Source organism: Crinia signifera, chromosome 5 (genome assembly GCF_055691185.1).
Source record: "Crinia signifera chromosome 5, ASM5569118v1, whole genome shotgun sequence".
Taxonomy (NCBI): Eukaryota; Metazoa; Chordata; class Amphibia; order Anura; family Myobatrachidae; genus Crinia; species Crinia signifera.
In genome coordinates this window covers 31,550,047-31,622,135 of record NC_139221.1, presented here as the reverse complement: position 1 = coordinate 31,622,135, position 72,089 = coordinate 31,550,047, and the positions used below count along the sequence as shown (strand labels likewise).

Here is a 72,089-nt window from a genome sequence, read left to right as displayed (position 1 = left end):
GGGCAAGGGCACGCATTGAAGCCCGGGAGCAGGCAGCCCGGGACCAGGCAGCCCGGGACCAGGCAGCCGAGGAGGAGGAGGAGGAAGAGGAGGAAGAGGAGGAGGAAGAAGAGGAGGAGGAGGAGGAGGAGGAGAAGAAAGAGGAGGAGGAAGAGGAGGAAGAGGAGGAGGAAGAAGAGGAGGAGGAGGAGGAGGAGGAGGAGGAGAAGAAAGAGGAGGAGGAAGAGGAGGAGGAGGAAGAAGAGGAGGAGGAAGAAGAGGAGACCCAGGGTGCAGTTTTCACCCACACAATTTCCCCATCCCCCACCCCCTCCACAACCCCCACCCCCTCCACAACCCCCCCCCCCTCCACAACCCCCCCCCCTCCACAACCCACACCCCCTCCACAACCCCCACCCCCCCCCCCTCCCCACCCCATTTCCAACCCCCCTACACCTCTCCACCACCCACCCCCAAACCTCTCCACTCCCCAGTAACACCCAGTACCTCGGGCCAAAGACCAGGACCATCCTCCTTGCTCCTGCCTTCCCCAACCACTCCACAGCCAACCAGCGGCGCCCAGGATGGCTCAAGTAGCCGTAAGTAAATAATGTGTCTAATGTTGACCTACACATTTCTACACATAAGCAATCACAACAACCACATATGTGTATCCAACATCAACATTAGTTGCAACATATCACTGCAGGGCGACCATGAGGTGTGTCCTGTCCTTCTCCAGGAACAAGGGTCCCCTTGGTGGTTTTTTTGAGTGTGGCCATGCCTCACCCCTTGAATAATTGACATAACAGTACATCCAATGAGATATCCGACATTAGTGGTGTGGTAGTTATGTGGTGTTGGGTAACTCCAGTTCCCAGCATGATGTGCAACACAGGGCCAGATTATAATGGAGGCGCAAGGGGTCAGTGCCCCTGGGACCCCCTCTAGCTATGGGCCCCCTGTGGTTGTCATTTTTTTTTTAAAAAAAGACAATGTTTAAGTTATGTTTTTTTTTTTTTGCTAAATGTTTTGTGCATGGGTGGGGTAGTGCTGCAGCTTCACCTATCTGCCAATGTGACAATGATTTATGGTGCTGAGCATCGGGAGGCAAGGCACACTGATTGCACAAGTGTGCAGTGCTTTTCTGGGAGTTGACTAAGTCCCATGACACTTTGCACCAGAGGACAGAGGCTGAGAAGTTTGTGCTGAGCTCTGATTGGTGGAGCTCATTACATACTTCTCAGGTCCATGGAGAACAGCAGCAGCAGCTTAGTCATAGGAGGGTTTTTAATCAGAGGCAGCACTAGGACTGTGAGGTCTCCTCCAGAGTAAGGGGCAGAGGGACAAACACAGGCTTTTCATGTGGTGTGTGTATATATATATATATATATATATATATATATATATATATGGTGTCTATTATTATTCCGAGTGCCGCCAACCCCCTGTCTATATATATATATATATATATATATATATATATATATATATATATATATATATATATATCCCCTGCAGGTAACCATTGACCAAGTTTATTCTGCCTTTACTCTATGTTTTGACAGTATAATATTCGGCCATGCAGTGTGCGGCCAGTAATGACAAGTGCAAGGGGGCCCCCCGCTCTAAAGTACCCCGGGCCCCCCAAAGGCTTAATCTGCCACTGGTGCAACTTAAATGTCGAGATTGTTTTGGTAATAGTGTGTGAGGCCATGCGGATGCATGCTTTACAAACATAGCTGTAGGCCTATAATTTGTACAGCAATGTCCTAAATTTAAAATAGTAAGGAGTGCTTAAGCCACAACAATGTCATAACCCTTAAATAGCACAGGCTAATTGTGAGGTTAGAGGACAGTCCCCCAAAAACAAAGTACCAATTGGGATACAGCATACATTCATTGATGAAGGAGTAATTGAATTAATGTTATTGACTATGTACAGTATGTGTGTGTTAACATATTTTTTTTTAGTACTGTGTTTACAGCAGACCCATCTTCAATGTAGTTTAAAAATGTATGTGCCCTTCACACATAACTCACAACTTTTTATTATGTACAAATACAACAAACATTTGTTTATGTTATATATTAATTTTTTTTTTTATCCCTTCACTACAGACACTGAACAGCAGCAGGAGGAGGTGGCAGCCCTTATTCGGGAGATCTTCCTGACCCTTTTTTATTTTCAACTTCTTTTTGGCCTACTGGAGGCCCGCATTTAATTTTTTTTTATCCCCCCCCCCCTTATTATGTTTGTAATAAATAAAAGTTGATATTGTATTATAAATTGCCTGTGTTTTTAATAATAAATATGTTAGAGGGCTTGTAAGGGTAGGTACATACAGATGTGTAATGTAAGTTATATTAGTAATTTGAGGTGAGGGGTAATGATTGATGTGTAAATGTGTGTGTTTTGGAGTAAAATAACACATAGTGAAAATGCATGAATGTTTAATGTTTTTCGATTAAAACATCACACATAACATCAGGGTAGGTATACATGTTACACATTTTGGACAAACTAATTATGGACATAATTTAGTACATATACAGAAACACCAACATAACTTGATTTAAAAGTAACAGCAATATGGGGACACATAGATAGTGATTAAAATGCCACATTAGAACATAACAAATATACATGTAATGTGGTTTAAAATGTAGTTTTATTAGGTCTTTATTAAGGTAGACAATTGAGTTAATAGAAAACAATAAGTGAATAACAAATAGATTAATTAATCAATTGTCAGATTAGTAGTTGAGAGGCAAGATTTGCAGGTCCATATATGTGAAGGGCATGCCAGCGTGCACGGACGTACGCTCACTCTCACGAGCGGTGACATAAGCTGAGTTTTCCATTGAAAACAATAGGGACCCGTCCGTGCAAGCTGGCGTACGCTCAGATCGCCGCAAGAAGGCGGTGGGGAGACGGAGGAAAGACGGCCGTAGACGGCGCCGTACGCTCAGTCGTACGCTAGTCGACGGAGTGTAAGGGCTGGGCCGACCGCGTACGTTGCCGTACGCTCATTTGCACACCACTCCCCTTCTACGTTATTTCTGCCCGTACGCAAGCGGCCGATTTGTGGGTGGACTTAACCCTAACGGCCGCGTACGGCTAGCGTGCGGTAATTGTGAACGTACGCACGTTTGGCCGCTCCGATCAGAATAAGGCCCATTATGTGACACACCGCAAAGCCCATTACACATTATGGGACACACCGCAAAGCCCATTACACAATATGGGACACACCGCAAATTCCATTACACATTATCTGGGTCCACCCCCTGTCATTAGTGGGGGAGCGTTAGGTGAGTGGGATGGCAGCGGCGACCGCAGTGGGTGTAGGCGGCGGGGAGAGTATAGTCGGCAGCTCCTCCCTAGCATTCACTCTCCCGGATCTACGGGCCCACCCGGAATGGCGCGATACCCTACCGGCTCCTTACTCTCCACTTCATACAGGCAACAGAGGCTACTTTGTGAGGGTGCAGGGGATTGCTTGCTGTCCGCCAGGCCCCATAGCAGTTGCACCCTCCATAGTTCCACCACTGGAGCAGGGGAAGGAGAAGAGGGGTGGGTAAAAAATGAGAAAGGGGGGAAGTATGGGGAAGAAGAGGAAGCGAGGGGGTGGGAAAAGAGGACGAAAGGGGGAGAGAGTAAAGGATGCCATGATGGGGATAGATGAAGAGAGGTGGGGGAGTGGATTGAAAGGTTGCAAAAGCCATCACTTTGTCCCCATCTAATCCACCCCATCTCTCCCAAGTACAGGGGGGACTGTGTAGCTGCGTGCACCTCTCAGTTCAAGCGGGCAGCGCAGGCCAGGGCTCCCATTCACAGGCACTCACCATGCCTCCTTCTCACCAGTGCTGTGTTACCTTCTCATCCCCGGCGCGGTGTCTATTGTTCTTCCCGCAGCTTCTCCCTCCCGCAGCAGTCCTGGTGTCACTTGTCCGCGGCGCGCCTGGTCTTCCTCTGCCCAGCACAACCTTCCTGCTTCATCTCCCTCACAGTTTCTCCCCATGCCGCAGTCTCCTGCTGTCAATCACCGCGCCGGGTCTTCCACTCCCCGGCGCGACCTTCCCTGCTCCATCCCTCTCACGGCGATGTTCCTGTCTTTCGGCGCAGTGTCTCGTCCGCTGCTCACTGGGGCTGCGCTGCAGGCATGTTCAATACGCAGTTGGGGGAGAAATAATAAAAAGGGTGCAGGGGATTGCCTTGGGGCCCCCCAAGCTGCCGGGCCCCATAGCAATTGCACCCCCTGCACCCTCCATCGTTACGCCACTGGTGAAAAGTCTGGCTGAGTACCTTCACCTCTGCCTTTGGTAGGAGGTGTTGTTTCCGTAAATCCACTGGTAAGAGGGGAGGAGAAACACTGGGCCTAGTAGTTTGACTCTCTTGACGGGGTTCGTAGCCCCCGAAGGATAAGACAGCGAAAGGCTCAGTCTAGTATCCATTCCCAAGGAGCGGAGAAAGGCTGGGACTGAGTAGATGGCTCCTGTTCCAGAGGTTCGTAGCCTCTGATGGGGAGACGCGAAAGGCCCAGCTTAGTACCTTAACCTTAACCAATCTACTCAGTCTCAGTGGGAGAAACACTGAGACTGAGTAGATTGCTCTTCCGAGGGGGTCGCAGCCCCTAAGGGAGTCAGTCGAAAAGCCCAGTGGAGTACCCATTCCCATGCCAGGGGCTGGAAAATGCCCTACGATGGGAACAGAGAAACCTTGGTCGGACGCTGATCGGTCAGTTGCTTGAAATCCGAGGCTGCACTGTGCCCCCGGGGAAACTCGGGGGTGCCGAACATGCACGGGTGATCCCAAAATCACCATGCACTAGTATGGCACTTGCACTGCGCACTTCCCTTCAGGTAGCGCTTCACGTCCTTACCCCGTCCTTTTGGATGGGGTAGGACAATTTTTCACACCCCCACCCCGGCCTTCTGGCTAGGGTCTTCTTTATTATTTATTTCTCTTCTTCTCCACGTTCGTGCACTTTTTTCACGTTTTCTGTTTTCTGTAGTGTGTCACGTTTTTTTTGGGTTGTGTGGTTGACCCTTACGGGCCTTCCATTTCCCCAACGTGCCAAAGCTCTCGCCTTTTGGGGAGAGCTTCGTGCCCCCCGAGGATGACCCCGAGCCGCAAGGCGGAGGGAAGTCCACTGAGGGTCTCTCCAAACCTTCGGGTGTGGAGGACCCACCGTCCTAACCCTTCCGGGGGTTGAGGAAAGAGGGTCTCTCTAAGCTTCGGCAAAGAGGACCCACCGTTCCCTATTTTCCCCTCTTCGGCCTTATGGTTGAGAGGGGTTAGGGGAATAACGGGGCCCGTCTCCTTCGGGAGATAAGCCCATTCGATCGCACGGCCCCCTTTGCACGTGTTTAGGCACAGCACTGGTGGTAGGGACCACACCTTGGGCTCCTGAGAAAAACAAAAACAAAAAAACTTGTCTGAACAGTAATATCTCAGCTTAGCCAGGAGGTGAAAGTTTCTTATCTCTAATAGTCACACATGAGGCTCCGTACAAGAGACATCAGATCCCAGCTGAGATGTGAGATCTAGAGCCAAGCCCCGGAGGTGAATATTTACTAAGATCGAATGGGTACTACGAATACACCAATTCAAACCTAGGGCCTAATTCAGACCTGATTGCAGGGCACATTTTGTTTGCAAATGGACAAAACCACGCTGCACTGCAGGGGGGCAGATGTAACATTTGCAGAGAGAGTTATGCGGCCTACACACAGGCCTGATTCAGGTTGGTTTGCAAAAGCAAACTCCTTTAATGGACAAAACCATGCGCACTGCAGGTGGGGCAGATGTAACATGTGCAGAGAGATTTACATTTGGGATAGTTATTTTGTTTCTGTGCAGGGTAAATACTGGCTGCTTTATTTTTACACTGCAATTAAGATTTCAGTTTGAACACAACACACCCAAATGTAAATGCCCCCATACATACACTTAGCCGATTTGGTCCGATTTTGGCCTGATTCCAACGGATCAGGCCGTAAAATCAGACCAAATCGGCTGTGTGTGTGACATGCCGGCAGGTGCGATGCGCGGTCCCGTGTGCATCGGACCCTGTGGTCGCACCGGCGGTACATCAGATGTATCACAATCTGACTCATCATTGGCACATTGCGGGTGCTTTTTAGCACCCGCAATGTGTTGGGTCTGATCCTAGGTGTCTGCCAGCAGTGCTTCACCACTGGCAGAAACCTATGTGCAGCCAGCAGCGGGGACAGTGTGGCGGGGGGCGGGGGGGGGGGGGGGGGCGGGCAGCTGGTAGTGGCAGGCAGTGGGGTCCGTCCGAGCAGCGGCAGTGGCTGGGAGCTTGTAGCGGCATTTTAAATATTTTAAAAAGACTGGCCGGACATCGATTGGCTGAGAGAATTGTCTCAGCCAATAAGATAGAAGGCAGTTGTTTTGCTGAGAGATTACATGCAATAAATCGCAGTGCCAGGCTTTGGTGCGGAGGGTAACGTAACCTCTGGCGGCATTACCCTACAGAAGCCTATGAGCTTTTTCCACATTGTGCTCTGACAGTAATCCAATTGGATCCAAAACAACACACCCACCCCCTGTATGTCCCTCTGCACAAGCACAGATGGTCTCTTGGGGCCGAAATATCCAGCACTCATCCTCCGATAACAGCTGTCCGCTGCAATACCAATCCCATATATTAGTACATATGTGATTAGTTATCAATGTAGTTAGAGGTGGGATTTACCTCTGAGACGGTCCGGACTCTAGAACACCAGATCGAACTGGTCCCTTGCAACCATTCTGGAGCTTGTAGTGTCCGTTCTCATCCTTCCCCGTCCAATGAGTGTCCTGTCAGGGTGTGGGGGGGGAGTTCTGTGACAGAGGAGGGAGGGAGGTACAGATTACAGCCTCTTAGATATGTGACCATCGAATGATGAGGCTGCGAATGGATATTTATGTGAAACATCCATTCACAGGCCCTGCGTGCGAACACACGCTGCGAGGGGGCGGCCCGGCATTCGCAGGGCGGGTTCTGGTTGACTCGCAAGGGTGCGAATTCGCATCAGAGCGAATCAACCAGACTATCCCCCCTTTGTCAGCTGTTAATGATGTGTGTCTGTTTTCTGCTTCCCTAGTTGTTGAGAGCTTTGTCATTGCCCTTATACGTTGTATTACTGAAAGTGTCCGGCTTAGTCACAGCCAGGACGCTCCCACTAACCGATGAGACTGATATGCACGGGTTATAGTGATCTCATGCACTGGCTCAGGCTATAGAGAACGCGTCTGGTGAGCAGGAGGACAATGACCAAGCAGATGCCGTACAGTACTGTATGATTACACGCATATACTGTACAAACACTTCACTGGGAAACTGAGGGAGTTTCTATTAGAAATCAGCCTATAATTATAATGCTGGATGTCTCTTCTAGAAAACAGTGGGCGTATTGCTGGGGTCAAGCAACAGGGTTCAGACCCCAAGGGGTAAAGTTACTATGATGGGAATTCTATTGAAGATGGGATGTTGGCCAGGATCTGGCTGGCAACTTTCAGTCTCGGGGGCAAACACAAGCAAGTGGCCCGGCTCGCTACTGGCACACATATCCTGCCCATATGTGAAAGAAGATAAGCAGCAGTGGGGGTGATTCTTATTGACTACCGAGTCCTTGTGATGCCATCCCCGGCAATGAATCCCCCCCCCCCCGCGCGCTGCCGTTTCCTCTTGCAACCATGCGAGGAAATGTGTTACAAAGACACACCCAATCGCATGTGCTCGCAACAAGAGAAATTATTTGATGGTTGCCGCCACCGTCCCTGTCCCTCCTCGCTACGAACGGCCCGGCAACATTGTAATCACCAAGGCCGTTAGAAGTAGGGGTTTGCAAATGCCCAGAAATGCGCATGTGCAAAATCCGACCATCGGGGCAGAGGCCGATTCTGGTGAACCGGAATCGGCCCCAAATTGTGCTTATAATTTTTTAATACAGGCCCAAACAGCCTAAGACAATATGCGTGGGTCGTAATGCCACTATTGTGCCGGGGGGAGGGGGCGGGGACAATTCTAGGCCCACAAAATGATGTGATTAGCAGGTCCGCAGAGAGGGGGCGGGGCTTAAATGCTGCTCCTCCTGTCCCCCTCTCTGCGGACCCGCACATTTCTGGTAAATAAATCAGCGGGAGAAGGGGGCTCTGAGCAGCAAGTGGGAGACTTGCCCACCTTCCCGGGGGGCTGGGAGGCGTACCCAATTTTCGGGAACCTCCCGGCCATTCCGGGAGGGTAGGCAAGCCTGGCCCTAGGGTTACCACCTCATCCCCTTAATTACAGACACATATTAATTGCACAGGTTCTGTGGCTGTTTAAATAAAAACACCCCGTGGTGTCATGACAACGTTTGTGTGCCGCACGAACTTGCATTCGTATATATCCAACATAAAATTATGAAACCGTGAACCTGCCTTATGTGCTGTTGGTTCTTCAGTTGCCATGGGGACCAGGAGGTGCATTTACAATGTTCTGCACAGCGGATCACAATGCAGGCTGCTTTCTCTATGACGTCCGTGTGTCAGGAAATGTTAGGAAACATAGCAGAATAGTATTCTGTAATGATGACTCTGGCCAGTCATTTAAATAGTTGATTATACATTCGTGTGAGCTCAAAATCATTCCCACAGTTCCACTTGCCCATCAGCCACTGACACCATCCTATATTCTGCTGTGCTTGCTGGGGCTGCAAGAGAATGTGACGCATTTGCACTTGGAATGTAGATACTCACATGAAAATCGTATTTACCTCCATGCTCTCAGTTGGGCACATCTCAAGATCTCCATCATACAGACCTACATCATATGTACTATGTGTACATCAGGAGTACAGCCACAGCACATAGAAGTGGCTTCACCTTTACTAGTAGAATGGTTGAATCAAACTGACTTGGGTACCAATTAAGCCCGTTCTTGCTTACTCCCCCAATTTTTCAGGCCGTTCCCCGCACCCATGTAAGAGTGGCCAAATCTCCTACCCAATTACTAGCGGAGCAGGCAGGATAAGGAAATTAACACGGGGGACTCCTGCAGTTTATTGGTGGGGGCATGGCTAAATATGCAAATGTGTGTCATTTAGCCCCACCCTCTACCTGCGGACCTGCAATTCACGTAATTTCGGATGCAGGGGCGAGTGATGTGCAGCCTGGCCCTGTACCTTTTAGTTGCAGTCGACATCTCCTCAGAGAGAAGAGTTTTAAAGTAGGTAAGTATGTCAGCTGTGCTTAAGCAAGGACATCCCGAAAACCTGGAATGTAATGGTGGACTTAGGAAACGCATACCACCCAACATGACCCTCTCCAGGAGGGACACAATGCTCTGTTCCTGGAGTTACTTCTTAATCGGGTCACCCTCCCGGCCCCCCAGAAAGGTGGGCAACCCTCCTGGATTCCGGGGGACCCCCGCTCCCCCCCCCCCCCCCGACCGCAGCGTTTAAATGACCTTTCCTGCCGATCTCTGGAGAGGGGGCGGGGGGAGCTGCAATCAGGGGGGGAGATCGGCAAATTGAGACACTTTCCTTTGTGGGGGTGGGGCTTAATGATGTCACGTTTAAGCCCCGCCTCCGAACTCCTGCTGAAAGTCTCCTCTCCTGGCTTCTCCCGGAGAGGAGCTTTCTAAAGTCGGCAACCCTGGTCTTAATGTATGATTGCCATCACCCGTGTTGAACAGGTTAATCGATAAGAAAGGTGCAGGAGCAGAGCAATGTGTCCCTCATCCTTTGATCTTGTACATCCCCGTCCTGCCAACTGATGTCCTGTACAGTTTCCTCTGAGTAATTTGGAGAAATAGTTCCAAATAAATGATCTTATAGATCCTGCTCATCTCGTGCTATCTTCCTATGAAACCTATAGTTCCTCTGATGATCAATACTCTGGAGACCCTTATATCAGCTCCTATGGGTTTTCCAGTGTCATGCAGTGGTTAGTACCTACTAAAAGTGCTCTCTCTCTCTCTCTGGGGCAGATTTATTAAGCTTGGAGAAGAGATAAACTGGAGATAAAGCGGAGAAAAGGTAAAAGGAGATAAAGCACCAGCCAATCAACTCCCAACTGTCTTTTTCAAACACAGCTGATTGGCTGGTGCTTTATCTCCTTTTACCTTTTCTGCACTTTATCTCCAGTTTATCTCTTCTCCAAGCTTAATAAATCTGCCCCTCTGTCTCCCCCCCCCCCCCACCATTACACCGATCCATCATGCTGCATTCACCTGTATATCTGATTTCTGACAATTGTTATTACTGCACATTTATTTATTTACAGCTTCTTATATAGCGCAATACTAACCGACTGAGATAGAGGTAAGCTTACAATCCACGTCACAGAATTATTGACAGAATTACATTTCCAGCATGTTTCCAATGTACTGAAATACAGTAAGTATTTTCCCAGAATTGTATTTTGTTTCTGAAACCAGCATGTAATTTATTAGGTATAATTGAACTCAGGAGCAGATCATCCCAATTTACTGCCAATTTACAGAGCATTTCTGCGCAACTCGCAGCTTATTGGAGATAATAGGTTTGTGTAACTCACAAATTAGGCAGGACACACGGCGCACACACCAGTGATACTGATAACTGACAGGCATGTAAAGTACCAAACATACAAAACAGTCTTTTTTTTGTGGATCAGGGAGCAGGCGTTATGTAGCGTGAACCGCCCTGCCCCGAAGTACAATTAATTTGACGAATATATTGAATGGTTCAAGTTCTGATGATGGAGCAGTTGAGGCGGGCATGGGGATTAGGTGACTCAGACCCAGGTAGATAGTGGGTGAAATTAAACCATGCATTATGGAGCAAACGGTGATGTCCAGGCCACTGTACCTGATGATGCCCACGCTGCAGATGATCATGCCACCGCAGGTGCAGGTGGCAACTGGGGGCTGGTATGAGGTGCAGACAGCTAGGGACTGGCAGTAGGTGCAGGTGAAAGCTGTGGCCGTGGGTTGGTGGGAGGTGCAGAGGAAGTTGTGGCTGGTGCAGTGGCGTAAATTCGTACCAGTTGACCGGAGGCAAGATAAAAATTGGTGCCCCCCAAATAGCTCGATCAGTAAGGTGTGTGTCTCCAGTAAGATAGGTCATGGGTTCTAATACAGGGTGTAAGGTGTCTGTCTCCAGTAAGATAGGTCATGGGTTCTAATACAGGGTGTGACATGTGCAAAAGTGATGTTAGGAGACGGAGTCAGCCACAGAAGCGATATCGATGGCTTTCAATGAACTGATTCAAACTCACAGGAGAGGTGCCCCTTTGGGAGCAGGAGCCCAGTGGCAGATGACTCCATTGCTTCCCAGAGTTACCCCTCTGGGCTGTGACAGACAGTGACCTCCTATAGAAGACATTACCCCAGACTACCCCACACAACACTCATATACCACTTACCTGCATTCCACTTCCTGGTAAACATCCACCCACTTGGCAAAATAATCTATTAAATGACAAACCTTAAATAATGATAAACTGGGCTGGTCAGGCTATGACAGGGGGCGCAGTGTGGGGTACCCCTGTGGGCTTTACCTAACACACGTGTCAATATCTCTTTATGTGCCATTTTAGTCACATGATGGTGAAAGTTAAACGTTATCTTCACACAGATGACTGATGTAACACCTGTGAAACCATTGTCCTCCCAGTGGCTTGCACTGATACACATAATGCAATATGGAGTAACGCAGGTGTACACATGATGACTCCTGATTGGCTCCCTCGGGGTATGCTGCAGCCTCACTCACAGTTATGAGCTGTGAAAGCAAAGCCAATATATCCAGGCTGCAGGCCGCCTAGTGGCCAGTACAGTTATTGCGCTAGAATACACTAATGCCTTTAAATAGCAACAATTCCACATGCCATTATTGTTCTTTCTAAAACAAATCATTTTGTTTAAGTCTTGCACTACCCAGACAGCATACAATGTACCTTTACTGTATGTTGTAAATTCAGAACCATTACATCCCCCGGGATCAGACACATCTAGAGCAGGACTCACTGTGAGGGTAGCGCAATAGCAGAATTCAAGGCTGTTATATATTGGCCATTCGATTGAACAGCCGATATATCGATGCACCATCGGCCAGTGTGTACGAGCAATGTATCTGTGAATGTTGTTGTTCACAGATATATTGTGTCAGCATAGCTGATGCCCAATATATCTACAAATAGAGTGCAGGTGAACCGCCGACCGCCCATGCAGCCAATCAGGAGCTAACTGTGATTGACAGCTCAGTGGACCGGCAACTGTGCCCACCCACTTGTGATGTCAGTTCTGACGGATCAGGCAGTGTGTATGGAGAAAACGCTGGCCGATCTGTCTATAGATATAGTTTCAGATCAATTGATCTGCAGATATTTCTATAAGTATGTATGCCGTGTGATCACAGTTTAAGTAGCGACATTGGGCAGCACTGACGTGTGGGGGGGCAGCGACGCAGCATTTGTGGGAGCAGTCAGGACAACGCAGATGTATCCGGACCCAGGGCTGCCACTAGAAATGTTGGGGCCCGGGACTGACCTTCAGTCTGGGTCCCCAGCGGCACACCCCCCGCTAGCATGCATGCACACACACACCCCCCCCCCCCATTACCATTACTTACCAGCAGCGGTGGCGCGGCATCTCCCTCTTTCACAGACGGTCGGGAGCGCACAGTGCAGCCTGCAGAGCGCCGAGCCCCTCTGTATCCTAGACTCGGTGCTCTGCAGGCTGCACTGTGTATTGTGCATGTCTGGCTGGGGGGCCGCCGGGTGGGGGAGGCTTTGGGTGGGTGCAGGGGGTGGCGCTGTGCCACTATGGACAGCTGCCCGGGCCCCTCCAGAGGCCGGGGTTTGGGACAGCTGTACACACGGCACCCCCTGTCGGCAGCCCTGTCCGGACCACTCAAGGCTCGAAACATTGCTGGTATGCGCTTGCGGGGAGAGACACGGTGAGCGGGGCGGCCTACTGACGGCAACCCCCCAGTGCGGCCGCACAACTAATCTTTTCTAAGGAGGGGGGCTGGTCACACCTCCCTTCATTGGCCCTGCCCTCTCCCATTACCTGGGCCCAGCACAGATGTCGGTGCCCCTGGGTCAGGGGTTGGTAAAAAGAATTAGATCTGTCCATGCCTGTTCAGCTCCTTGTTGAATTGCTTTGGTGATTTTGTACCCATCCAGCCCCCAATAATTAACATGATGTTTTTCACTTTTTAAAAAGTTTTCTTAAATATATAATAACTACAAGTAAAGGGACCTGGCCCACACTGGGCCAGCTTAGTCCACAACCTGCAACTGATGTGTCCACATTTTGACTGCTGTCCGAATTACTGTCAACCAATTGATCGCATTCTGGTAAAAAGGTGTAAGAGAAACTTTTACCTGAGTCATGTTTAGAATACAGGTATATTGGCTATGCCAGGACTGGGGTGGCACACCTGTCAAACCGTAATGAAGGTGTCCTAAGGCGAGCTCAGGGAATACAGAACCTCCTGTGGAGCAGAAGGGAAATGCCAGGACATGCAGTATTTCTAGGAGAGAAATAGAGGGAGGCAATAGATTTCCTATCCATTATATTGTGACTGCTGCTATGGCAAAGTTCCAGCCATATAACGTGACTCTAGTACCCGTTGCTAGGGGTTCCAGGAAGAGCCCAGCCCTTGTTTCTAGGTGGGTCTCCCTTCGCCCTAGATTCTCTCACCCATGGCAGACAAGACAGGTGGTGACTCTCATTATGACGGGGAATTCCCACACTGTGGGGTTCCATTGACAATGCCCATTTTTGCTCCTCTATGGTTCAGACTGAATCATAACACATGAACTTGCAGTCAGGATTATGGGCGCATAGATGATGCACATTTACTGTATATATTACTTTACATCAGTCCCTATGTCTCTATGTTAAGTGGCAACATAATAAAAATATATTTCTCTGCAAGAGATTTTATACTACAAGGCTGCACATTAGTGGTCTCTACTGCCACCTACTGAACAACTAGTGTTACTGCAGAAGCCCCATATAAAACCTCTCCTACTGTATGCTGGACATTGATATTATAATTTATTAATTTATAAGGCATGTTTTTTTCGGTACTTGTGTAGTTTCACGGCGCCACCGCGCGCACAGTCTGTGTCTGAAACTTGGCAGCCTGCCAGACGCTCTGTTTAACTGTGCGCGTGCCGCTCTAGCTGTTCTCAGCTTTCCTTATATAAGCTACGTTATCAGCATAGCGCTGGGCAGCAGCAGCAGCGCACGCTGCCCAGCGCTGACAGGTCACTGTGGTACTTGTAGTTCCACAGTGAAATAGGCAGTCCGGCAATTTAGACTCCTGCGCACCGCTGACAACCCGGCAATTTAGACGCTAAAGCGTCTAAATCCAGAGACACCCTGAACCGGACACCCCGGCAATTTAGAAGTCAAGATTTAGACGTCTAAATCCAGACTCCCTGCAAACCGCTAAGATGGGGGCATCTAAATTTAGACGCTAAAGCCTCTAAATTTAGTAGGGTTTAGGGGTACACTATTAAACCTGTTCACAATGACACTAGTCGACGTAACAGCTGTGGACCTTGTTAATTCCTCTATTCACGCCAACCCGAAGTGTGGCGGCGGCGGTACGCGTCCTACGACCTTTTCATACCCCCACTATCCACGTCGGCGTGGAGTTGATATTATAAAGTGTGGCGAGCACAGCGAGCCACCGAGCCCGAAGCGGTGCGCAGGACTGCCTATTTCACTGTGGAACTACAAGTACCACAGTGACCTGTCAGCGCTGGGTGCACTGCTGCTGCCCAGCGCTATGCTGATAACGTAGCTTACATAAGGAAAGCAGCCACGCGCTGCGCTGAGAACAGCTAGAGCGGCCCGCGCACAGTAAACAGAGTCTGGCAGACTGCCAAGTTTCAAAGTTTCACTGTGTGCGCTGTGGCGCTGTAAAACTACACAAGTACCTTTTTTCTTAGCCAACAAGTGAATTCAGTTTTTTATTAAAATTGTTCTTGTTGGTTTGAAAAAATATTTCAGTAGCTCTTATTTTTAATGTTTTATAAAACATCTGTTGCGAACAGGAGCGTTTTAAGGGAGGAAGAGGCCCATGTGCACTCTCCTCCGGCCAGAACCCTTTTTCCTTGCCAGGAGTAGCAGGTCTGAGCACTAGCGCGCTCAGACCCTACTACTCATTCGCAGGTCTCTGTAAAGATAGTGCGGCAGCCATGTTTCTGGTGATTTCTTCACCAGCAGCAGTGTGGCACCTGAGCACTAGAGCGCTCAGACCCTACTGCGCATGTGCGGGTCTCTGTAAAGATGGCGGCGGACATATTTCCGGTGATTTCAGCACCAGCAGCAGTGTTGCACCTGAGCACTAGAGCGCTCAGACCCTACTGCGCATGCGTGGGTCTCTGTAAAGATGGTGCGGCGGCCATATTTCCAGTAATTTCAGCACCAGCAGCAGTGTGGCACCTGAGCACTAGAGCGCTCAGACCCTACTGCACATGCGCAGATCTCCATAAAGATGGTGCGGCAGCCATTTTTCTGGTGATTTCTGCACCAGCAGCAGTGTGGTGTTTGAGAACTGGAGCCATGCCATTTTTCTGGTGATTCGCCAGCGCTGCTGCCTCAGTTGCTGGACTCCGAGGGTAAGTATTTAAAAAATGGGTGCAGAGTGTGTGGTGTGGGCCTCAGGCTGATTGATTCACTCCAAAACAGTGTGTCGGAGAGAGGACAGACCTTAGCAGATACTACCTGATAGTAAAAAAGTAAATGCTTATAATCTCGGCAGTGGCTTGCAAATGTGTCCTACATCAATGGATTCATGTGGACCCTCCAACAATTCAATTGTTCAGGGCAAAACTTTTCCACATGGAATGGGTAGAGACATCTATTCAGAAGGAAAAACGCACAGAAAATATTTTTTTTAAATCGGAGGGCTTTATTTATTCTTTATCAAATGATCTCAAAACACAGATTTATAAATGCTTTCGGTCCACACAATGGCACGAATCTAGGAATCTCTTAGGTGACGCCCCGATAGACCTCTTAACACACCAATAGCTGTTTCATATTTTCATGACCCTCCAGCCGCGTTCGTCTATATACATGTACTTGCCTGTTTGGTAAAGACAGAAAAAATTGCAATTTAATCTAATGTAATCTGAGCCCATGTAGTACTTCTTTGTTGTAACAGAAATAACTGCATTTCGTTGATTGTATTTTTATAATGCTCAATCCTTAATCAAAATATTTTGAAAAAAAAAAAAAAAAAAATTATGAATGGGACTTACTACCACCCGGAAGAGAGGGAAGCACAGCAGGAAGTTAGGGGTGTGGCCACGTGGAAGCCCATGGCTCCACAATCTCATCATTGTGGCTATGCTTCTGTTAGACAGTTCTGAAAACCCGGAACCTTATAGCGGGGGGAGTTGTGGGGAGCTGAGCGTTGTCCTGGGGATGTGGAGGCCTCTGGGATAATACGGGGGCATGATCACCTTTCCGGGGGGCTGGAGTGGCGGTCCACAGGTGGGGAAAGTCCCAGAAAACATGACTGTCCAGAAAAATTTGGGACAGTTGGGAGGTTTTATACATGCAATGAATGCCAAATCAAATGAAGGTACGAAGATCAATCGCAAGAGGCCTAAAACATGAAAAACATAACCTTCTTCTTTGAGACGTCGTTGCAACCGCATTTCGGCAATGAGATGTTCCTCAACATTCTCTGTAGATGCGCCAACAGTAGTCCACCATCATATGCATATCCAGGGCCGAAATAAGAGCCTCATGAGCCTGGGGGAGAGCGAGGCCATGTAGATGCCGTACTCTATATATTTAACTGTACAAAAATGGCAACTTTTGGAAGCTATAAATGCAATTTTAGTTCTTAGGATTTATGTCCGGCTGTGTGGCTGATCATCACCATACTGTCATCATGAAGGGCCCATTTTAATTTGGCCTAGAGCTGTATCTCCACCAGCCCCATTGTTAATCTGGCTCTGTGCATATCCCATTGTCCACGGTACCATACTTCCATAGTCCTTATTTCCTGGTGGAATCACTCACCCTATTTGCTGCTTACATCACCAAGACAACGTGGATAATATCAATCCAAACGAGTGTGGGGTAATGCACTTTGATGCTCATGTTCCAACCAAGTGTACAGAAAGAAGTGAGTATATTCTCCACGAGATCATTGTATCGCCCTTATAGTTCTTAAGAACGTCTAGAGAACATCATTAAAAGCATTAGTGTATATATAAAGTGACGTCAGCAATATCTCAAAAACTAGAGCTCCTAGACCGAACTGGATGGTATTTTCAGAATCAGTGGCACACAAATACCCCGAATCAGGTCTAAAATTCCAGGCACCACGGAAAACTATTTTTTTTTTTTTTTAGTCCAATTTATTAACAGTTTCTTATATAGCGCATACATATTCTGAAGCGTTTTAGAGACTGTTTGAACATTCACATCAGTCCGTGTCCCAGTGGAGGACAAGTCTTCAACAGTGACCACTTCTTACGGGGTGTAACACATCATCTGTCACTTGCTGCTAGTTAATGGTTTTCCGTTCCTTTATTGAAAAAAATCTTTATTGTCAACTTAACAAAAGGACAAAACACATACAGAACAGAATATGTCGCAATAAAATAACAATTAATATATGAAAAAAAATTACCTAGCAGTTCAAATGAAATTCTTATTAGTGGCAGCGGTCCACCACAGGCTCGGCATTCCCCGTTCTAGACTAGTCATCTAAACTAATGTCACACACAAGATTAGTGCCAGGAAAAGGCATGTGACAAATACACACGTTTCCCAACTAGGTGAGAGGTCAGTATGACCAAGCAGTGTAAGCCTGTTTTATTAAGCTTTTCCCAATCCTTAAAAAATGTCGGAAGGCCTCTAGATTCTTTCTAGTGAAGGGCGCAGGATGGGGCATCAATATAGGGGAATCTTAGAATGGGTGTGGCTAAAATAAAGTAAATTAAAACGTTTATATTATATATATATATATATAACATTTTCTAAAATGTTTTTAAGGGGACTACAACTATACAACATACACAAAAGGCTTACAAAAGTAATAGATGGATACTAAAAATGTTAGTGGCCTCTTCCGTGTCCTTTTTATATTTGAAGTCAGCTTGCTCAGTTAAGGTTAATAATTTGTCGCCTGGAGACATGCTTCAGAATTGTGTAGTTATTTGCCTGAGCAAGACTGCAGCAGCAGTGAGAAGGCCGGCCTCTCATGGAACACGAGACACGCTGGGCTAGCTCAGACGTCACAATGGGGAGGGGCTTTTAAATATTTTAAAAAATAGACTGTGCAGGCAAGACTATTATAGATATGTACTATATAGTCCAAATCAAACGAGTTTGATTTACCATGCGATCCGTATGGAATTGGGATTGAATAGCAAGGCAATCGCACTGTGTGCACCCCTTAATGTAAGGCATACACCAAAATGACCATGATTGTGCGATCAACATGAAACGATGTCCTTGAAATCGTACGGTGGATTGGAGTACACAATCGGTACCGTACCAAATACAATGTAGATAATGAATCTTTAGTGCAGCAAGTAAAATCTCCAATCCGACAAACGACCAGCAAGGGACTGAGATCAGAATCGTACTGAAAACAGGTACAATTCTGCACTTCCTACATCCAATTGGTTTTACGATGCATCAAAATTGTGGGGAATCTAGCAGAAATCATTCTGGTGTGTACCGAGCATTAGACTATCTTGCAAGATCTCCATCTAGGATACCGATGAAACGGGGGCTCCCATCAGGATCGAATCTGCATGAAATGTGGCAATTCTGACCAGAATAGCACCGTGTGCGCTCAGCTACACATAATAGAGTGCCACCTTGTGCCACTAATCCAGGTCACTTAATCCTGCTCTTAAACATCAAACCAGTACTACTAGGGGGCATGACACCAAAATGGAATCTGCATCAACTGAATTGAACTAGTTTATAAAAAAAAAAAAAAAAGCAGCAACCCGAGCATGTGGGCGGGCTATGAGGGGCCCAGTGCATCCTGGGAGGCTCACAAGCTTTGCTGTTTGGTGCCTGACCCTGGTCTCCACCCATCATTAACCCTGCGGTGACCATGGACCCTGGTGTATAGGAATTGTGTCTTTTTGTGCAATTGGAGGCCATAGTTACCCATATTCTGGGAGTAAATGACAATTGACAAATGGAAAACAGACAAAAAAAATTGTCTGGTTAAAGCCTTTTGATTTATACAATTTGTATAAATGACTGTTTTTGTCCATTTTTCAGCTTTTGGGAGCAAATGGTTGATTGTAATTTGTTCCCAGACATTACCAGATTTTCATTCCAACCAGACAGATTGGAAAGATAATCTTATAGTGTGTATCTGAGACAGTGGGAGCACGGAAAAGAACACACCAGCACTGGTTGACCTTCTCGGTAGTGAGCAACCTCCACGGTCAGTCTCTGGTTTTGCTCATTTTTTTTTTCTTCTGTAAACATATGAACAATCAGTTTCACTGATAAATTGGATGGTGAAAAACACGCTCCTTCAATCCTTCTAATGCGCCAGCCAAGACAAGAAATCTCGGCCCTGCAGTCTGTCGGAATTCTTGATAATCTGACCAGATTTCCCATGTTTCTCCAAGACTACAGACTTTTTTTTTAGGGGGGGGGAGATATGATGTAATAGCCTGAGATATACAGGCATTGGCACATTTCATGCGAGTACGCTAGTACTTATTGCTTTATTTTTCTATCTTAACCACTTGCCTGGCATGATCACATCAGATGCAACCGCCCCCCCGGGCTGGACCATGACCCTGTCATGGTCACATCTTATGTGACCCGTCAGAAAGCCCACTGTGAGGCTTCAGGAAAACAATCTTCTTAGAGACCTTCCTGGTGAGTTATACCAGTGGTTCTCAACCTCAGTCCTCAGGGACCCCCAACAGTGCAGGTTTTCCAGGTCTCCTCACAAAATCAAGTGAAATAATTAGCTCCACCTGTGATCTTTTAAAATGTGCCAGTGAGTAATTAGTGCACCTGTGTATCCGTGAGGTAACCTGGAAAATGTGCACCGTTTGGGGTCCCTGAGGACCGAGGTTGAGAATACCATACCTCTTCAGGCACCAGATCTTAATACCATTAAAGAACTCTGGGAAGAATTAGGGGCTCTTTTACCATAGGATCACAATACGATTTGGGTGAGATCTAACACCCAGAAACACATTGCAATATGTGATTTTTTTAAAGCATAAATTTGATAAGCAAAACAAAGCAGGTTTCGATAATTAAATAATTGGCAACTAAAAACATTGGGCAGACTTGACAGGATTGTTTGTGCCAGGTGATTACATTTCCCGCATGGTGTACGTCTGTATACGTGTGTGAGAGGTTATTGACAATGTTGTAGCAGGGAGAACGGCACCACAGTGCATTCTACAGCAGCGTGTTCCACTCATCGGTGGCTCCTTAGGACAATACTTTATAGCAGACTAAAGGCACACACACACAGGGCAATTTTTGCCTTTCTAAGCAATCTGCATAGAGAGAAAAAAAAAAAAAAGACAAATTCAGGTGAATTTGATGGGGCACCAGAGAGTTGTGAGTATCATGTGTAATCTGTTACCACCAAAAAAAATGGATTTGCACAGGGTATAGAATCATGTTAACCCCTGGCATCAAGCATGAAACTCATAGCAACGAGCATGTAGGTAAGCAGAATTTATGTAGCATAATCTGTAATTAGGTATTACATGTAATCAAAATTACAGTGTGTGGCATATTGTGTAATAAGCATTATGAGGTTTGGTATAAATGTGTAATGGACATTAGGGCCTGTGGTATATATAATGGGCATCTTGGCATGTGTAACTATGTAATGGCGTGTGAAAATTTTAGGTGCACGCCTTAGGTGCAAACTGTCCATGTTATTAGTATATCTGGCTTCTACATTTTCATCATAGATCCTAGATTTTAAAGAAATTTGTCGAGCCCTGGTACAGATCACAGCTTAGCCAAAGTAGGCTGTGTGCACCACACCACCACTCAACTGGCCAGTCCCCTTTAATTCTTTTAAAACAAAACACACCAAGTGCTTTGAAATTTGACATGGAATCGCCAACCTTAAAACAGAGACATCAGGAAAACACATAAATGTAGCAATCTAGTGGTCACTGGAGTGCAACACACATGAATTCCCTCGATAGAGGTGAGGAGCAGCATTAGCCTTTTAGCAGTTATTGGTTGTATTCTCTTATTGTTTCAGCTTTTTATATTCTATGCGTTACACTATCGGATAATGCTCTGGTGAACCGAATGCAGCCAGAATACGCGCTACTGGGGGATTTTTATCATTTCTCATTACGTAGAGGATAAACGCTAAGCTTGAGAGCATAGGACTTCTGATGAGACACTTCGAATTTTCCTCTCCATCTTTCCAATCGCTTCGCGATTACTGCATAAAATTTTGGAATTCATTACGTTTACGGTTATAACCAGCAAGTAAGAATTCTCCTTTTAACTGTAAAAAAATAAAACCATGGTTTCTACACAAAAGTTTATTGCGATCATATGTTAACGTCAGTTTGAAAAAAAAAAAAAAAAAAAAGATTAAACAAAAATAAAAATACGATGCAATTTACATTTATTAAACTACTTGTTCAAAGCACAATTTACACATTCTACACACACTAAAACATATCTAACTCACACGGGTCTTCCAAAGACATGTTATACTGGTGAAGACAAATGTACAAGACTAACAGAATCCTTAGTATAAAAACCATGTACTTATGTAAACTTACAAGGAACCCAGGTCATGGTTTCCATCTCAACTAAGTCATCCATTTTGTTGCATATTGTATTTAAACTGTGCAGAGTGATGGAGAAAGCTGGCACATTTAAATGTAGGCGGATCTAATTGTCACCCCAGTGTATTACTTTTAGCTGCTTTTGCCTGGTCCCATTTTTCGTGTTATTGAACTTCAAGTTTTGAAATGAGGTTATATCCCGACATCAATTTCTTCCAGTCTGGAATGTAGACCAGGCAAGCTGATAACTTGTACCTGTAGATTTTAACCGAGTAGTTACATGATTAAGCTTCAAACTGAAAACAAGGCACGCAGAGACTCCTCATCAAGGTTTCCGATGTAATCCCGGCATCTTGAATTTCATACCTAGGATTTAAACGGCTTGTCAGTGGGCGGATAAAACCCAAACAATTCAAATAAAAGAGCATTAATCTGAGACGAAAACCTTCTCTTTGCTGGTAACATAAATGTGTGTTACCCTCACATGGTTGCATTAAATGATCTAGACCAGTGGTTCTCAAATTCGGTCCTCAGGACCCCACACAGTGAGGAAAAGGATATTGCAGCACTCATGAATTTTAATGATTCAACCAATTCGCATAATAAAATTACTAGTTATTTTACATCACAAAACATACAGTAAAAACAAAAACTAAAATCAATGTGTGATTTTTTTTCATTAATTAAATAATTCTTATGTATATTATATATTTCTACATTATGACAGTCGGGTAATATTAATTTTATGATCAATTATTATTATTGAGTCTATTATCCAAGTTGTGCCCATTGGATTATTACATTAGCTATTGTTTCTACAGTAACCGGAACGGACTATTAAGTCAGTTTCAGCATCGAGTTCTGTGACGGACAATTCCTATTATTCCCGGAAATGACGTATAGGGTAGCCTGGGCCTAAAGGTGTCCATACACTAGTAAGATTTATCTTCAGATCTGGCTGGTTGGAACAAAAACATGGTTATGGATGAGTGACAGTTTGTCAGTTTTCCAAGCAAATGGTCAACTGTCATTTGCTCTCATCCATAACCATGTTTTTGTTCCAACCAGACAGATCTGCAGATAAATCTGCGTGTGTATGGCCACCTTAAATGTGGCTGCGATTGAAGGCGATTACTGGATGCTTGGCCAATCCCCAACCTGCACTCGCGGTCCAGCGAGCATGGTTGGGCTCCCAAGCGGACTCCTGTAACTTCATTTATTGTGCATATACTAATATCGGACAACAGCCCATCCGGACACTTCCGCCTTTGCGTGTCAAATGGCGGAAGTGACTCACACGGACGACCTCTTGCCTTCTGGATCGATTGTGCGTTCCACATGTCTCATGGAGGAGACCAGCGGCAATATTACTATTAATATCACCCTGCGATATGCCATTTCTAGTTCCCATCAATCCATTGACAATCAGTACGTGCTGAGATCTATGATTATATTACATATGACTACGCAATACATGCCTTATATTTATATGACATGACCCGGAAGTATTTTTTAATCCCCGGGTTCAGAGGTCAATTTGGCGTTTTTCTTTATATAATTTTTGAGCATATTTATCTTAAATAGATAAATGATATTGGTTGTGATATTTTGAGTGTCTCCGAGTCTTTATTTACTTTTAAGCCTTAATAAGTATTATTACAGCATAATGATGTCAACCATTCCCAATTAACCAGGGTATTTATACCAGGCCCTGAGCCTGGATAAGTCACCTTGAAAAAGCTGTCTTCTAAGTGACAGCAAAACGCGTTGGCGATTAGTTGGACCTACTATGGACACTTTGCCCAATACCTGCTGAATTCTTTGGTACTTTCCATCCATCTCAACACTTGGAGCACTTTATATCCAGCATAGTGCACTTTACAAAAGGAGCCCCCATACAAGTCTGATCTGGACTGGGACATCCAAAGTGTGGCTGACTGGGAAATACAAATTGGAGCATCCATCCCACTACTACAGAACGCATTTTAGAGAGGATCCCCACAAGTAAGCAAGTCCACAGCGGACTGGGGGAAGCGGTACATCTGTCTGAACAGACATAGGTCTACAGTCATTCGGTCGACTGGCCCCAAGGTCGACATGGGCCAAGGTCGAAATGGGCTTTTCACTGTTTTTTGACCCGAATGTCGACAGTCGACATGGACACAGTTGGAGTTGAACCGCAGCGCTTCGCTCTGCTTCGGGCATGGTGCACACTATTTTATTCTCCCGCCACGCCCTAGTGGATGGTAGGGCATGAAATACCGCCTGTTGGCACATGTCGGCTCAAAAAAAAAAGTGAAAAAACTCATGTCGACCGTGACCCATGTCGACCTTGGGGCCAGTAGACCCAAGTCTGATCTGACAGATGACCGTTTCCCGGACTGGGACACCTCCAGCGACCTATTGGGATTACAAATACGACTCCAGCTGCCCCCCAAATTCCATCTTCATTGTGTTGAAATCCACCAGAGCAGGTTATATGATAAATATTTCTTTTTTATTATGCTAATTGGTTGAATCATTAAAATTCAAGAGCGCTGCAATATCCTTTTTCTCCCTTTCGATTATTCAAGGACCTGACTTGTCCCCCTTTGCAGCTGCTCTCCATGAGTAAACAACCTTGACTAGTTTTCTGTACTTTTCGGACCCCACACAGTGCATGTTATCCAGGTCACCTGGCAGGTGCACTCATTACTGACTGACATTTTAAAAGATCCACTGGTGGAGCTAATTATGTCACTTGATTCAGTGAGAAGACTTACACTGTGTGGTGTCCTGAGGACCGACTTTGAGAACCTGTGATCTAGACTTTAGAACAGTAGGTCTCAACCCTGGTCCTCAAGTACCCTGCTAAAGTGCCCATCTTCCAGGTCTCCTCACAGAATCGCTAATTATTATCTCCACCTGTGGCTCTTTTAAAATGTGTCAGTGAATAATGAGTGCACCTGCCAGGTAACCTGGAAAATGTGCAGTGTTGGGGGGTACTTGAGGACCGATGTTGAGAACCACTGCTTTAGAACTCGCCATAGGATTAGACGTGCTAGCTTCTCAGACCATTTTGCGGTTCATGAACAACCTTATTCAACATATTTAACAAAAATCTTAATTCCATAATTAATTTTTTAGTCCCTCGTGATTCTAAATGTTCTCTCATCTACCAAGTTGCTATAAATACCCCGTCTGTCTTATTCTTTGGAATGTGATAGCCATGTAGAATCAAAGCCAACCAGGGGATCTCTGAAAACTGCAAGTACCAGTATACCCACATAGCTTTCATTTGTCAAGCAAAGCATGCTGGGACTTGTGACCAGGACTGCAATGAACTTCTAGTAGTATTTAATCGATTCTAAGAAATGCTCGAGTCAATTTACGTGAATTATAGTGGAACTATTCTATTTGGAAACCCACTAGTTGGGTGGGTTATTTGGAAACACACTTTTTTAAGTTACATTTAGGACAGCTCAATTTTACCCCTCCATTCCCCCCCTACTCTACCCCTATTTCTCTAAACCAATGGTTCCCTAACTTTTTTGCATCACAGTGTCCTGGACAAATTGTGTCCAAACCGATCCTCGAGATCTACCAACAGCTCATGTTTTCAAGGCCACCTGTTGATCTGTAGAATGTGTCAGTCAGGAATGATTGATACAGTAACCACCACACCTGTGCACCAGTGGCCTAACATGACCTGGGGGTGGATCTCGAGGACTGGTTTGGCCGCCACACCTGATCTAGAATATCAAAACATTTCAAGGCACCCCATGTCCAACAAAAATATTTGTGATTATAGGACATCCTTAGGGTTCGTTATATGATAAGACAGCATTTGCTTCTGGTAGTCCACATATTTTATGATGGGAAGCCAGAAGCACAAGTTTTACCTATTACGCTAACCACTATGATTATTGGTTAGCAGTTTGGGAACCACGACTCTAGACCAAAAACACTGCCTCGCCCTTTCAGCACCATCTACATTGGCCTTACCAGTCATTGAATGACATGAAGTTGTAGAGGGACGGTCTTTCAAAATCTGCAAACACAGATTGCTCGGTCACAGCACCAGATCCCATGTTCTCAAACACAATCCAGTCTCCGACGTTCAGTTCTGGCAGAAGACAGTGGTCCACAATTATGTCCAGCTCATCATAAGATGGACCCAAGAGGCTGCTGGCAAATAGAGGCTCGTCTTCATTGTATTTCTAAAACAGAAAGCCGCAAAGTATGAGTCTTAACGCTGCATTTCCAGGTCTACTTAACAGCAACGGACATGATGGCGCAGTGACCTACCTTGTGTACAGTTGGGGCAGTATCCAAGCTCTCTGACAGTTTACTCGCAAAAGAACCATAGACTCCATCGTTCAAACAATAAATAAAATCTGGACCGTCACTGGGTTGCTTTCCTAAAATATAAAAAATAAAGAGTCAGGATTTGCATGATGAGAACGGAAGCAGGACTAGAACTATGCTACACAAACCAATGCAGTACAGTACAACTAAAGGACTGCAGTACAGCACATGGGGGATACGGTCATTGGGTTGACATTCAGGAAGGTCGACATGGAGTTTTTCCTATTTTTTTGAGCCGACAGGCGGTATTTCATGCCCCACCATCCACTAGGGTGCGGTGGAAGAATAAAATAGTGCGCCTAGCGTAGCGGGGCACTGTGCCCAAAGCTTGGCGAGAAAAGCGAGCCATACAAGTGGAAGCGGTGCTACGTTTCAGTGTTTGTCGACTGTGTTGACATTCGGGACATTTTTTGAAAAAATTTCATGTCGACCTTCCTGCATGTCAATGTAATGACTGTCGACCAATATTGTGGTGACCTAACGATCCATACCCGCACATGGTGTCATGATGAATATATATATATATATATATATATATATATGCACACACACACACATATATATATATATATATATATATATATATATGCACACACACACACACATATATATATATATATACACACACACACACATATATATATACATACACACACACACACACACACACACATATATACATACACACACACATATATACATACACACACACACACATATATATATATATATATATATATATATATATATATATATATACACACACACACACATATATATATATACATACATACACACACACACACAGTTCAGAATGATAGAGAGCAGGTACAGGCAGGAGGCTAGACTGACCTATTCCAAGTGCAGGAGGGGCATTTACGCCAGATGTCTCATACATAACTCAACATTAAGTGCTCAGACTATTACTTCTACAGTCTAGACCAGAAGTAGCCAACTGCAGTCCTCGAGAGCTACCAACAGTTCACATTTTCCAGACAACCTAGCTGCTGCACTAACATTTTAAAAGATCGACAGGTGGAGCTAATTACTTCACTTGTGATTCTGTGAGGAGGAGATCTGGAAAACATTAAGTGGCTACCCCTGGTCTAGAAGATCAAAGGGAGTGGGGGATTGTCTAAGTCAGAAATAAAAGTTACCTCCAGGAAGATGCTGATCCTGCTCAACTACTTTCTTTGCAATGATGTTAACCGCTAGGGTAAACGCAGATGAAACGTAATAGCTTCCAGGCTCTGCAATGACTTTAATTCCATAATCCTCTGGGAAGTAAGCATCCAGCAGAGGGCTAACCGCATGATACAGCTACAAGACAAGAAGATACCAGGCATTTATTGCATATGGTAGGCTACACCCTCATCCGCCTAGTCACCATGATGCATGCACCCAGACCACTTGCAGGATCTCAGCCTGCTTCCTCTAATGGGGATCTTACCTCTTCCAACTGGAATTCATTCCCGGAAAACCCCCCACCGATGTCCAGTATCTTTATTTTAAAGCCAAGTTCATCCTAAGAAACAAAAAGGGGCGGAGTTAGTGTCATTTCCTTCACAGACAAGACAATCAACCAATCATAATCTAGTAGCTGCTCGGTGCTGTCACTAGTTAATTGATGGTTTATATAAGAGTGTGGCTTGCCGGTCCGACTGTCAGGATTGCGATGGTCAGCATATAGAAATTGGAATACTGACAGCTGGAGTAGTCTGGTAGAGGGGGGTCAAGTGCATCAAAGCTCTTTGCAGGCTCGCCTCAGGTTCTATTCTCTCTGTGGGGGTCAACGACCCCTATAAGGGAGAATAGGGCCTGTAAGTTGGGATCCCAATGGTCAGGCATTACACAGTAGGGATTCCAATGTCTGTATACTGACCGTCGTAATCCGGACTGTCGCCAGGTCATTCGGCACCCTTATATACAGCCTACACTTTCTGCCTGGACTATTTTATGCTGGATATTTGGGGCTAAATTAGATTGACTAGTCATGTCTGTCTTTCCTCATTAGTTCAGCAATGCTCCAGCAAGTGACCTATTACCAGTAAATGGTTTGTACACCTACCATTGAACCCAGCTGTGAGACAGCGTTGGGGTATGGTTACCAAATGCATGGGGTAGGTAATGTGTGGCATTTACAGCTGCAATGGAACTACAAATTCCAGCATGCCCCATCAATACCAACATGTTTAACGGCAAAACTGTGGCAGGGCATGCTGGGAAGTGTAGTTCTGCGACCAGCCCAGTACTGGTCACAGGAGAATGCTCCTGTGATCAGAGGCTTTCTCCTGCAGTGACTCATCAGCGATGAAAACAAGACACTCAGCAACTTGGTCATTGAGATTTATCGCTGAGTTATATCAAGTCAAAATCGCTCAGCGACCAAATCGATCCATGTGTACGGAGCATGAGTGTCACTTAGGAATAATCCCTATCCACTGATAATCGGCGATGTGCACATTTACAGCACGACACATGAGAATGCCTTAATGGAGACCGATTCCCTAGTCTCATCACATCAGTAATTTAAATGCCACCACAAGGGAAATAAGTCAGTAGGGTGGAGCTTCATTTCAAAATGGGAGGGGCAGATCAAAAGGTGACAAGGATGGGGCAGACCGCATGGAACAGAGGGCTAGCACGAGAGATGGCTGGGTTTAGTGAAGTGGGTCTGGAGAGCCTGTGACATTTGTAGAGTGGTGGGGAGTCGGATATGGAGAGAATTCCAGAGAAGGGGAGCAGCACGTGAAAAGTGTTGGAGGCAGGAGTGGGAGGAAGTAATCAGTAGGAAGGAGAAGGCGGGCGTGTATAGGGAGAAAAGGTACGATGTATACAAGAGGAGTACTTTGGGAGCGGGTGAGCAGCTTTCTGATGGGGAGCAAGATGTAGTACAATTGGAATCTAAGATGAGGCGGGCAGCAGAATTGAGGATAGATTGAGTGGAGAGAGGCAGTAGCCAGGGAGGCTTGATGATAGTCCAATCGAGATGAGCAGCACATTAACATTAAGTGCCTGTTGCAGTGTGGACAATATCAGAAAGCTTCTTCCATTATAAAAGCAAGTGTGACCTCGGAAACTATGGAAGTACCCCCCCCCCCCCCCCCCCCTCGTCAGGTAACCAATGACACTTACTGCCATATCGTACACACAGCGGGCATCAGACAGAGCGTGCGGATATGCATGTGGGTCTCTGGAAGAGCTTGACACATCAATCCTGGAAACAAGTACATTTTTCTGTTAATGACTATTGCATCCAGTCTCCATTGTGATGAGTTATATCATGTAGATGGGAAACATACCTAGAGATTTCATGCAAAATGTCAAAGATTCATTATCAAATTGGACACAGATCAGTATGACAGGATAAGCACATGACCATCAAATCCAGGTTATTGCAAGGGGAGGAAATTTGATTTAAAAAACATTTTTGTAATTAATTTCACTTATACTTGGTATCATAGGTTACAGGGCTAACTTGTGTCACTTGAAAACTGGACATCTCTGCCTGGAAGCAATATCTGCAAGCCAGTGGTTTCCATGGCAACACTGAAGGGGCGTGTGGTGTGGGGCTCTAGACAATCAGTATCCCAACTGCCGGTGCTCCGACGGGGGGGAGCACAAAGATGCCCCTTGTGAGCCTGCTGTGCTTGTAACGCTGAAGGCCTGCTGGCTCGCTGCAGGTTATATTCTCCCTCTATGGGCGTCGTGGACCCCCACAAGGCAGAATAGCCCCTGTGAGACTGGATTCCCCCCCCCCCCACTGTCAGAGCGTCATCCTGCACCACATGTAGAGCTGGAGTAAATTCCATGTACCCAGCGTATGCTCTGAGAGCAGTTTTGTATGTGTGCTTGGCATACGCACAGAGAGCACAGTATTGTATATAGGCACCCGGCATATGAAGAGAGTACAGTATTTTGTATGTGCAAGGGTATTATGGAATATATAAATTTGCACCAGGGGGACACCATACCGAACCATACCATCTATCCCAAGGCGACTCCAGATATAGTTGTCTGCAAAGGTGATTCAGCCCGAGGAAATACAGGTGGCAGCTGTACGGTACCCTCATCATAAAGTGTCTGGCCAAACATTACCTGGACAGTATCAACTTATTTCACATCAACAACTTAACAAACCAATCACTTACCCCATAACAGACTACTTAACCAGCCATTTTAACTGAGCCAACACCCTAATCTGACTTATTACTTTCAAGAGAAGAAGTGCATATTCAAACTAACACTATCAGTTTTTAACAAAATAATTTTTGCATGCTATACAGTCACAACCGGTTGTGCACAATTTTCTTTTAATTGTAATACTCATTTTTATGTATGTTTGATGTGATGTATGTCTTGCCAATTATAGAGAGCAAATAAATTGCTATTACTGTTTATCCCCTATATTGCGCAGTTCTATTTTCTTGTAGTATGCAATAGGCTGTATTCTGCATGATGGCCTTATAGTAATATTGCTGCATATATATTGCAACCTCAGTCTCCACTTTAAATGAAAAGTCACAAAACACATCTCAGTCCACATGGAAAAGCAGGAGTACCATGTTGTGTAGTTCCAAAATGGAGTTTCCACCCGACTCTACATGAGCTCATGTGTGTTTAACTTTCCAAAACATTAGACAATTTCCATTTCAAGTATTACGATTTATTCCTGTATTTGTCCTTGCCGACATGAATGCAGTTCTATAAGTAGAGTAGCAGTTAAGATGCCTTCTTGTGTAAGCTCAAAAGGAAAGGATTATTTAGTGTAACGGAACCACATTATTCATGCAAAGTGAACAGTTTTATCTGAAACTACCACCTAGTGGCCTGAAATGCACATTACACACAATACTCCGGAACACTGCTGCGTATTCCATATTGATGAAGTCCGGGCATGATACATGCAGCATCCCCCCCCCCCCCCACTACCCTGCACTCTTAAAGTAAAAATCAAATCGACCTTTTTAGAACGGGCCTGACACTAATTACAACATTAAAAGGATCTTTGTACTCACCATGACATCGTTTTCTCTTGTAGTACATGGGCGGCAGAGCCATGCTACGCGAGAAAAATTTACCTGCTAACATACACCTGTGCCAGGAAATCCCCCGGCAGCTACACATAGGACCTGCATGTATTCAACCTGGCTGCAAAAGGCACACTGCTTTTCTCACAATCCACAGGACTAGAAAGAAAAACATCAGGTTGCTTTATACATAAAGAGAAAGTGTCTACAGCGTATGGGGGTTAGTGTGACAAACCCGAGGAGTCGCGCTATTTGTCGAAAACTGTGCGCTTCATATACAGATACCATAGCAACCAAAATAAAACCTGACAATTTCTTAAAGACAAATTACAATGTCTGGAAAACATTTCCACTGGAAAACATTTCCACCTCTTACAATAGCAAAGACCACATAAAGAAATGGTGGGTAACTCACTTTAATCCAATAACCTCCACATTGCACTCCTTAGCAAACTCCAGGAGGTGCCTGCAGTTCTTCAGTGTGCTGCCAAACTGCATGTTCATCTCTGAATCTCCTCTGATGCCCTCCGTGGCAATGTGCAGCATGAGCCTAAGAGAAGGGGAAGATGATTGGGGCACAGTTGGTTTACACCAGCACATGATGTTTTGCAGAAGTATGCTGATAGGTTGCCAGAGCTTGAGCGCCATCCTTGGAAGAGTCAAGAACTTAGTGAGAAACATTCCTGTATAGAGAGAAAACTAGCAATTAGGGCCTAAGACCGGAGGCTGCAAGTGGGACACATGGAATTACAGCGAGCCCTACTTATAACGCACTTAACGGCGGGTGGAGGCTGTAAAACAAATCGTATTTATCAGTAGTCCCACTGTATTCCAAAGCAGGCGTGTCCAAGCTGCGGCCCTCCAGCTGTTGTGAAACTACACATCCCAGCATGCCTTGCCATAGTTTTAGCATTCCCTAATAGCAGAACTGTGGCAAGGCATGATGGGACTTGTAGTTTCACAACAGCTGGTGGGCCGCAGGTTGGACACGCCTGGTCTAAAGTTTTATTCTCTCTTTAGAGTCTAGGACAGTTTTCAGGCCACGCATAAATCTGATGCATATAATTCAGCTTTAATATTTCTTTGCAGCTCTCAGTTTAGTGGAGTATTCCTCCCCAATATGATATTGATATGTAAAATCGGATATGTAAAAAGGCCCAAATGCAGTGACAAAACTCATATCAACATATGTTCCAACAAGGACATACAGACAGACATTTGGACAACATAGGCGCGCCAACACAGTCAGCTCTTGTTAAAAACCAGCCTACCCTGCAAGCCTGTCTCTGTTACTAAGGCCACCCCAATGTGGCTACTCACTAGAGGGGTGAAAAAAGTGTTACAGGCACATCAGTTATGGCAGTTATATAAATAATCAGGTCAGCCTTAATGTGTACTACTGAGCGTTTTACTATAGCCCTAGATACTAGATATGCCTCAATAGACAAGCGGCAAACAGACAAATGTAAAGGTCTGAAGCAACAGGTAGGGGGCAATTCAATTGTGTTTGGGTGTTTTTCCTGTGAGGATATTTAGACACCCAACCAGTATTTATGGTAATTGTCTTTGGGCACCCATGCGAGTGCCGATTGAAGTCCCCACAGTTGGGATTCCGACAGTCAGTATTCCAACATCGGAATACCAACACGTCAACGACATCCAAAGATAGAGTACAGGAACGATGGAGAGTGCAGCGAGCCACTGTGCCCACAAGGGGCTTAATTGCCCCCTCCCCGTCAGCGTACCGATCCTGGTAAACTGACTTTCGGAATATCGACTGTCGGACCCACATACCACACCCGCATATTGCCACAAGATAGGGTTTAGGTGTGCAGAACAGCTAAGCCCATTTAAAGTCCTGCTTTGGCCATCCAAACTCCCATTTGAACATTGAAACAGACGACTAAAGGCCCCACACTAAGCGACTTCTCTGAGAGAAGTTTCATCCGATCCCCCCGAGTCCTCCAGGACCTTTCTGGGCGGCAGGATTAGATGCAGTCCTGCTGCATGCGATGTATCGCATCGCATGCGATCCCGTTCCCCACCACTGGCAATGGGTCTGGCTTGGAGGTCAGACCTCAGACTCCGATGCCCACATCAGATGTCACACATGCGATTTGCACAGATTTCGCTTAATTTCTTGTTCCGATCTGCCAGAATCTGGTGAAATTGGGCCAAAATTTCATAGTGTATGGGGCCCTTTAGTGAACATATCCTCTCACAAAACAGGGGGCTGTGAGAAGTGTCACTTCCGCTACTAACTGGCGACCATATGGAGAGAACTGAATTGCCCTGCTTTGTGCACTTTAGTGGCCGCTGCAAGGGAAACCAGTTGAATTGCCCCCTTAATAGTCCATATAACCCGTAGTAACAGAAATAGTGAGCACTTGGAATGTGTTGTATTATTCAAACTATAGAAAGACCAACTGAAAAGGGAAAAGCTGTGATCTACATTGCATTACCTAGACTTGCTACACTATTATATTCTTTTCATTTTTTTCTATGACTTTGATGCGGGAAGAAAATTTGAAAGGAACAGGAAACTGAGAACCCCCTAAAAACAATTTAGAGGTGGTAAGAGCGCTGTTTTGAGAAGAGATATCCTATTGTTTTTCTGTGATCTACATGCTTGTAACATTTGTATATCTTTTACAGTCACACGCTGGCTCCTGATTCTCCATGACACCACAGGGTGTAATGAAGTCAAATAATAAAAAAAAAAAATAATCTATTGGCAAGCGACCACCTCTCATAAGGACAAGCCGTAAAGCAATCTGTACTTACTTGGCATTCGGATGATTCCGCGCAACCTTCTTCAGTTCGGTTTCATTGTCACAAATCATTATGTTAACTCCCAGTTTGGCCGCGTGTTTGATTTGAGCGACTTGCTTACACGGATTGGTGTAGATGACGTTTTCCATAGAGATGCCCAAGTCGTACACCATTGTCATTTCAGTCTGCAAAAGGACAACAGATCATACAATAGGACGGCTAGCCATGTGCGCAGGGAATATAAAGGATTATAAAATAAGTTTATAATGAATTAAAGACACAAAAACATCATCTTTCCACTCTGAATCTGTACTCACTTTATTGGCACATATGAATCCAACCCCGAGAGCAGATAGTATCTCTAGGACAGCTGGTGAGGAGTTACACTTCACAGTGTAAAACGGCTTTATGTGGCCCATGGTGTTTTGCCATTGAATGTGTTTCTTGACAATTTTCCCAAGGTCGGCCACAAAGAAAGCGTGTTTTCCTGTCTGTGAAAGATAAAGGTTAGAAACATAAACACAGTATACAGGGCAGGACAAATGCAGCTTCAGGCTCACACACGTTATGTAATAATGAGCAGACAGAAAACATACAAGAAATCATCTTCCTAACCAGATACATTGATTAAGTGCTCAGCATGGAGTGTAAAAGCATGGCGCGCTACAAGGATAAGTGCTGTAATTACCAGCACATTCCAACCGATGCTGCTTTCACACCGCAAACCTGCTTAGACCCGGTATTTAAAATGTTTCTTAAACCCCTTTCACACCGCACGTAAATATCGTGTCTCAAGCAGGTTTGCTGTGTGAAAGCAGCTGGAGGAGAACAGGACAGACAGTAGCTATGAGACAGTACATATTTAATTAGCAGAACCCGCTCATTACATATGTGCATATCTAATGAGCGGGTCCTGCTCATTAGATATACACATATGTAACAAGCGGGTCAGGTGTATTACATATGCGCACATATGAGGGTCCCGCTCATTATATATGCACAGAGCGGGACCAGCTCAGTGCTCACTGCTGCCCGAGTCCTAAATACTGGTTCAGAGCCGTTCACACTGCATAAAAAACGGCTCTGAACCGTGTAGGACTCTGCTTTTTACCTGTTTGCAAATACCGGTCATTTGTAACCCGTAAATGCAGACTGGTGCTTTCACACTGCAGCTCTAACAGTTTTAAAAGGCAAAAAAAAAAAAATCAGCAATAGACTGTTTAAGAGCTGCAGTGTGAAAGGAGTATTAGACAGCCACAAACTGTTTTCACTTAAGGTGAGTAGTGTTCACTAGATGAGGTTCCAGGAGTCGCTCAGGTTTGGTTGTGCAATTGACAATAATTGATCTTTATCCATCTCTTGTTTTAAGCTTGACAGCTCTTCCAACAGACCCGGGAGGTGGCTGCCTAGTGTCATCTGAATTTTTCACCCAAATCCGTCCAGCGGAAGGCCCTTAACAAGCTTCCCATGCCGGGTATACATCTCTCGGTACTTGTTTCCTATCTGGGCGCCCGTCGCGGGCATCGCGGGTACATTTATGTATGGCCGCGACGCGACCGACGCGATGCCCGCGATTTCCCATTGAAACCAATGTTAAACTTGGAAATCGTGTCGGTCGCGTCGCGGCCGGCCATAAATGTACCCGCGATGCCCGCGACGCGATGCTCCCGATTTACCATAGGAATCAATGTTAAAAGCCGCGATGGACCCGATTTTACTGTTAAATGCCTCAATCCACCCGATTTGGCCATAGGAATCAATGTTAAATGGGCCACAGAGCCCATTAACCCTTAAATGTCCCCCCAAATTTTTGACGCCACCCCACGATCGACGCCAACCCGAAGCGTGGCGAGCGCAGCGCGCCCGCGAGGGGCGGCGGTACGCGTCCTCCAACCTTTTCATGCCCTACTATCCACTAGGGCGTGGTGTGAGAATATAATAGTGTGGCGAGCGCAGCGAGCCACCGAGCCCGAAGCGTGGCGAGCGCAGCGAGCCCCGCGAGGGGACGCGGATACCTGCACAATTATGCGCGTCCCCTCGCGGCCTTCACAGTGAAGGTATCCGCGTCCCCTCGCGGGGCTCGCCACGCTTCGGGCTCGGTGGCTCGCTGCGCTCGCCACACTATTATATTCTCACACCACGCCCTAGTGGATAGTAGGGCATGAAAAGGTCGGAGGACGCGTACCGCCGCCCCTCGCGGGCTCGCTGCGCTCGCCACGCTTCGGGTTGGCGTGGATCGTGGGGTGGCGTCAAAAATTGGTGGGGACATTTAAGGGTTAATTGGGCCTAATTCAGGGTTAATATGGCCAAATCGGGTCAATTGAGCCATTTAACAGTGAAATCGCGGTCAATCAGCCTTTTTAACATTGTTCCCTATGGGAAAATCGCGGTGATCGCGGTCATCGCGACCATCCAATTTTACCCGCGATGACCGCGATTTTTACCCCCGATGACCGCGATTTTGATCGTGGGCGCCCAGATAGGAAACAAGTACCCATCTCTCTGGTCAGCTCCCGGATATGACCAAATATTTTCTTCTTAAACCCCATGTCTTCTACCCTCCTCTATGTTAAGCAACTTTGCCATATCTTGCTTCCCTGACCCACTATGTGTAGTGGCCGCACCCCTTTGGGCCCCCCATTGGGTCAGGATTGGGGGTCTTAGTGGCTGTGAACCTAATCTGGATCCAATCAAGCAACCTCAATGTGGTTTGATCAAACCGCATCCAAATGCATACCAGACCCAGGCCAATTGTGTGCCCACCAATGTCTCGCCACATTGGTCCAACAGTGTCCGAATGCATACCAGACAAACATGTTCTCGATTATACCACCCTGTACCTTTCGAAATCTGTGCAGTTTCTCTTTCCTGCTTGGGGTGTCGCTGTCTGCTTCAGTGCTTCTTGTACAGTCTGGTCTGCACATAGAGAGCAGATTTTGCTTTAATGCAGCCCATACACAGAGCGATAAACTGTTTTGAACTAGATTGAATCTAGTTCAAAACGCATGCGAAGAACTAAATGCGATGGAATCTAGTTAAAAAAGAACGGGTAGCACATACTGTGCTATGGGATGTGCGTGGGAGTGCGCACCTCATCGCTCCTTGTATGGGCGGCATTAGAACAGTAACAACCCAGGCAGGACAGAGGAACTGCACAGATTATGAAGGTGCTAGAATGAGCAATCAGTAAATGCGACAATAGAAAGTTGGTCTGAGGACAATGATGGGGGAATACACAGAAAGCATTGAAGCAAATTGTTCCACACTGCAATGGATAAAGGTTGGGTGCTCTTTACCTAGCACGGCGCCCATCGCGGTCATTGCGGGCATTGAATGCACTAAAAAAATCGTGTGCGACGCGACCGACGCGATGCCCGCGATTTCCCATAGGGACCAATGTTAAATTTCTCAATTGACCCGATTTTTCTGTTCAATGCCTCAATTGACCCGATTTTTCCATAGGAAACAATGTTAAATGGCCCACAGAGGCCAAATAGCCACCCTGAAGTGTGAAATGGCCCCCACAATTGTTAACGCCACCCCACGATCAACGTGAACCTGAAGCGTGGCGAGCGCAGTGAGCCCGTGAGGGGCAGCGGTACGCGCCCTACGACCTTTTCATACCCCCACTATCCACGTCGGCGTGGAGTTGAGAATAGAATAGTGTGGCGAGCGTAGCGAGCCACCGAGCCCGAAGCGTGGCGAGCGCAGCGCGCCCCGCGAGGGGACGAGGATACCTGTGAAGCCCGCGAAGGGACGCGTTTACCTGTGAAGGTATCCGCGTCCCCTCGCGGGGCTCGCCACGCTTTGGGCTCGGTGGCTCGCCACACTATTCTATTCTCAACTCCACGCCGACGTGGATAGTGGGGGTATGAAAAGGTCGTAGGACGCGTACCGCCGCCCCTCGCGGGCTCGCCACGCTTCGGGTTGACGTTGATCGTGGGGTGGCGTTAACAATTGTGGGGGCCATTTCACACTTCAGGGTGTCTATTTGGCCTCTGTGGGCCATTTAACATTGTTTCCTATGGAAAAATCGTGTAAATTGAGGCATTGAACAGTAAAATCGGGTCAATTGAGAAATGTAACATTGTTCCCTATGGGAAATCGCGGGCATCGCGTCGCACCCGATTTTTAGTGCATTCAATGGCCGCGATACCCGCGATTTTTTTACCTGCGATGCCCACGATCAAAATCGTGGGCGCCGTGCTAGGTAAAGAGTACCAAAGGTTGTGTAATGGCTGCATTAGAACGGTAAGACTTACCAAGGTGTGCTCGTAGATGTAATTATTAATGACATCTCTAGGAGTCGCTGTATCATCCAGTAAGCCAATGGAGTAATTCGCATCTTCATTAAATCCTTTCATCTCAGCCGTATTCCGCAAAACCGACAAATCATAAACCAAGAAACGTCAAATAAGGGGTCTTATAGGTCTTTTTGGGTCCTACAAATATGCAACAAACTGGAAGAAAAGACGTAAATTAGGTCTTGCGTTCCAGAACTGCGTGCATAAGACACATGTACAAGAGAATCTAGTGTCACATTATCAAGGTGTACAAGAGAATCTAGTGTCACATTATCAAGGTGCTTAACACAACAGCATCCCAAAACCCCTTCAATCCAGAAATGTTATACTACGTCTACCCGGAATCTTATTTATTTATAGTTTCTTATATATCGCAGCACATTCCGTTGTGCTTTTAAGCTACACATCAACGGAGTGAATCAATTGTTTTGAGATGCGCCCTAAGTAATAGCACCCAATGGAGCAATGAAACTGTTGCTCGGATAAGAAGCCCATCACATGATTTGACCGCAAGGCCGTGAAACCCTACTAAAATCCAATGGATTGTAAGCTTGCGAGCAAGGCCCCTCATACCTTTGACTGACTAATCACCCATTTTGTTGCATCACAGTCTCCTATTGTAAAGCGCAACAGAATATGCTGCGCTACACAAGAAACTGTTAATAAATAAATCCACCGCACAAAGTAACTTTTTGGGACACATCACACATTTCAGTTTACCACCTACCAAGTAGATGGTGAACTGAAGAGGCCTAGCAACAGATTCAGTATGAAATCCCGGCGGTCGGGATCCTGGCGTTCAAAATCCCGACGCCGGAATCCCGACAAGGGATGCGCTCGCCACGCAGCGGGCCCGGTGCCTCGCTACGCTAATTTATTCTCCCTCCAGGGGTGTCATGGACACCCACGGAGGGAGAAAGTGTCGGGATTTTGGCGTCGGTATTCTGAACGCCGGGATCCCGACCGCCGGGATTTTAACTGCATTCCCTAGCAACCAATCAAATTCTAATCATCATTTTATAATACAGGGCTCAACAAACCATGGCGACCAGATTCTGCTTCCTGGCGACCAGATTTTTTTGGGGGGGAGGAAGCAGAATCTGGTCATGGCTGGCCAGGTGTACTTGCGGTAACAGCCACAACTCACCCGGCTGTAAGAGCAGAGCACTGCAGCTCCACCGCGGCTATTACAATACTCGAGCCGGAGGGGGCGTGGCTTAATCATTGTGCACCACTGAGCTCCTGCGTGCTGATCCCCGCTGCGTCTGAGCGCCTGTCTGATCTGTCTTTCGGGTACCAGCTGCCGTATCCCGGCGGCCTGCACACCAGGTCCCTTGCTGCCTTCACACCGGGACTCCCGATGACTCCTACACGGTCTGCAGTTCCTAGGCAGCCGGGGGTGCTGGAGCTAGCCGCTGTCCACTCCCCAGACGCTGTGTCCTCCTGGGGGGCAGGGACTGCTGGCTGGTCAGCAATGTGTGACAGCAGCTGGACCATGGCTCCCAGGCGAGGGTTCTAAGAACTGGCTGCTGCTGATGGTGCTGCACCTTGAGACGGGTGCTGCCCTCCTGCCTGCTCTCTGCTGCCAATGTATTGCACCAAGAGAGTGGACCTGCTGTCTGTGAGGTTCAGTCAGGTGCTCCCTCTACTATATCCCTCTACCTGCCAGTCTGGTGAGTCCACTGTCCCTTTTATCTAACTAAAGCGGATTTCTTGAACACCACCCCCCCCCCCCCAGCTTCTGCCAGACCGCAGACTGCTTCTAATGTAATTCTGATTACATTTTTATCGTATGTGCCTGTGCAGATGCCTGTTGCAAGCATGCATTGCGAACTGCCTGTTCAAAGTCCCGCTCCCACCTAGTAGTGCGGGCGTGGGGCAGAGCCCAGCATTTTATGGGCTTTCCCATGCAAATGGCCCAGTGGTGCGGGGGGCGGGCAGCTGACATCAGCAAGTGTCAGCTGCCCGTCCCCCGCACCACATCAGCAGGTGTCAGCTGCCCGCCCCCCGCACCACATCAGCGGGTGTCAGCTGCCCGCCCCCCGCACCACATCAGCGGGTGTCAGCTGCCCGCCCCCCCGCACCACATCAGCGGGTGTCAGCTGCCCGCCCCCGCACCACATCAGCAAGTGTCAGCTGCCCGCCCCCCGCACCACATCAGCAAGTGTCAGCTGCCCGCCCACCACATCAGCAAGTGTCAGCTGCCCGCCCCCCGCACCACATCAGCAAGTGTCAGCTGCCCGCCCCCCGCACCACATCAGCAGGTGTCAGCTGCCCGCCCCCCGCACCACATCAGCAGGTGTCAGCTGCCCGCCCCCCGCACCACATCAGCAAGTGTCAGCTGCCCGCCCCCCGCACCACATCAGCAGGTGACAGCTGCCCGCCCCCCGCACCACATCAGCAGGTGACAGCTGCCCGCCCCCCCGCACCACATCAGCGGGTGTCAGCTGCCCGCCCCCCGCACCACATCAGCGGGTGTCAGCTGCCCGCCCCCCGCACCACATCAGCAGGTGTCAGCTGCCCGCCCCCCCCGCACCACATCAGCGGGTGTCAGCTGCCCGCCCCCCCGCACCACATCAGCGGGTGTCAGCTGCCCACCCCCCGCACCACATCAGCGGGTGTCAGCTGCCCGCCCCCCGCACCACATCAGCAAGTGTCAGCTGCCCGCCCCCCGCACCACATCAGCAGGTGTCAGCTGCCCGCCTGCTTACCGCATAGATGTGAAACACCAGAGAGGTGTCTCAGATCTGTGAGCGCTGTAGAAACCATTCAACAAATGATTGCCTCCCTGCATGCAAGCTGAGAATGGATGTTTATAATAAGCATCCATTCGCACGCAGGCGCTGAGTTTTGGCAGGCACTGTCCCTATATTTTTCTGGCTCCTAAACTTTTCATCCTGGCTCCAAGATTTTTAAGAAATTTGTCAAGCCCTGTTATAATAGATACTTGATAAATGCTACCAAGAAACCAATTGCTATGGACACATCTGCACTTAGGGGTAGATGTATGAAGCAGTGATAACGGAGAAGTGAGCCAGTGGAGAAGTGGCCCATGGCAACCAATCAGCACTGAACAGCTATCATTTGCATAATATAAATTTATACCGAGCATCTGATTGGTTGCCATGGGCCACTTCTCTTATCACTGCTTATCTACCCCTTAACACCCTATTAAGCACTCTGTGAAAGGTTTGACACATGCCCCAAAATATACCTACTGCAAACAATTACAGAAGTGGATACTTGAGGATTCCCATTAGTTATTTGGGCTAGGTACTACTAAAAAAGCCTCTTTGTGCTTAGAAATGACAATGTTCCCAAACCCACCAGGGAGTAGTAGTATTGGGTGAATGAACACTTATTTCAGTAACAGGGAAGCCTTCTGTAAAGGCAACCCATTCAGGGGTAGATCTATGAAGCAGCGATAAGGGAGGAGAAGTGACTCATGGCAACCAATCAGCTGCTCTGTATAATTGTATATTATGCAAATTATAGATGTTACTTCAGTGCTGATTGGTTGCCATGGGCCACTTCTCCCTTATCACTGCTTCATACATCTACCCCTCGGTCACCAAATACCAGTGAGGAAACATTTTAGTTTTGCAGCCTGCTACAGTCCTGTATTTATTGCGTCACTAATTGCTAGCTTTGGGGACAGATTTTTTTTCTCTCTTTAATTTATTTGAGACCACTGTGTCCAAAAACCAGTAAGTCTGCACGTCGCCCCAACACAATAGTCAATAGGCACACCCAGGGTGTTCTATATTAAGCGTGCCACAGCATTCTTTATCCTCAGTGGCACTGCATGCAGGACACATCAGCAATTAAGACAAGCACATTAACAATCACAGCCCGTCTGTATTGTGACTAGCTGGTATGTAAGAACAATGACTGTCAAATGACCCACAGAACAAATGCAGCCCTTATTTATAGAGCAGATGGAAATAGACTCACAGTATAATGCACTTTTATTTGGAAATGACAGACAATATGGCAACATACATGTCAAGCACTTCCTAAGTAGTATGCATTAGCTATATGACAGCACTAGATGTTCCTGGAGTTCTACATTGCTAATGCTTGGATGCTTTAAGGGATTATTATAGCTCTTTAGAAGGCGCCCTCAAGTCCAGCGTATAATCCCATCACTATCCACATTGGGTGGTCCAGTCATACTGCCCCCTGGCCTGGGAGCAGAACAGCTACAGGCCTACCTACCCCTGGCCTGGGAGCAGCACAGCTACAGGGCCTATCGCCAAACTGGCCTGGGAGCAACACAACTACAGGCCTACCGCCCCCCTGGCCTGGGAGCAACACAGTTTACATGCCTACCTACCCCTGGCCTGGGAGCAGAACAGCTACAGGCCTACCTACCCCTGGCCTGGGAGCAGAACAGCTACAGGCTTACCTACCCCTGGCCTGGGAGCAGCACAGCTTACATGCCTACCGCCCCCTGGCCTGGGAGCAACACAGCTACAGGGCCTATCGCCAAACTGGCCTGGGAGCAACACAGCTACAGGCCTACCGCCCCCCTGGCCTGGAAGCAACACAGCTACAGGCCTACCGCCCCCCTGGCCTGGGAGCAACACAGCTACAGGCCTACCGCCCCCCTGGCCTGGGAGCAACACAGCTACAGGCCTACCGCCCCCCCATTTTAAAAATATCAGTACATAAGCAACAAAAACATTAGGCTCAAACAGTAAGACAAGTACACCTGATACATATATGGCTGATGGCGGTAGGGAGTATAACACGTGCAATGGAAAGGCAGCGCAGTTTGTACCAGGATTACTGTATGTGCCATTACAAGGAGACTCACTAGTGGGCAGGGTGACAGCGCCGCATCACTATGTAAGGAGCACTCACAAGCCGCCGCAGCAGCACGTAGCAGGAACGCTGCAGGCGTACGGTATGGATATTCCCTTCAATTACCATTCTCACAGTATTATCAGCACACCTTGCTTCTACAGCTGTATGGTCCTCCCTGGGAAATGTACATGGACAGACGACAACAGCACATGACTATCCTTTCTGCCTGCACATCATGACATGGCACCTTCAGTGTATCCTGAGGAGATAGTCATGTGGCAGCTGTTTGCGCTAACTTAGGATGAATGATGAATACATCAAACAGACTGAACTGTACACATTAGCCCCGGAGCGCGCCCACATCGCACTTCTTATCACCCTTGTCCCAAACTCCCCAGACAGTGAAGATAAACACTTACATGGACAAGTTAGGAGATGGAACCGCCTATCATCAGCTAGGCTGCCAAGGTGGCTCCGCGTTGAAGTCGAACTGCTCCCTATAGAGCGCCTTTCCTAGTCCTACTGGGTAGTTGAACGCTTTGTAAGGAAATCCGCCCTGCAACAAGAGATTTATATTGTTAGAAAGAAATCTTTATATAACACATGGAAATGGACAGTACAGTAAAACCCTATCGTTTGCTAAACCAGACTTTCCTGCATAGGAGGACGTTACCCGTTACATATGTAACGGGTCATTGGCTCAATAGCTGAAGGTCAACGGGGCCTAAATAGACACCCGAAATAGGTCAACACAGCTACGTTTAACCGGGTCGGAAGGTTGACACAAGCATAGAACAATGGGACGGTCAAGGTGTTTTTCAAGGTTTTTGTTCCGAATATCGACACATTCAGCATGGACACCGTCAAAGTGTACCACCTACCCGCGCTTGGCTTGCTGCACTCACCATGCTTCTGGCACACTATTTTATTCTCCAACTGCCCCGTAGTAGATGGTAGGGTATGAACCGCCTGTCGACTTTCAAACCCTGTCAACCTGTTATCTCAGATGTCGACCTAAATGGGGTTTACCTAGTGATTATATTCCTCTATCAAGGTCACACTTTGTAGTCTATTGCTTGACCTAATCTCAGTGTCCTGATGCAAGAAGTCAACTACATCATTAAAGTGAAGTATTAATTGTTAAGTTAAAAATTGTGCTTTATTTATGACGATGCCCCCCCCCCCCCCCCCCCCCCCCCAAAAAAAAACCGCCACTTCAGCCTCTTATTTTAAACTTGGCACCAAGGTTTTTATCAATAAAAGGAGCCTTATGTAAAGCTGGCCATACATCTACAGATTTATTGTCAGATCTGTCTGGTTGGAACAAAAACCTGGTTATGGATGAGAGCAAATGACAGCTGACCATTTGCTTGGAAATGCTGGAAAACTGACAGTCACTCAGATATTTCCAGGTTATTGTTCCAACCAGATCAGACAATAAATCTGTAGATGTATGGTCAGCTTGAGAACTACTAAAACGTCCAGCGCTCGCCAGCAGTGAACCCATTAGCACCTGTGTAACCTTGGTCAGGGACGAGAAATGTGCATCTGCTGTCACAGCCCTCAGTGGGACTATTAAGGTCTAGTATGTTGAAGTGCATTCAAAATGGATTTATGATTCCGCCCTCGCTATTGGCTGGCTGAAAATAGAACGCAGCTATATCATGTCTTACATGTCTCTGTCCTGATTTGTTATTTTTGATACGCACACATACAACTGCATCAGATGACACGAGTGAGTAATCTGGTTACAGATGGCTTTGAACCTGGTGACTTGGGAAAAGACTCTGCCACAGCAAAAGTTTGGATGGATCGTAATTCCACTAACTAAAGGAAATAAAACTAATCCTAATATACATTATGGCTTATCGTGGGTACTGGGCGATTGTTTTGTCTGTTCAATTGGTAGTAGGTCAGTGGCTGTCTACAATTGAATTATGTCATTCACAGACATGTCTGCTCATCCAAAAATGTGAAAAACTCATGACAACACTTTGATTGTCGATCTTTCTATTGTCAACTAGTTTGTTTCGGTTTTTAGCATCACTTTAGATGGGAGACCAGGTGCGATATAACTGAATTCGGCCCTTAGTGTTTAGAAGTAGGCTTCTGTGAACCTGCTGCAGTTTGTAACCAGTATAATCGACACCAGGAGACATTGAAAAGACTGGCCTGACACTGATTGGCTGAATCCAACCTATCAGCATCCAGCTAGTCTTTTCAAAATGTTTTCAAATTCAGCAGCACTTCCCGCCTACAAGCTCCCAGCTGCCCGGATCCCTGCTGCCTGAACGCCACTGCAGCTAGAAGGAAGCATCAGCAACCCGGGCAAGTACCTTTTACACTGGCCTGTATCCCGGGAGCAACCCTGCTGGCCAGCAGGGTAGAAATCCTGGCAAATTTTCCCAGGAACCTTTCATACCAGCAATAGTCGCAGGTTGTTCCTGGGGCCAACCCGTGAATTTAGGCTTGTGTGAAAGGGGTATACCTCACATTTTCAAACCTGCTGCAGTCATTTCTACTGCAGGTCCGCCGGTTGCCTGAACCACGTGAACTGTTGGTAGATCTTGAGGACAGGTTTGGTCACCCCTGATATACACAGATGGAATTATACAGCTGCCTTTAAACAGACTGACCTCCTGTGTCCATAAACGCCCTTTAATAAACTTTACAAAGTGTACCAGACCGCAAATTCCCAAAAAGCTGCGGCTTGAAGATGTAATTATGCACGGAAGATTTGCATCTAATCGGCTGTTCCAGTAACAAACTTATATTCAGGGGTGTACACACAATACAGTCCCGGCGATATGGTCTGAGCTCTCATGGTAACCACTGGTCAGAAGGCCGGAGAGATGATTCAGATGTCACAATGTGTGTGCACGCTCAATATCGGCGGTCACGTGCATCGTTACAAGAAATCCCTCTCCTCGATCAATTCTGGCTGTGTAGCCCAGGGTCAGAGACGTCACCTGTGGGAAGGCAGATATTGTTAACTACATCAGTGGTCCTGTGGGTCATCTAGCATGTACAGGGCTTTAGGCTGCTGGGGATTAGCAGAGGCACCTAAAGGGTGTCATGATCATCGGGACGCTGCTGCCTGTCTTCTGGCAGTTCCCAAGTGCTGGTATCCCAACACCATCCCCATTAGCATAACCTTCCCTTTCATCCACCTGAGAAGTAATACTACATTGATCTGAGCATCTACCATTTTATAATCTAGTAATTAGCCTGCGAGCTCCCACAGACAACATAAAAACGATGTTTCCGATTCTCTGGAAACAGCCACAGAAAACGTCTGGCGGAATCATCTAGAGAAGCACGTGGCTAACTGGCCTCACATGCCCTCATATCGGAGAGCTGTTTCTCTGAAAGCAGCCAGCCTGCATCCTGAGCTGCAGTGCCAGATCTCTCCTGCTGCAGGGAGAGACCTCAGCTGTACAAGTGCCTGGTGCGAGCCGTCCCCAGCACTAAAACACTAAAGGCAAAGGAGGGGATGTCGCTGAAACCATCTACAGAGGGAACTGGCCTGCAACACTAGCTCAGATGGCGCCCACTTCAACAGAGAACATTAGTTCAATCACGACCTCATTATATAGTACGGTATTCTTGAAAAGCAGTCGTTTGTGGCAAGGGAAATGTTATAATCTACCTTCAAGATTTCTACTGCATCAGTATAATGAAATGTATCTAGCAAATCCAACAGCAGCTTTTTGGGTGAGCATATCTGCTAGTTTAAACCATGCACTGCCCCTCAATAGATAATATTTAAAGCTGGGGTTCCCAAACTTTTTGAATCACTGCACCCCGAAGCACCAGAAATGTTTTCGCAGCCCCCATAGGCTAAAGGCTTATCATTAAGACAGTCAGAAACAAATATTAAGTTATATAAAATGTGTTTATATCTCATACTTAGGATCAGTTATGGGGTAATGGACAGGATTCCCTTCTGTTTGTCCATAATTTGACTATTATATTGGACGTAACTTGAATTGGTCCTCGACCACCAACCAAGGCAAGTCCACCAAAGCACACCAGGGTGCCACGGCACACAGTTTGGGAACCACTGATTTAAAGTTCCACAAGAGAAAACTATCAGATGCAATACAGGTTACAAGGGTTCCAAAATGGATTTGCAACACTAAAGTGCTTGGGGTTTAGCAGTTTTATGCCGTTATCAGCACAATCAGCTCAATATCACTATGGACTAGATTGGGTGCAATATACAAATGAATCAGCCCCATAGGGAGCAGAAAGATGACAGAAGTAAACTTCAGGGTGAAAGAATTTTTGGCAGCAATAGGCTTGGTTTTTTTAGACTTTAAATTTTAGGTGGCCAAAGCGTCAGTAAGCCCAATGCACCCTTTATCTTGGTTATATATTTAACTAGGTGATTCATCGCGCCCTCCGGGCGCTCTTCACACCGTCGTGAGGGGCTTCGCCCCATTAGAAGTAGAAATATGTGAGTGTGAGATGTAGTGTAATTGTTTCTGAATAATGTGCGTGAAGTGCATTTGAGTGAGAGCCTAATTGTTTTTAAATGAAAGTGCTTAGAATTGCAAAGGGGGGTGTAGTATGTGATAGTGTTATGAAGAATTTTTGTGGAGGCATGCATGTGTGTGTGTGTGTGTGTGTAGTAGTAAGTATTGGAGGCATGCATGTGTTTGTCTAAACCCACACAATATAGTGTTAGATGAAATGTTTAAGGGAGGAGAGGTGTGTTATAAGAGGTGTTGTTGGTGTAGTGTTATGGGTTGGTGAGAGGTACTTACATATGGTGGTGTAGAGTGACGTTTGTTGGCAGCAGGTTATGGAGAGTGTAAATAGATGTGTGGATGTGTTAGGTGAAGTAGTGTGAGGTGCATGTTTATTGCAGATGTGAGTGTAAAAGGTGAGGTTGTGTGTTTTGTGAGTGGTGTAGGGTGCAGGAGATAATAGAGATATAGGGTAAGTAGTGTGAAGCATGTGGCATGGAGTTGTGAGTCTTGTGAGTCATGGGTCTGTGCGCGTGTGTGTGTATTGGAGGCATGGGTCGGTGCGCGTGTGTGTGTATTGGAGGCATGGGTCTGTGCGCGCGTGTGTGTGAGTATTGGAGGCATGGATGGGTGTGTGTGCGTGTAGAGTTGTGAGTATTGGAGGCATGGATGTGTGTGTGTAGTGGTGAGTATTGGAGGCATGCATGTGTGTGTGTGTGTGTGTGGTAGTGAGTATTGGAGGCATGCATGTGTGTGTGTGTGTGTGGTAGTGAGTATTGGAGGCATGCATGTGTGTGTGTGTGTGTGTGTGTCTAAACCCACACAATATAGTGTTAGATGAAATGTTTAAGGGAGGAGAGGTGTGTTATAAGAGGTGTTGTTGGTGTAGTGTTATGGGGTGGTGGGTGGTACTTACATATGGTGGTACTCAGTGACGTTTGGTGGCAGCAGGTTATGGAGAGTGTAAATAGATGTGTGGATGTGTTAGGTGAAGTAGTGTGAGGTGCATGTGTATTGCAGATGTGAGTGTAAAAGGTGAGGTTGTGTGTTTTGTGAGTGGTGTAGGGTGCAGGAGATAATAGAGACATAGGGTAAGTAGTGTGAAGCCTGTGGCATGGAGTTGTGAGTATGGGGAGGCATGGGTCTGTGCGCACGTGTGTGTGAGTATTGGAGGCATGGATGTGTGTGTAGTAGTGAGTATTGGAGGCATGCGTGTGTGTGTGTGTGTGTGTGTGTGTGTTTGTGTAGTTTTGAGTATTGGAGGCATTCATGCATGTGTGTGTGTGTGTGTGTGTGTGTGTGTGTGTGTGTTTAAACCCCCACAATATAGTGTTAGATGAAATGTTTAAGGGAGGAGAGCTGTGTTAGAAAAGGCGTTGGTGGTGTAGTGGTATGGGGTGGTGGGTGGTACTTACATATGGTGGTGTAGAGTGACGTTTGGTGGCAGCAGGTTATGGAGAGTGTAAATAGATGTGTGGATGTGTTAGGTGAAGTAGTGTGAGGTGCATGTGTATTGCAGATGTGAGTGTAAAAGGTGAGGTTGTGTGTTTTGTGAGTGGTGTAGGGTGCAGGAGATAATAGAGACATAGGGTAAGTAGTATGAAGCCTGTGGCATGGAGTTGTGAGTATTGGGAGGCATGGGTCGGTGCGCGCGTTGTGTGAGTATTGGAGGCATGGATAGGTGTTAGGTGTGTGTGTGTGTGTGTATTGTAGGCATGGATGTGTGTGTAGTAGTGAGTATTGGAGGCATGCGTGTGTGTGTGTGTGTTTGTGTAGTTTTGAGTATTGGAGGCATGCATGCATGCGTGTGTGTGTGTAGTGTGTGTGTGTGTGTGTGTGTGTGTGTGTGTGTTTTAAACCCCCACAATATAGTGTTTGATTACATGTTTAAGGGAGGAGAGCTGTGTTAGAAAAGGCGTTGGTGGTGTAGTGGTATGGGGTGGTGGGTGGTACTTACATATGGTGGTGGAGATTGTCGTTTGGTGGCAGCAGGTTATGGAGAGTGTAAATAGATGTGTGGATGTGTTAGGTGAAGTAGTGTGAGGTGCATGTGTATTGCAGATGTGAGTGTAAAAGGTGAGGTTGTGTGTTTTGTGAGTGGTGTAGAGTGTGAAGCATGTGGCATGGAGTTGTGAGTATTGGGAGGCATGGGTGGGTGCACGTGTGTGTGTGTGAGTATTGGAGGCATGATGTGTGTAGTAGTGAGTATTGGAGGCATGCATGCGTGTGTGTGTGTGTGTGTGTGTGTGTGTGTGTAGTAGTAGTAGTGAGTATTGGAGGCATGCAGGAGTGATAGTGCGGGAAGGGAGGAGAGGTGTGTTTGAAGCGGCGTTGGTGGTGTAGTGGTATGGGGTGTTGGGTGCCATAAGCCTACTAAAGTAGTAAATGCTGCATGTACTGGTGCTATTTACTACTTAGCACACCTATTATGGCACCCAGCACCCCATGGTGGGAGAGGCATTGTAGTGGTATGGGGTGGTGGGATGGTAGTTAGGGAGCTGAACAGTGGTGGTCAGAGTCAGCAGGGGTGACAGTGGGTTGGTACTTACTGTTGGTGAGCGGCAGCAGGTCATCCTGAGTGCAGGGGCTGGGGGTGGGTGCACGTGTGTGTGTGTGAGTATTGGAGGCATGATGTGTGTAGTAGTGAGTATTGGAGGCATGCATGCGTGTGTGTGTGTGTGTGTGTGTGTGTGTGTGTGTGTGTGTGTAGTAGTAGTAGTAGTGAGTATTGGAGGCATGCAGGGGTGATAGTGCGGTAAGGGAGGAGAGGTGTGTTTGAAGCGGCGTTGGTGGTGTAGTGGTATGGGGTGTTGGGTGCCATAAGCCTACTAAAGTAGTAAATGCTGCATGTACTGGTGCTGTTTACTACTTTAGCACACCTATTATGGCACCCAGCACCCCATGGTGGGAGAGGCATTGTAGTGGTGGGATGGTAGTTAGGGAGCTGAACAGTGGTGGTCAGCGTCAGCAGGGGTGACAGTGGGTTGGTACTTACTGTTGGTGAGCGGCAGCAGGTCATCCTGAGTGCAGGGGCTGGGGGTGGGTGCACGTGTGTGTGTGTGAGTATTGGAGGCATGATGTGTGTAGTAGTGAGTATTGGAGGCATGCATGCGTGTGTGTGTGTGTGTGTGTGTGTGTGTGTGTGTGTGTGTGTGTGTGTAGTAGTAGTAGTGAGTATTGGAGGCATGCAGGGGTGATAGTGCGGTAAGGGAGGAGAGGTGTGTTTGAAGCGGCGTTGGTGGTGTAGTGGTATGGGGTGTTGGGTGCCATAAGCCTACTAAAGTAGTAAATGCTGCATGTACTGGTGCTGTTTACTACTTTAGCACACCTATTATGGCACCCAGCACCCCATGGTGGGAGAGGCATTGTAGTGGTGGGATGGTAGTTAGGGAGCTGAACAGTGGTGGTCAGCGTCAGCAGGGGTGACAGTGGGTTGGTACTTACTGTTGGTGAGCGGCAGCAGGTCATCCAGAGTGCAGGGGCTGGGGGTGGGTGCACGTGTGTGTGTGTGTAAGTATTGGAGGCATGATGTGTGTAGTAGTGAGTATTGGAGGCATGCATGCGTGTGTGTGTGTGTGTGTAGTAGTAGTAGTGAGTATTGGAGGCATGCAGGGGTGATAGTGCGGTAAGGGAGGAGAGGTGTGTTTGAAGTGGCGTTAGTGGTGTAGTGGTATGGGGTGTTGGGTGCCATTAGCCTACTAAAGTAGTAAATGCTGCATGTACTGGTGCTGTTTACTACTTTAGCACACCTATTATGGCACCCAGCACCCCATGGTGGGAGAGGCATTGTAGTGGTATGGGGTGGTGGGATGGTAGTTAGGGAGCTGAACAGTGGTGGTCAGCGTCAGCAGGGGTGACAGTGGGTTGGTACTTACTGTTGGTGAGCGGCAGCAGGTCATCCAGAGTGCAGGGGCTGGAGGGTGGCGCTGGATGGTATAATGTCCAGGACAGCGTCGGGCAGCGGCAGCTTTGGTCAGCTTGAGGCAGCAATGGCAGGCGGCAGGCTAGCGGTGCACTGTGCACCTGGGATCCGGGCGTCTGTGGGCGGCCAGTGTGTGCGGAGGCAGCTCTCTGGGCTCAACACTGCGTCCGGGTGTGGGGGGATGCGCGGGCAATGTGGGCGGAGCCAGCGCCGTGTGTTGATCCGGGCGGGTGTGGGGGGATGCGCCTTTGGATGGCGTGCAGCAAGGGGCGGGTGGGCGGCCAGTGTGTGTGCGGAGGCAGCTCTCTGGGCTCAACACTGCGTCCGGGTGTGGGTGGATGCGCGGGCAATGTGGGCGGAGCCAGCGCAGTGTGTTGATCCAGGCGGGTGTGGGGGGATGCGCCTTTGGACGGCGTGCAGCAAGGGGCGGGCAATATAGGCGGAGCCAGCGCCGCATAATGTAGCTGGGCTGGCAGTGGCTGGTGGTGCGCTGTGCACCTGCGGGGGGGGGGGGGGGGGGGGGGGGGGGGGGCGTCCTCGGACGGAGGGTATTTGTGCTGGGAGGGGCGGTGTGGGCGGTAGAGAGAAGTTGGAAAGTGAAGGGGGTGGGGTTGGGGGCGTGTTGTGCACCCGTGGGGCAGGGGGGGTGGGGGTGTTTGCGCTGAGGGGGTTGGTTGTCGGTGACTTGCTGCAGCTGCCTGGTGTAGAAGCCAGGGCAGTGTATGACGTTGGCCAGGTCTGTGTGTATGTGGAGCCCCGCCCACCGTTAGAGACTGGGTTTGAGTGACAGATCTGGCTAAATATATAAGAGATTCATATTTTATTGGAAATATGTTCTTGAGACGTTTTCAGTGAGAGGAATTACCAGACCACAGTAAGTATTACTTATATACATATAGGGACACTGTTCTGCAGCAACTTGCAGAGTTCCTGTAATAATTCTCATTGACAGTTGTGGGCCCCCTAACAGTACAGTTTGAGATCCAGTGATATAACCTATTCTATGTATAATTATATATTTTTTTACGAGACATACTGCAGTCTTCTCTACTGCAAATATATATTTTTCCTTTTCTCAATAACATTCTGTAAATGCTGGCTGCAACTATCCCAGGAATCTGCTAGCTGTCGCCTAACGTTGCCACTGCTTCTGACATTTCCCAGGCTTACAAAGAGCTCTTTACTTCCTCAGATCAAGACCACTTCTAGTGTAAGTTGGAGAAAGTATAAGGGATAAGTGACGGCATATGCTAATCCTAAAGGGGCATACAAACGGAGAGATTTTGTCATCCAAATCTAGTCAAATTGCTTAGCAGGTGACTGCAAATGTCTGTGTACAGAATGAGCGACAGTGATCGAAATCTCTGATTCAGAACCACTACCCGGCCTTCGCACAAATCTCTGCATGTGTATGTGCTCTCCATGGGCGATCTGGACACAGGGAATCACCTAGCCTAAATAGCTTAGCACACATCTCTACGTGTGTATGCCCCTTTAGCCTCAGGTACAGAATCCACTCCGCAGGTCAAAAATTCTATGGGCAATGGATTAATCTGAATGCACAGGGAAATACCTGCTGTGACGACTGCAGTATAGCTGTGGCTGTATAAGTCGGCATTGTACAGAGCAATATCAGATTTCTTACGTACAGTCTAAAGCAATTCAGAAATCAAACAAATACATTCAAGAAAAAAAGCAAAATTACAGCTCAGTGATGTGTGACTAGAGAAAAATCAACTATGCTACAAGACTAACAAATCAAGACGTTCGTATTTTCCTTTAAGCTGCGCCACGCTGCGATGATCATGTGCGATTTGAACTGTCAAGTTCAAATCACATTGCGTCTAGTACAAAACGGTTTATTTTGCCTTGCGATGCCCTCTCCCATGTAGTCCATAATGCAATGCAAAAACAATTTTTAACTAAATTGCATGTATCCTGTAATCGACTATTCCAGTGTAGTCAAAAATTCGGGCTAATGGTTCCTACCTGTCATTTTTCAAACCCAGTCTGTAACATGGCAGTTAGGAGCTTATTGGCTGGCAGTTATCACTCCATTTTATCACTTTGTAAAGCTTGATACATGTAGACACCGGTAAGGTTAGCTGGTGACCCAATAAATCTACAGTCTGAATATTTTTATAGAAATCGAAAGCTTTGGTGAAATTTAACATTTGAAAAAGAGAAAAAAAAAAGTAAAAGAATTAGCTTAAGCCTAAAGAGACACTGGCCGGGAACAGATAAGTCGGACTAGTATCCAGCCATTGTGACGGATATGAGCTGATACTGAAGGCAGCCGCCACAAGCTGACTTTGCAAGGTTATACATTGTATGGGAAGATAGTAGGACGCAAAGCAAGCAATAGAATAGCAAAGATATGAAGTATCCTTGATTCTAAAAATAACTGCCCATTGTCTATTGTACGATCCCTGACCACTGTTTGTTCTAAAGTAAAACCAAACTCTTATATGCAGGCACATGTCACAGTATGACAAGATACATTTAAAACAGCAGAGACACCTGATTGCAAGGAGCATTTAGTGGTGAGTTCAGAAAAACAGTGTTCGCAGCAGTTACATAAGCAGCAATGGGAGCATGCCGTGTGTTCATTGTGCTTGAGGGTGAGAGCACTGCTCCAAACATGAGCGGATCTGAAGAGCAGGAACTGTACCAGGATCCACCACCTTACCAGTCTTCCCCTCACAACACCAACGTTAGATATTGCTTAGAAACCAGACCTGCACCACAGTCAGCATAGAACTCCAACAGCAGTAACAACTGACAGGACAGTAAGTAACCCATGACGGAGTTTCCTAAACGCACGGATTCATGTTCATTGCACAAAGCATGTAGCATGCCAGGTTTTCCATTAAGTCCACTTGGATGTGGCTTAGAGTTTTTAATCCGCAAAACGCTCTTTTTCTAAATTGCTTTTAGGTGCCAGCAGTTATCAAAACTTCAGAAATATGGATGAAAGCAATATAAACCACTCCAAAGACTACTGTGCCAGCAATTCCGTTACCTCAGACATTTACCCAAGTCATCAGATTCCATTGCTGTGCAGGACTCCTGACTGCTGCATGACTTCACCCCGCAGCGCAGTCTCCCGGCCAGTCAGACAGAGTGAAACCCCAACGAGAGCAGAGTATATTGTTCATTTAATGACAGGAAGAAGCGAAAACTAGATTGGGCTGGTCCAGACCGGAAAGAAATCCCTCACCCCACCCTGCACTCTCCATTTGCACTGTTGCCACCAACACTGACAGTATGCACACAGCCTGGAGTGATAAGAGGATCTGCACGGCGCCAATGCGGGGCAAGACTTGGGTGGATTGTCCGGCCATCCCAGCTTCCTATAACCCTTTCTCTGCCAAAAGTGCACAGCAGATAAGTGTAGCAGGCATTTATAGATGACAAACCAGCCAATACAGCATCTGGCCACCCAGGAGATATTATAGCCTATACGGCAGCAATAGGACACTTACTAAAGCGTCCCCATTGCATTTATTACAGAAAGAAAGATTTGCAGCGAGTGTACTCATAAGCTCCTTATATTCTTCAAAGACTAAATGTGCTCTGCAAAACTAGCAGTTGGTAAACCAATTACCATGCTGTCTAGACTGCCAAGCAGACCAGCGCACCATAGCAACTATAACTGTATGGAGACATGTGCTTAATGCAAACACGCTGACATTTCTGTAGAATGCTGCATTGCACATCACAGCTCACATATCCATCCACAGTCTCTGTGCAATGCGATTTATCACAAGGACTCGTGTGAAACACAGAGGCAGGGAACAAGCACATAACAGTAGGCAACGCTGGTGAAAGCGCTAATGTGACATGTTTTATGGGCACGATCCTCCATGGCGGAAGGCAAAACAAAGGTAATCCCGTATTCAGCAAGCCCGAAAGACAGATGTCTGGATAAATGTATGTGGCATGAACCAGTCTCGCCAGAAAAGGAGTCACTGTATACCAAGGTTAACATCTGACTCTTTGCTTATTTTTTTAGATGCAGTCTGGTCAATCCTATTATTTGCAAAGGCCGCTATGTGCGGTTGCATTTCCGTCCCATTTCCATGGTGAAAGCATTTAAGATGGCGATGCACGGGGACCCACTGCTGCAACAGACAGGGTTTCACTTTTTAAAAAGAAACTAAATTTCAGGTGCCTGTTAAGACCAAGGTTCCCTTTATCTTTATTACATAAATAGGTTATATTTACTCAAAATCACGTTCTTTTCACAAGCATTTTATCAGGGAGCAGAACCACCACTCCATAGAAAGCAAACTACTCATATATACGGGTAGTGCCCTGCAGCAAATTTCTCAGTTACTGTAATAATTGTCATTGACATTTGGGGCCCAATAGCAAAATGCTTTGAGAATTGATATAATCCAAAGATTCTCAAACTCGGTCCTCAGGACCCCACACAGTGCATGTTTCCTCACAAAATCACAAGTGACATTAGCTCCACCTGTGGATTTCTTAAAATGTGTCAATGAGTAATGAATGCACCTGCCGGGTGACTTGGAGACAGTGAGCTGTTTGAGAACCACTGGAATAATCTATTCTATGAATAGTTACATTATATTTTCAAGACAAAGTGAAAATATATATTTTCCTCTTCTCAATGACAGTTTGTAAATGCTGGCTGCACACACACCCGTCATATGTCCTAACTGCACTAGCCGGCACTCTTCCATGGGTTGCGAGAGAAAATATCGATGTTAAAATCAGTTGATACTGCGGCTTAAAGTGGGCCTTTTACATTAGGCTGCAACCACTATAAAGGCAAGCTTTTAACTGAATGCTCATGATTACTAAATGCCCATACACACTGGTCGATTTTCAGCGCAAAATCGCTCAAAACGGGCTGTTTGAGCGATTTGTTGATGAAATCGAAGAGTGTGTATGCCTCAGCGATGGACTGCTAGCAACAAATTTCAGCCATCAGTAGGTGTGTATGGCCGCTGGGTTGAAAGGACAGACTTTCAGCCCAGCAGACCGCCCTGCACCCTCCTCCTGTTCTCAGAGCCTGCTCCACACAGAGCATATTCACCATCACGCCGCCCGCTCCCCTCCATGGCTCCCCCACCCGGCCACACAGCAGTGCCAGGCTACAGCATGTCAGAACGCACCGCACTCACCTACTGCACGGAGCGCGGCAGCAGCAAGGTCTCCTACACTGCCCACCAATGATTATTGGCCAGCAATGTACACATTACCGGCACCACTGGCCACCAATGTATATTTTTTATGGCAGCAATGTATACATGGCTGGCGCAGGCAAGCCATGTATATGTTACTGTCGCCACTGGCCACCAATGTATATTTTGGATTTCTCCCTACATGCACAGCTGCAAATAAAATCGTAGCTGTACACATGGCGTTGACCTTATTGCTGGGCTCCGAATATATGCAGACCTGCAATCAGTTCTGAATCAAGCCCCAAGTGCCGAGGGAGGACGGCGTTGCATAGCGGAGCACGCAGCAGCGCTAACCGCTCATTGCCAGGCCATACACACTGGGCGGCTTTGAGCTTTAAGCCGCTCAAACAGGCTGTTTTGGATGACTTTCTGCTCAAAGTCGCCCAGTGTGTATGGGCCTTTCCTCCTACCTAAAATCTCTCGCTCCTTGGGAAAATAGCTCAGTGTGTACGCACTACTTCGGTGACAGATATATCTTTATGGGATTTTGTCAGTCTTTTGAAATGAAAATCTCCTAGTGTGTATGGGCCTTAACACCCTCTCACATTCCCAATGACATATTGCAAGAACGCATTACATTAGTGCATTACCCTAACCATTGCAATATTGTGTAATATTACAAAACTGCACAACACTTGCCCAAAGTCGGGAAGCTGAATGCAAGGAACACTACCAGCTGCTGCAGCCATCCTGCAATACATTCGCTGCACTGTGGTCGGCTCATGCAATATTCAATGACAACCTTGATGCTGGTGTAATCCAACCACAGACCGGCCAGCAGCTGTACAGCAGAAGGTCCTTCGTGCACAAGTGGGTCCTATAGGACTAGTCAGCGCCACAAACAACTGCCAAGAACTCAATTAACAGCAGTAAAACCTTCAATACACAAATTGCAAGTCACTGGAAGCACTGGTAATCCTGGCTAGTACTTGTATGTAGCAGCAAGCTGGCTGTCACTGGACCCACATTTGCAGTTGTCCCTTCTATGCCACAGAAGATACATAAAGGGGAACAAATGCTCTGGAGTAGGGATGGACATCGGTCATCAATGATTCATCGGTGGTCTATGACCGATGTAGAATGCTTTTACCATCAGGGAGAAGGACATGGACCCAGCTTTGATTATAACGCAGCAACTGAATACTAAGCAGAAGGGCGCTGATGTTCGCTCTGTCCCCAATATGGCAAATCCATGCTCTGAATGGGCCGCAGCCGCATTTCTGTAAGTCAGTGATGAATGCACCTGTCTGATGACCTAGTGTACTGTGTGGGGTCCTGAGGACAGAGTTTGAGAACCCCTGTACTAGTACAAATGGTGAGCATTGGTGGCAAACTCACCCATGACCATCCATATTTTGGAGACCCCTGTGACATGACTGACCACTCTGCACTGCAGCCATAGGGCTTGCTGGTCACACTACAACACTGCCCCATACAGGCAGACCCTGGTAATACAGCGGTAGGCCAGCAGCCTTTTGAATCTCCCGCGCTTGTCAAAAGAATAACCACTTCCCCCCCACCACCTGGCCCGCTGCTCAGCCAGCCGTCACGTGACCTTGCCCATCGCCGCCAGCCAGGCGCGCTCCCGCTAGGCAGTCCGGGCCCGGGTGTCGCGCGCGCAGCGCCGCTCATACATGATACAAGCCCTAGTAGCGGCCTGGCAGGGCCTCCCCCGCCGCCGCCAGCAGAGGGCGCCGTCACGAACGAACCCTACACAGGGGCCCGATTCGAGAACCTACCCCACGGGTTCCTCCCCCCCCCATCTCCATAATCCGGGTACTTACGTGAGATAACGGCCCAAAGGACTTGGGGAATCGTCTTCTCTTTTTTGGCGGAATTTTTAAAGAGTGGTGTGGGGGCCCAAGGTAGAAATCACAGAGGCGGCTCTGGCCATATGCCCGGGTGGGGCGCGGGCGAGAATGGGGCTCAGCGGCGTCGCAGCTAATCCAACAGCGAAGGAATGGAGCCTGGGAAGCGGGTGGTGTGCCTGTGTGCGCTGCAGCCTGCGAGCGTGCGTGTAATGGAGGAGTCCGTCAGACAGGATCAAGCCAGCCGAGGCCGGCTGCGGAGGGGGGTCCTTATATAGAATCAGGAGAGTAGGGCGGGGCTTGGGTGCGGGACGTCACGGGTGGGGGCGGTACCCAGTATTGCTGATTGGGCCGCGGTCATGGCTGACGTTGCGTCTAGGATGCCGAAGGTGGCCATCTTTGTATTGGGCAGTGAGAGGGCAACATGTCTGTCTCACCAGAAAACCATGTTGCTATGCAAGGGGAGCCGATAGTTATGTTATTTTTACTGTGCAGGTTAAGTACTGGCTGCTTTTGCATGTTGCCCACGAATGTTAAGACAACTGGAGATGGTGGGGTGACCCTTGGTTTCACTTGGTCAGCTTTCCCTGGGGAGAGATAGAGGTTGTGCTGGGAACACTTACATGTCACCTACACATGAGAGTAGGAGGTATAACACAAACAATGTTACACTTTTATACGATTTATCGGCCCGGTGGGTCATAATCAAGTGTAAAGGGACCATATAGATCTAGTGGATGGGCACCTTAAGGGGCAGACATTCCAACTTCTGAAAAAGAGTCTCAGTATGATTGTGAAAACACCTACAGTATGAAGTGGCCATTATGGTGGTTGGTCAATGCTTTGCACAAGTGCATGTATCTATAGTATCTATCTATCTATTGCTTGTGATGTGATTAGGTAAAAACTGGAATGGTCCAGCCTCCCAGAACGGACCAGCATCCTGCAGCAAACTTTGCCATTCCGGGGCTTGTAGTGCTCCTTGTTGTACTTCCCTGCAGCCTGTCCGGGGAAGGGGAATAACACTGGGGAGGCGTGGAGAGATAACACGTGGGAGGCATGGAGAGAGAGATTACAGCCTCCTCGCTTGGTCCGGACTATTCCAGCTAATACCCCATCCCATACTTGCTGACTTTTTGTTTCTTTTAACATCATCAAGTTCTGCCCCCATCCTTAGAAATGTCGCGATTTGCAGGTGTACATGGCATCTTTTTACCCCCCTCCCCTCTGCATACACCCGCGAATGTCAGCATTTAACCGGCAGGGTAGGAGGATGTTGGGGGGTGTGCAGGGGCATGCGAGAGGCTTTCCTACCCTTACTGGGGCCTGGAGGGGGACCCTATTTTCGTATGCCCCATCCCCATTCAGGGAACATACAGGGAGGCTGTAATCTCTCCCTCACCAGTGTCATCTATCATAGGCACACTGAGGCGGAGACCCACAGGACGACTGTTTTAGAAGTGCGCTGCTTAAATAGCCTAGTGCAGTGGTTCCCAAACTGTGGGCCTTATTCTAGTTCACTCTTTCTGACAAAATCCTTCTTAGATGGACAAAACCATGTGCACTGCAGGTGGGGCAGATGTAACTTGTGTAGAGAGAATTAGATTTGGGTGTGGTTTTACTTCAAATTGAGATCTATATTGCAGTGTAAAAATAAAGCAGCCAGTATTTACCCTGCACAGAAATAAAATAACTCACCCAAATCTAATTCCCTCTGCACATGTTACATCTGCCCCCCTGCAGTGCACATGGTTTTGTCCATCTAAGAAGGATTTTGTCAGAAAGAGTAAACTAGAATAAGGCCCTGTGTGCCTAGGCACCCTGGGGTGCCTAGGCACCCTGGGGTGCCTCAGGACACTTGCAGGGGTGCCTTGGGTTGGTGGACCAGGATCAATTCATATTATTTATGGTCAATGTAACAGGCAAAACCAGTGCTGGTGGCTGCCAATCATAATATATGTGGACAAACAGAAGCAAATCCTGCCCCTCACCAGATAACTGTGACATAGAAACACAATGCACTTAATTTAATATTTTTTTTCTGAAGTTCTCGAGAAGAAGCATTTGGCCTAGGGGTGCCTTGAAAATATTTTGATGATCTAGGGTGCCGTGGTTCAAAAAAGTTTGGGAACCCCTGGCCTAGTGTGAACACTATTTATTGAACAAGGACATCAAATATGTCACTTTAATGTATGCTATAGAACATGTACTATTCAGCATTGTGGTAGCGACAGGAAAAGGGGACTGCTGTGATTATTTAACAGGCGTGCTGCAAATGACTGAAAATATTTATTTTCTTTGGTTTAGATTATATAATCTGGTTTATCTTTTTTAGTTTCAAAGCAGAGTCATTATTAAAAAAAAAAAATATCTGAAGCCCTTGAAGTTTCTAGCAGGTCATGGTATTTGGGCACCTAATATGTTACTATTCTTGTCCAATGACAAATCATTTCATTTAATCCTGGTATTTTTGGCAGAAATTACAGCGGAATAATCAGACAACAAAGCCAGCATGAAGAAACAAAATCCCTGTAGACAAACATTTAAAAATAGAGTTTTTCTTATCTCTGGGGAACGGAACAGGTGGCTGTTGTACAGTTGGTTTACAATCCAATCCGGATGGCAGGGAGCTGCAGTGTTCTGCAATGTACGTACAGCGTATGACATGAGGACCTACTAGCTTTACCATTTATGGCTCAAGGCATTAGACAATGTAGAACACAATAGGTACTTTTGTATTAAAGGTTGAGTATCCCTTATCCGAAATGCTCGGGACCATGAGCATTTTGGATAAGGGATTTTTCTGGTTTTCCAGAGCTGGGTAAGTATACTATCCCCCTAACCCTCCCTACCTAAACTCTCTCCTCAGCCTAACGCTCCCCGCCAGAGTCTAACCCCCCCTCATACACCCACAGCCTAATCATCTCCCCTTAGCGCCTAACTCTACCCTCCCCCCCCCCAGCCTAAAGGTACGACTTGCCGGCACACTTACAAATAGGATTATGGCTGCCTGGATTCCAGCGCCAACATCTACACTAATGTCGGTATTCCGGTGTTCTGGCTGTCGGTCAGGATTCCGTCCCCGGGATCATAATCGCACACCATGTCTTTGGGTTGTGCGAATTAACTGCAGAAATCATAAGCAGACTCAAAAAAAACCACAAAGATATCGATATAAAGATATCGACTGGTCACTCCGATATGTGTTGACTTTGTCCGGCTGCTGCTACAAAAGTATGGGAAGTCAATCCCAATAATTGACACAGAAAGAAAAAGGGGGTGGCTGTGCTGCCTAAAAATGCCAATAATGTACCAATAGATTTCAAGAGACATAAAAAAGCATATTTAATAACCAAATACCCATACATAAAACATTAGATGATAAATCTTATATATCACCAAGGTGGTTTAAGTGTCCAATGAAAGAACTGGATATAGCTGAATTGAAGAATGTGTCTGTAACGATCAGATCAGGTGATCGATCAAATTAACGTATGCCTCCTGTTATGATTATCTGTCCGGTCAATGTATGTCTGATATTGGTGTAATAGTTATGTCTCCTGTGAGTATTGGAATCAGGACATGTCTTGTATGTAAACTGTAGGTGACCCTGGTTTGAGTTTGAGGCCTGTATCCCCTCAGTGTGACATCTGTGGACTCCTCCGGAGTCAGGATGTAAGATAAGATCTGAGCCCCTCATAAACCATGGTCCAGGAGAAGAGGTTAGAGTTTGTCCCCTTCCTTCACATCTCTTATCAGTGGGTCTGCTATGCAAGGAAGGAGGATCAATCACTTTGAAAACAGCAGACTGTAAAAAATACATTGCCAGGGACCTTCCACACTCCTTCAGCATGGAAAGAGTGGAATCCCAAGGGTGGGAGGGATGAGGGAGTCTGCAAGGTATAACTAAGACCTTTCTCCCTATAGTCAGTGTCACTACCTGGGGGTCGAGCAAGCAGGCTGTAGGCGACGAGAGATTTCTTGTGGAGGACCCCCCCACTTCAGGATTGTAGGATACGGTTCTGTCTTTTTTTTCCTTTTATTTTATTTCTGAAATTTGCATTTAAAACTTGTGTGTACTTTTAAAATCATTGTAAAATCTTGTAACTATTTTCTAAAGCTCTGTAGTATTTCTAGGAATAAATAATACATATTCCCAGTTCTGGTTCTGTGTTCCTAAGACTCATTAGCCTCGGAAGAGAACGGCTGAAAAACGTTACCATTGTTATCTTGTATTGTGTGGTCAGGGGCGAGCCAAGCCGCCCCTTGCGCAGTTTCAGGCGCTAAAATCAGGTTTTGGCTGGTGGCAGTGTACCTCAAGGAAAGGACCCGAGTGTCCTGAGTGAACCCCAGTCACGGCCGGCGCTGCTCAGATTGACGTATCGGAGCAGGCGACCGGTGGGTCCGTGACATTTGGCGGCAAGCGGTGGGATGGAGAATTAATTTTTCTCTTTAAGAACTTAAGTGAGTGTGGGTAGAATTTTGTGAGAAATACCCACATCACCAGAATCAGAACTCAGAGCTTTACTATAGTTTTAAAAGTCACACAGTGAGTGCAATTTCTGTTCCCCTTCCTTCTCTTGTTTTCTTTCCTATCATTTTATTTGACAAGTGTGAGACTCCGGATGGCTGATTACCAGCAGATGAGGAGAGATGACCTGGCGGTCGTGTGTGTGCAGAGGAATATCCCTTGGTCTGGCCAGAGTAGAAAACGTATGATTCAGGCACTAGTGGATGCCGATCGGACTCTAGCTGCTGGAGGAAACCAGTCCATGGACAATCCTACCCCAGGGGCTCAGTCAGCACTGGACAGTACAAACGATTCCGCGCCAGGGTCAAACACTTCTGCTGGACCTAGCAAGTCTACACTGCCGAGCGACCTTCTAGCTGTTATCAGGCAAATTAAGAATGTGAACCCCGTATTCGCTTTGCAGCTGGTGCAGTTCTGCCAAGGCATTGTCGACAGAGAGGCTGCGGAGTGCAAAGCCAGACGAGAGGCTGAGGAGCGCAAATCCGTACGAGAGGCTGAGAAGCGCAAAGCCGTACGAGAGGCTGAGGAGCGCAAAGCCGTACGAGAGGCTGCAGAGCGTCAGGCCCAGCGTGAGTACCAGTTGGAACTGGTGAGGCTCAGGGGGCTGATCGCTGTTGGTGAACCAGTGGAGGATGATACAGGGCATCATGATGGCGAACCTTTACGTGAGACTTTATCTGCCGTGGCTACTGAGTTAGCAGGAGATGGGCTTCGTACTGAACTTTTACTGTCTGCAGAAGTAAATAATGTGTTGGATCATGATGTGGACTCTGTTATCAATCATGGGGAGCCTAACAAGGGACAGAGGTCCCAAATGACCGCTGACGCGAATTTCACCGGACCGCGTCATGCACAGTTCCCTGTCTTGGAAGCAGACAGAGGAAGCCAAGTGAGTGTCAGCTTGGTTGTGAATAATGATCTGGCCCTGGACACTACAACCGATGCTCAGAGAGGTGACATCTCTGCTAGTACCAGGGAGACTGTAGGATGTGTGGCAGTCAGGGAGACTGCAGAGTACCAATCCCCTACAGCACCAGAAGAGCCCAGTGAGTATTCTGACCCATATGGTGATGATTATCCGTTTAGGCTTATGAGCCCAGAAGAACTCACTACAGAATGTCAGCTGCAAGGTATCTCCTGCCACAACCATACTCGTGGGGAGATGATCACGCAGCTCACCCAGGCCAGGGACGATGAGTGCAATGCCTTCAGCCAGTATCGTGCAGCATTTCGTTTCTGGGGTCCATCTGCGTCTCCTTGGGTGCTGCTGAGAGAACTGGGACAATGTTACAAATTTGCGCAGCAGGAGGTCGATGCTTGGAGAAAGCTGGATACCCCATTTTGGGGAGATCAGTGCCGCCGGATAGGTGTGGAGTGGCGTCGCCTAGAACAGCTGTTGTTACCAGCTCTGGAAGCAAAGTCCCAGTTTAAACGGTTGGGAGAAGCAGAATCTGAGGATGTCAGCAGCTTGCTCTCACCAGGGGTGCCCTACCAGGACAAGGTGCCTCTGCCTACTACAGCAGTCATGGAACCTGCTCAGGAGACCTCACATCACAAGGCCCAGTTTAAACTGCTGGAAGATGTGAGCAGCATGTTCCCACCCGTTGCTCCAGATTTGTTGCCGGAAGGGGCTGGCTGCATAGTGAAAGTATGCAGGGGAGAGACTATGTCGGAAATAGGAATGGGACTTTCTGACTGTATGCACACAAGTATGTGTGGGACTACTGATGTGGGACTTTTATTAACTCCACACATATCTGTCGCTAACCCTTCTGAACCATATGATGCATCTCAGGTAGTATGTAACCATGCTGAACATTGCAATGTTGTTATTTTGTGTGAAGCCCCTGGGATGATCTGTGATAGTGCCGTACCTTCGGTAGAGGTGGAGGGTGAGTTAGAGACAGGTATAGTGGGTAATCCTTGCCAGTTTGTGGGGTTAAATGAATGCCCTAATCTAGTTGGGAATGAGACACCCTCACTCACCAGTGGTAGGAGTGCTGCTGGTGATGTCATTAAGGTTGCTGTGCCAGACGTTAACCCTGTTCTTCCAGTGATGTCTGGTTGTGACATGGTGCCCGGGGACGCTAACTACACAAATGGGACAGATCTGAGTTGGTTGCAGGCAGAGCATGTACCTGCCAATAAGTTACTGGTGACAACATGCTCAGATAACCCCATTCCTGCTCAGAGACAATGGGATCCAGATATAGTGTTTTTGCCACGGTGCAATTGTAAGCCAGCAGGATGGGCCCCATGTGTTGTGGAAGATGCACAGGCTGCCATATACCTGGGAAGTGGGAAAGATACCCCTGAGTACAGTGAGAGGGTTGTTTCAGGAATAGAGCCAGTGGCTAGTAGGGAAGCTGCTGTGTGTAACCAGAAGGGTGGGAGGGCCCGTGAAGCACAGGTAAACTCAGCTATATTAACCTCAGGAAAGCTGAGCTGGGATGTTCCCAAGACAGGGGACAAGGACCTGCTGGTATTCCCCCTTGCAGAAACGTGCCCCCCTTCACAATTCACACACACAGACACAGAGGGCGAATCTCCTCACAAAAGGATGAGGTGTGAGGTGTTGAGTGAGTGGACCTTCCCCCCAGTGAAGGGGAGGGGGGGTCAGTCAGCTCAGGAGAGGTGCTGGGAAGACATTTTTAAGTCTGTATATAGTACTGGGAGAATGCCCCACACCTGTGGTATAGTTAGACGTGCCGAGTTACGAGTCCCAGGGGGATGGCCGTTTGGGGTGTGGCGGAATGGTCTGGTACTGATCTCAGTGAGTAAGGCCAAACTGCCAGCTGCAGGGGAGAATCCGTGTCCAGGAGTCCGACGCACAGCTGTGGTGGGCTGTGTCATTGCCAGCCGGGATGGACACAGCTCCCACTATATCAGTGTGCTCACAGACTATGGGTTCGAGGACACCTGTGTGCTTTTAGTTTGCCATCTCCTGCGAGAGGGACAGGGACTATGCCCATTGCCCACCCTAGCCACGGCTATGGCGTCAGGTGGTGCCATGACAGACGTCAAGTATAGTGAAGTGTTAGTACAGATCCCGCAGAATCAGTGGCAGTCTGTCTCAGCACAGAGACCACTGCTACCTGTCCAGGTGATGTAGTTAATAGCGCACTGATGAGACGGTGACGTGGGTCACCGCCTCTGTGCGCCATTTTAAAAGGGGGAGGTGTAACGATCAGATCAGGTGATCGATCAAATTAACGTATGCCTCCTGTTATGATTATCTGTCCGGTCAATGTATGTCTGATATTGGTGTAATAGTTATGTCTCCTGTGAGTATTGGAATCAGGACATGTCTTGTATGTAAACTGTAGGTGACCCTGGTTTGAGTTTGAGGCCTGTATCCCCTCAGTGTGACATCTGTGGACTCCTCCGGAGTCAGGATGTAAGATAAGATCTGAGCCCCTCATAAACCATGGTCCAGGAGAAGAGGTTAGAGTTTGTCCCCTTCCTTCACATCTCTTATCAGTGGGTCTGCTATGCAAGGAAGGAGGATCAATCACTTTGAAAACAGCAGACTGTAAAAAATACATTGCCAGGGACCTTCCACACTCCTTCAGCATGGAAAGAGTGGAATCCCAAGGGTGGGAGGGATGAGGGAGTCTGCAAGGTATAACTAAGACCTTTCTCCCTATAGTCAGTGTCACTACCTGGGGGTCGAGCAAGCAGGCTGTAGGCGACGAGAGATTTCTTGTGGAGGACCCCCCCACTTCAGGATTGTAGGATACGGTTCTGTCTTTTTTTTCCTTTTATTTTATTTCTGAAATTTGCATTTAAAACTTGTGTGTACTTTTAAAATCATTGTAAAATCTTGTAACTATTTTCTAAAGCTCTGTAGTATTTCTAGGAATAAATAATACATATTCCCAGTTCTGGTTCTGTGTTCCTAAGACTCATTAGCCTCGGAAGAGAACGGCTGAAAAACGTTACCATTGTTATCTTGTATTGTGTGGTCAGGGGCGAGCCAAGCCGCCCCTTGCGCAGTTTCAGGCGCTAAAATCAGGTTTTGGCTGGTGGCAGTGTACCTCAAGGAAAGGACCCGAGTGTCCTGAGTGAACCCCAGTCACGGCCGGCGCTGCTCAGATTGACGTATCGGAGCAGGCGACCGGTGGGTCCGTGACAGTGTCCATTCCTATAATACCATTAGCAGTAATGCTAACCATTACACCATCCATGCTGTCCTGCCCTTATATGTATAGAGTGAAGGTGGCCATACACGCTCCGATCCCAGTGGGTCCATTTTGTACTTTGAGATGTGCGCTCCCGCGGCATCTCATCGTACAGTACAAAAAGTATGTGCTGCACAAACTTTTTGTACTGGCTTTTCATCGCATCGCATGCACAAGGGATGCGATGTGTGCTATTTAAGCACAAAACGGACGCCCGCATCAGAGTGTCTATGGGCACCTTAAGTATTATGGCCAATAAGCAATATCCTTGAAGCATATTCCTGGCGATAATCCAGATGCCGCTTGTAATGTCCATGAAAGAGTGTTGCTGTATCTCACATGAAGCAGAGATCAGACAATGGTTTGGTGGTCCAGTTGGACAAGTCTAGATGGGTGAAGGAAGTAATCTGAAGCATTTTGCGAAGGCCAAGGCAACGGTGGGGCTCCAGTATCCACGGAGAATGATGGCTGCTAGAAGATACCTTCAGAAGCCGCCGGAGGGTGATCTGACACTGTTCTATCATTTGCAGCCTTGTTAGTTGAAGCCCACACAAAGTGGTCAATGTGGAATGACAATTTTTATACTAAAAAGTGCAGAGGGAGGCTTCAATAATACATAAGTAAAATGATACACATAACAAGCATCTATTAGCTAGGAGCTATGAGCTATGACTGATAAACTGTGTTAAAGGAAGTTATTCAAGGCTTCTGCCAACAGAAAGGATGTCCGCAGCCTATCCAAGTGCATGAAGGCCCAGGAATTGGCCACCTGTTCGTATATTACGGGAAGCTGATATATACCATATAAGTATTGCAGCGGACATTCCGTTCTCTTGCTTAAAGCTAATATGGCTAAATTTGACAATTGGATAGAACAGGGACTGCTTAGTCCTTTCATATTTGTCATTTTGATGTATGCTCATCTCAAGTGAAAACTTTTTCACTGGTTGTTCTGCTTTTATGACATAATTGACATTCTTATAGTCTCATGCTTGGGGCTGGATATAATTGTCGCCGGGTTGCTGGAGGTTTGGAATTTTGTGCATTTTTTAAAGCAGCAGCCATGTTGGTTTTGTCTTGTAAATAATTGCTGCTTTAAAAAAAAAAAAAAAAGCCAGAACCGCACAAAGCTCCCAAACCTCCGGTAACCTTGCGGCTATTACATTCAGCCCCCTGGTTTTGCTGGTTTACTGTGATACGGAGCAGTTGTTGATGGGGGATTCCATACTAAATAAAGTGCCCGATTCAGGCTCAATTGGTCATGCCGAATTCAGCCCCGTTTTTGATTGTTTGGGCCTGCGCAGGCGCATGGGAGAATTTGCGCATGTGCAGCCCCCCTGTGCGAACGCCTTCAGCAAGTATCACACTCGCCGAAGCTTCCGCATGGGCAGGGAAGGGAAGAGGGCGGACAGGGGGCTGGTCTAGCGGAATACCCAGTGTTTTAGGGGCGTTCCCATGAAAACACATCCCCCTGGGAATGCAGTTGGGTGGATACCTGCTCGGGGCGGTGGCTGACATCACATGACATCAGCCCCCTTTTCAGTGCTCTGCGGCAGAAATAAAAGTCAGTTGAGACTGACTTTTATTACTAAAGGGGAGAGAGATCATTCGATGGTCTGCTTGGGTGGAAGCTCTAGAATACTTTTTTGTGTTGACCCTGCCTGCGCCTTGTCTTTCTACTCCAGCCCCACTTTGATAACCACAGTTATTTATTACCTCTTCTCCTTGTCAGCTGGACATAGACATTACAGTGTCCATTGCAAACGCTGTTCTGGACCAGTGGTTGCTGTATCTCACTACAGTTTTATCGATGTCCTTGTCATTTATTGACATCATTCCTGTTACTACATATTGATCACCAAACAATTGTATAAGCCTCTGCTGTTCCTAGTGTAAGACCAGGTGGCATCCTAAATACCGGCAAATGTGTCATATTCTAAAGGTACAATGGGCAGATGTCTTCACTAGTATGACTCTAGGGGTGACATTCTATGCGTTGAGATAAATGCACATTTTTTTTAGCGCACCACATCGCCGCAAATCGCACTTTTTCAAATCGCACTTTTCAGTCAAAATTCGCATATTTAATGTGATGCGCATAGGAGCCTGAAAAGTGCGAAGTGGTGCGATTTGCGGCGAATTGGTGCGCTGTCTTTAGTCCTGAAAATGTGCGATTTTCATGTCTGAAAATTGCACATTTGCAGGAAAGCGCAAAGTTAAAAAAAAAAACGCGCGCGGGGTCCCCCGCCAGAGAATAACCAGCCCCGGGCTCATTGAGCCGGTGCTGGTGACATAAAATCAGGGTCCCCGACAAATCGGGGTCCCCTTGATTTCATGAAACCAGCACCAGGCTCAAGGTCCGGCGCTGGTTCCCAAAATACGGGGGACAAAATGACTAGGGGTCCCCTGTATTTTAAGAACCAGCACTGGACCCAACCAGCCAGCAGGGTAATGCCACAGCCGGGGGACACTTATTATATAAGGTCCCGCGGCCAAAGCATTAACCCCCTGGCTGGTCAGCATGGGCAGGGGTCCTGGGGAAGTGGGGACCCCCCCAATGAAGGGGCCCCCCCCCTCCAGGACTTACCAGCCCATGCTGATAGTCCGGGGCTGTCCCCGATGCCCCTGGGCGGTGGGCATCGGGCTGATGAATTGTGTAAAAAAAAAAAAAAAAACTATTGATTTCTACTGGCGAACTATGAGTCCCAGCAAGCCTACCCCGCATGCTAGGACTTGGAGAACCACAAGTCCCAGCATGCGGGGCATTAAAGGGCCCGCTGGCACTTGTAGTTCTGCAGTACAAAAAATAGTTAAAGAAAACACACTGACACCCTGAAAAATAAAAGTTTAATACACACAGAACACACACACACTGATACTTACCTACCTTGAGCCCGTAGGTCGGTCCCTGGGTCCGGGCTCCGGGGCTCCAGGGCAGAAGAGTCCGGTTCCGGGGCCTTGGTCCTGGTTCCGGGGCTGGTCCTGGGGTTCCGGGGCTCCTGTCCTGAAGAATCCGGGGTCCGGGATCTGAGGTAGTCCCCAGGGGTACCTAAGGAAGGAAATCCTACTCACCTGGTCCCCGGCGACGACCTCTGCATCCTCTCCGGCTGAAGCGCTGCTCCCATCTGGTACCCGGCTCACAGGACTTCACCGGCGGAGAGATGTTTCTTCCTCGGCGTTTCTGGACAGAATGATTTCTGGCCAATCAGGAGCCGAGAAAGTCGGCTCCTGATTGGCCAGAAATCATTCTGACTGGAGACGCCGAGGAAGAAACATCTCTGCGCCGGTGAAGTCCTGTGAGCCGGGTACCAGATGGGAGCAGCGCTTCAGCCGGAGAGGATGCAGAGGTCGTCGCCGGGGACCAGGTGAGTAGGATTTCCTTCCTTAGGTACCCCTGGGGACTACCTCAGATCCCGGACCCCGGATTCTTCAGGACAGGAGCCCCTGAACCCTGTGTGCTGCACAAACCTTTTGTACTGGCTTTCCATCGCATCGCATGCACAATGCATGCACAAGGGATGCGGGCACCTTAAGTATTATGGCCAATAAGCAATATCCTTGAAGCATATTCCTGGCGATAATCCAGATGCCGCTTGTAATGTCCACGAAAGAGTGTTGCTGTATCTCACATGAAGCAGAGATCAGACAATGGTTTGGTGGTCCAGTTGGACAAGTCTAGATAGGGTGAAGGAAGTAATCTGAAGCATTTTGCGAAGGCCAAGGCAACGGTGGGGCTCCAGTGTCCACGGAGAATGATGGCTGCTAGAAGATACCTTCAGAAGCCGCCGGAGGGTGATCTGACACTGTTCTATCATTTGCAGCCTTGTTAGTTGAAGCCCACACAAAGTGGTTAATGTGGAATGACAATTTTTATACTAAAAAGTGCAGTGGGAGGCTTCAATACACATAACAAGCATCTATTAGCTAGGAGCTATGAGCTATGACTGATGATCTGTGTTAAAGGAAGTTATTCAAGGCTTCTGCCAACAGAAAGGATGTCCGCAGCCTATCCAAGTGCATGAAGGCCCAGGAATTGGCCACCTGTTCGTATATTACGGGAAGCTGATATATACCATATAAGTATTGCAGCGGACATTCCATTCTCTTGCTTAAAGCTAATATGGCTAAATTTGACAATTGGATAGAACAGGGACTGCTTAGTCCTTTCATATTTGTCATTTTGATGTGTGCTTATCTCAAGTCAAAACTTTTTCACTGGTTGTTCTGCTTTTATGACATAATTGACATTCTTATAGTCTCATGCTTGGGGCTGGATATAATTGTCGCCGGGTTGCTGGAGGTTTGGAATTTTGTGCATTTTTTAAAGCAGCAGCCATGTTGGTTTTGTCTTGTAAATAATTGCTGCTTTAAAAAAAAAAGCCAGAACCGTACAAAACTCCCAAACCTCCGGTAACCTTGCGGCTATTACATTCAGCCCCTGGTGGTTTTGCTGGTTTACTGTGATACGGAGCAGTTGTTGATGGGGGATTCCATACTAAATAAAGGGCCTGATTCAGGCTCAATTGGTCAGGCCGAATTCAGCCCCGTTTTTGATTGTTTGGGGCTGCGCAGGCGCATGGGAGAATTTGCGCATGTGCAGCCCCCCTGTGCGAACGCCTTCAGCAAGTATCCCACTCGCCGAAGCTTCCGCATGGGCAGGGAAGGGAAGAGGGCGGACAGGGGGCTGGTCTAGCGGAATACCCAGTGTTTTAGGGGCGTTCCCATGAAAACACATCCCCCTGGGAATGCAGTTGGGTGGATACCTGCCCGGGGCGGTGGCTGACATCAAATGACATCAGCCCCCTTTTCAGTGATCTGCGGCAGAAATAAAAGTCAGTTGAGACTGACTTTTATTACTAAAGGGGAGAGAGATCATTCGATGGTCTGCTTGGGTGGAAGCTCTAGAATACTTTTTTGTGTTGACCCTC

General features: G+C 47.2%; 1 protein-coding gene across 2 annotated transcripts; it reads right to left on the bottom strand.

Annotated features, from left to right (window-relative positions):
• Window positions 1-21,505: 21,505 nt before the first annotated feature.
• AZIN1 (antizyme inhibitor 1) lies at window positions 21,506-58,706 on the bottom strand. 2 transcript variants are annotated; one of them, XM_083186949.1, is made up of 12 exons: window positions 58,426-58,706; window positions 43,454-43,590; window positions 38,184-38,381; window positions 34,239-34,412; window positions 33,934-34,106; window positions 31,565-31,699; window positions 29,255-29,336; window positions 27,570-27,644; window positions 27,277-27,439; window positions 26,060-26,172; window positions 25,757-25,971; window positions 21,506-22,138 (listed from the first exon to the last, which is right to left on the bottom strand). In XM_083186949.1, the coding sequence occupies exons 3-12, from the start codon at window positions 38,283-38,285 to the stop codon at window positions 22,057-22,059; spliced, it is 1,314 nt and encodes a 437-aa protein (XP_083043075.1). In that variant the 5' UTR covers window positions 38,286-38,381; window positions 43,454-43,590; window positions 58,426-58,706; the 3' UTR covers window positions 21,506-22,056. The 2 variants fall into 2 exon arrangements, with proteins under 2 accessions (XP_083043075.1, XP_083043076.1); XM_083186950.1 differs by lacking the exon at window positions 58,426-58,706 and adding an exon at window positions 54,451-54,596.
• Window positions 58,707-72,089: the final 13,383 nt, after the last annotated feature.

What these genes read in the sequence shown, in the direction of transcription:
- AZIN1 (XM_083186949.1), bottom strand. Translation starts at nt 38,285, where the DNA reads ATGAAAGGATTTAATGAAGATGCGAATTACTCCATTGGCTTACTGGAT. An exon ending in ATGAATTCCAGTTGGAAGAG is followed by an intron (nt 27,440 to 27,569) that starts GTAAGATCCCCA and finishes CTTGTCTTGTAG; the next exon opens with CTGTATCATGCGGTTAGCCC. An exon ending in GGATCAGCATCTTCCTGGAG is followed by an intron (nt 26,173 to 27,276) that starts GTAACTTTTATT and finishes TTTATATTTTAG; the next exon opens with GAAAGCAACCCAGTGACGGT.